Raw genomic sequence first — 60,948 nt, forward strand, 5'->3', positions numbered from 1 at the left:
CCTGTTTCTGCAATGTGAATATGTTTTTCAAAGAAAGCATGCTTTTAGAGCATCCCTAAATTGGCACACTTCATAATGGATGTGAAATACGGATGGACAAAGTAGACCCACTTTGGAATTTTCAGTTTGTGCTTTCGCATACTGCAAGAAAAGAGATGGGGATCCATAATTCTTGTAACCCTGAGATATGGAACCCCATTCTAGCAAAGAGGATCTGGACGCATATGAAAGCAGGCTTCAATTTTGTGGTATCATTCATAGAATCATAGAACTGTGGAGTTGGGAGGGATCCCCAGGTTCATCTAGCCCAGCGGTTCTCAACCTGTGGATCCCTAGATGTTGTTGGACTACAACTCCCATCTTCCCTGACCACTGGTCATGCTGGCTAGGAATGATGGGAGTTGTAGTCCAACAACATCTGGGGACCCACGGGTTGAGAAACACTGATCTAGCCCAACCCATGCACATGGATGTTGCGTGCAGCATTCCTCAGTCAGATCAAGGAACCAGAGCTTCAAATTGCTGGAGAAATGGATTCAAGAGCTGCTGAAAGGTGAAACTACTAGAGCAGGGATGTCCAACAGGTAGATCGTGATCTATTGGTAGATTGTGGGGTGTCCGTGGCAGATCGCGGTAGATCATCGGACCCGCCACAAAAAAGCTCAACAACTTTGACTTTCTAAAAAATGCTGAACAACTTCTTTTACCTGCCCCAAAAAGCTCAACAACTTTTTGTAGATCACTGCCAGTTGTTTTTTTATAGTCGAAGTAGATCTCAGTTTCTTGGAAGTTGGACATGTCTGTAGGCAGCAGAGTCAATTTGCTTCGTGCCAACTTTTCACCTACCTTCCAATTCCTGTTTCAAAAGTCTGTATTTTGGGACTGTCCTGAAGTAACTACGAGTAAATATAGTACACACCCACACCCATACACCCCACACACCCCAAATGAGAAAGGGGGGAAATCAGTGCGTCTTAAAGAAATTTCAAATATATTATTAAACTGTAGTACGCAGTGGATAATTTTTAGCACACGGGCAATGAATGAGGATTGGCTTTTATTTTGGGGTTTGCTGAGTTTGCGGCTTGTGTTTTTAGCTTTGTATCACTTTCTGTCCATAATCCTCAGTCCTATTTAGATCCGTAGAAGCGTTAACAAGGAAGGTGTTGCAGAACAGAGCTCACCTCCAGGTATGGAGGTGATATTTTGTTATGCTTCCTATGTGCTATAACACCTCTTGCTGCGGGTGCGACATCGAGAGAGCGACTTTGAACAATCCACGGGCAAACAGCTTTGTGTGGTTTGGTTGCTAGCGAGATGCGTCACTGCAAAGTGGACCAAATCCGTATGTCCTCTCCTGCATTGATATGAAACGCAAAAGCAATTCACTTTTTTTGTTGAAGGTGTAAGCAATATTATTGCACCAAGGGGCCTCAGGACTTTGGGCAGACAGATTTATTCTTCATAACGGCACAATGCTTTCTCCATTCAGCCTAACTCCTAGCAATTGTGCTATTTGGTGCAAACTCTAATGATTTAGTCCCATTAAAAAAAAAAAAATCAAGTCAATTTCTCATTGCTCCCCCCCCCCTTAAATCCAAATTTGGAGAGCCCTGTTTAAGGCTGCAATCCTTTTGAACTCAGTCTGACACTTTCAGTCGCAGAATGGGGCCTATTAAATCATTTATGAAGCACTTTTTTCAAGCTAGAGGTACAAATTTGGGTGACAAGTGCTTTAGTTTAGCCCTTGATTTAATGAATTACATTATGTTAATAAGTGCTTCATGGAACCCTAGAAATGCAGAGTTGCCAGGGACCACAAGGATCATCTAATCCAACCCCCTGCAATGCAGGAATCTTCAAAATGATATTTTAAAAAACACCACAGTTTTCTTTCTATCAAACATAAAGTGAAATGAGAAACAAAAGCCCTGTTGTTTTTAAATGTTATCCATATTGGTTATCCAATTGGTGGACTTATCAATCAAGTATTAGAAACCGAATACAAATTCAGTCTTGAAAATGTAGTAAAACAATTATCTAGATTAACGAGCGCTTCTCTTCATTAGATTTACATCCATCTTTCAGGCAAAGATTTCCTGGTTATAAGAATGCTACATGTTGCTGCTCACTCAGTAAGTCAAAGTTGATTTACTTTTGAGAATTTGTTCCATCAGCCTTTCGAGGGAGGTAAAAATTGTCCTTCCTTCCATTTCTGGAAAAAAGAAAAGCAAGGTTAGAAAAAAGAGGGAGAGGGATATTTCAAACCCCAGTTTTACCTTGTCTTTTCCAGATCTGGAAAATGTTTTATTGGGCAGTGTGAGTGCAGCGCACGACAATAACAGCCCCAGCAGAGAGTGATGTTGGTTCCTCCAAACTCTCTCGCAGAGAAATGAGTCCCAGAGCTCCTTGCAAAGTAATTGGTCTAATTAGGTGGAAGGAAGGAGCGCCTTTAAATTCCTCGGAAATTAAGACGCGTCATCCACTTAACATCTTAACATCTGCTCCTGCCTCTCCCCGCTGCACGGGGCTGAAGGACAGCTTACTGCCGGGTCTTTGGGGCCATATTTCCACCCACCTGCCCCCAAACTCAGAAGATACTGACCCTTGCTTTGGGGGGGATGAAGCATCTATGGCAGCTGCCCCCATCTTTGTTCCTCAATTTGATACATGTCTGCCTGGGTAAGTACAAAAAACCTCTTGGCTCCTTAAGAAGCTATAGGACAGCAACGTACGCCTAAGCTTTGTTAGTAATCCTTCATAATGTGGCCTTGCAACTGTTTCTTGATAACTGTGTAAATAAATACTGCTTGCTGGCTGTCCCCCCCCTCCTTACCCCCCCCCCCACTGATTGCATTACCTGTAGCTCCAAGTGGGCTGTTATTGATTCTTGATCTGTGATTAGAATGATAACTAATTTCATTTCATTTTTACTTTTTTTTTCTTTGAACTTTGCTGTTCTCTTGCAGCAAGTAAGTAATTATTTCATTATGGCTTCTTGATAGGCATCCCTGAAAATCAAAATGTTTTAGAATCTCCAATAGATTGCTTAGGGATTGCCTGGAGGTCAAAGATGCTCGTTTTGCAGTTAGTGAGCATTTCATGAAGGCTCATTCAACAAGCAGAAAACTTCAGACTGTCTGGTGGGATCCTGATTAATTCATTTTCTGTGTGTTATATATATGGGTACATCTGTAATATGTTAACTGATTCATAGCCGTTTGTATTATTAACAAGATAGTACAGGATCCCTTAAATACGGCCATAAACTTTCTAAAATGTAGATGTGATCTATTAGCATAATTGGATATATTGTGAACTCAGATTATTCCCTTGAGGGTTGATCTTTGCTTTGTACTCAGAGGCAGGCGCGGTAGGAAATTCATCTGTTTGTGATCTAAAGAATGCTTTTGTTTTGGATTCTGTTTTCTTTTCGACCTGCAGCTCAGGCGAATTACGCTCCCTATTTCTTCGACAATGGAGCTAGCAGCACTAACGGGAACATGGCACTTCTCAGCCTTTCGGAAGACACAGCTGTCGGTCAGTCTTACGATATAGCCCACTCCTTTTTTTAAAAAATATATTAATTTGCTGGTTTCTTTTTCATTTGTTAAGAACTAAGAAAAGAGACTCAGTTGTATTTGTGCAGGTCTACCTAAAAACTCTTCTTCTCTTTAAACTTGATGACTTACCTATAAATGAAATGAGTTAAATGGGTCATTTGTGTCATGTGCGTTCAGATGCATGTGTGTAGCCTATTTGGGCTGTAATTTAGTACAACAAATGGTGACACTCAGCCAATTCAATGGGGCCTGGGTGAGCACTGCGATGCAAGTGTTAGTAAGCCTGAATTTCCATTTCCATTGGCCCTGAACGCTTAAGCTTGTTTCTAGAACTTCCTTGCTGGAATGAGTTATCCATCTGGTATTTTTCACACAATTAATGCACAAGGGATTTGTTATAGGGCAGGAACATTACACTCACAGGGTCAAATGCAAAACTCCACTTCCAGCAGATGCCTGACTTTCTTTAACCAGAAATTTTCCAGTTAGTGGACCAGAGTTTAATTTCTTTTAATCATTCTCTCATAAATCAGTCCAAACATGCCAGCCTTCCATATTTTGCCTATCCAAATTCCTTCACCAAAACCATGGCTGGCACCTATCACCAGCTTTCCCTTCCCAGGCTTGAACACTCCTTAGAAGTTGAATGCCACCATCTAAGCCTCTATCCACCTGCCCACCCTCCAAAATGTTCCTTTCTTGTGCACATCTCTGCACTTTCCAGACATCCAGGCAAATTCCTTTTCTTCCTACGCCGTGCCACAATGCATTCCGGCAAAGGGTAAGAAGCTAGGAAGAGTCATCTGGTCTGTCAGGACAACACAAGGATTATCCATCCGTCCTCCCACCAACATGAGCGCAACGCTCACTCCCAGTAACAATGGTAGGTGGCCAATTCCGATTGGCTAGGTGTGAAAGCCTCTCGCTCACTACGCGATTCTCGATTGGCCAGGATCATGTGACGAGAGAGAGAAAACAAAATGATGGAGGAGGGAGCAGAGAAGTGGATCACCCTGGCTGTGACATGCCACAAAAGAAATGAAAAAGCTACACTGGGGGTCTTGTAGACATTTTGCACCCCCAAATTCACCTCCCACTTTATCCCATACTTTTTGTGGGCATTATTTGGACCTATTCCAAACTATGTCTAAAGTGGCTGGGGAAACCCAGCTATATGAGCTCCACAACCCCATAACCGCCTTTGACTGGACTTAACCGTCCAGGGGTCCTTTACCTTTTTTTTCTTTCCCATTCCTACTGTACTTCCTATTTTCCCTTCTCACCTGTCCAGAGTTTTACCTTTTTCTTGGGCATTTCCTCCAGAGTTTTATTCAAGGCTTTTTTTCCAGCCGGAACTCACCAGAATTCAGTTCCTCTCAGCTGGCCGCCATTGCCATTCTAAGAGAACCAGGGAGGTGATAATGGCGAGTTCCAGCACCACTTTTTCTAGAAAAATAGCACTGGTTTTACTGCTCCTCACTGTACCCCTGATATATTGACTAGGTAGGTAGATTAATGCCAAGATTCAGTTTCAGCTCACAAATCATAATGGACCTAGGGAAAGGCTTTTGTTTCCCCCTGCCCCAAGGGATGAAGACTGCTGTGTTTGCTTCTGTTTCCATTTGCTGGCGCCCACAAAGATAAGACTAATTTTAAATTCACTTTTCTTTTCAGCAAGAGGAGGCAGAAATGCCAAATATAGATTTTTTTTTAATTGGTGTTAATTCTGCGCTGAGAAGTGTTCCCCGGGTGCTAATGATATGGAGAGCTTGTGTTGAGAAAGGTGTAAAAATTATCAGCCAGACACCAAGCCTGATCTGAAGGAGAAGCCATAAAACCTTCCCATTTTAACATCCTATTAACATCCTGGCATTCGCACAACTAGTGAAACATTAGCTGATATCAGCTTGGGGGAGGGAGGCATGGAAGAGCAGGGCTTTTGGTGCTTGTTTGCTTGCAAAACAACAAAACAAAACAAAACAAAAACACAAGAACTCCTTTAACACGCCAAAGGTAAAGTATCGAAATTTTGCACCCCTGACAATTTTGCACTCAGGGCAACCGCCCCAAGCTACGACACTGCCTCTCACTGCTTATGAAATACTGTGTTTTGGTGCATTTCCCTCCAAACTAGTTTCAATCTCAAGTGAGAAAAAGAATGACCTAGGTTTTTTCTTAAAGTCAGCAATGTACTTCAATTTTTTTCACACACAAAAATGTTACTTCAGTGGAACTTCAGTTGTCGAACGCTACGGAAGTCGAATGCTTCGGCTTTTGAACACCGACAACCCGGAAGTGAATGCTTCCATTTTCGAACGCGCCTCAGAAGTTGACTGGCTTCCAAGGAACATTCCTCCATTTTTACAATGGATTTTACCAACCAGCAATTGCGCCTCGGTTGTCAAAAGTTTTGGAAGTCGAATGGTCTTCCGGATCAGATTACGTTCGACAACCGAGGTTCCACTGTATAACAACATTGCAGTAGCTCTTCACAATACCCTCCAAAAGCAAATTTTTCTACAAGGTGTCCTAATCTCTCTCTTTCAGGTACACACGTGTACACATTAAATGGGACAGATCCCGAAGGGGATCCGGTAACCTATGGCATGACCTTTGAATCTGGGTCAAGAAAGTACTTTGCTATTGATGAAAACTATGGAAATGTTACACTGATTGAAGAGCTGGACCGTGAGGTACAGTGCAACAAAGCAGAATCTATTTGTGGTGTCAGGATCAATTTAAGATGGTTGTTTGTGTCAGCTGTTTGTAGCTTAGTTCCCACTGAGCTGATAACCCCCTACCTGGGCTGTTCACTTAAAATCTCGGGGGGGGGGCACTCACATAATCAAATTCATCTTTATACAAAAAACAAATCACACAAAGGAAACTAGGTAGAAGTTTAAGTTTAAGCCCATCTCCCTGACATGCTCTTTACTCTGTGCAAAGATTTTGTTTTCTTTTAGGGAGGAATATTCAACCATATGATTATCTACCTGTGGTCCAAAATGGTTCAGTCCAGATACAGATTTATTGCCTCCAGTGAAAATTTAGGGCCATATCTATCAGTTGTAGGACAACTGGTTATACCATCCATTAATTTGGGGGACAAAATGAGTATAACCAATGTGAAGCAAATGACAGAAATAATGATTTTTTTTTTTAAGCCTCATTTTCAGCTTTTAAAACATGGAATTTGAAAATTTGGGTGATTGGGGTTTATTGCAAACTTCCTAATATTTATAAAGAATAGTTGTGGTATAATGTTTCACATAAATAAACATACTAAAAGTAAAATGTTAGTAACCATAATTATGTCCACCAAAGGGATGTTTCCAAGAAGTCCACAAATTGAAAGCAAACTCCGTATATTTGAAAGGTTACTCTACAAAACAGTTATAGTCAATGTGGATATTTACTCAGAATTAATTCCTGAATTCAGTTGGGCTTACTCCACAATAAGTGCACACATGAACTTGCCCGCACTTACTTGGGAGTAAGCCCCATTGAACTCAATAGATCATATATTTAAGCAGACATCCCTAGGTTTCTGCTGTTAATGGTCTCCTAACTCTGTTCTTCAAACAGAGTTATGTGTTACTTATTTAGCCAGGTAAAACAATACTACATAGAAAGCAAGCAAATATTTGATAAATGTTGTATTTTTACACTTCTAAAAGTATGAGCCTTAGATCCCATCAACCCTGTGGACAACAATTCTTTTATTTTCTATTTTAAGAGAGAAGATGAGGTTGAAGTTGTCGTCAGCATCTCAGATGGCTTAAGTACAGTAAGTATTTAAAGAGAAAAGGGGTTTTCCTCATCATTGCCTATTCACGCTCTATTCTGTATCAGATAATGGAAAAGGAAACAGTTGCCATTCTCCTAACTGCCAAATCAACCACTTGGATATTTCCAAGGGATAGATTGTGGGATGTGAGGAATCACCCCTAGGTTTTTTGGTTTATCTTATATATATTATATCAGGGGCTTTAAGTGTTTACAATGGTTTTTAAGATAAATTATAACCCACCCACCATTAGTAGGACTGGAATAACACTTGTAGTTTAATGGTGAATTTTGGACATAATGGAGAGGTAAAAGATTTGGATTATCATAAAAGATGCAGGAGGAAATGATTAACAATTCAACTCAGAAAGGGGAGGAGGGAAGTCCAGGAGATTCTTCGGAATCTTGTTTTTATGTTGTATATTGGATATGTGGCTGTAAAACTTTGATCTGAAAACCTAAGAAACATTTTTTTTAAAAAAAATGCATTACCGTATTTTTCGCTCTATAAGATGCACCAGACCATTTGGAGGAGGAAAGCAAGAAAAAAAAATATTCTGAATCCCACAAGCCAGAACAGCAAGAGGGATCGCTGCGCATCAAAAGCAGCAATCCCTCTTCCTGTTCTGGCTTGTGGGATAGCTGTGCAGCCTGCATTTGCTCCATAAGACACACACATTTCCCCTTACTTGTTAGGAGGAAAAAAGTGAGTTTTATAGAGCACAAGATACAGTATATCGGGGCAGTTCCCTGGCTTTTGCCACCCTCCATATCTGTCTCAACCAGATCCTTGTAACTTAATCACTCACTCAGACATGGGCATGACCAAGACTCCAAGAGTGGGTTGGCACATGTGCATCTGACTCACGAGTAGACACAGATAAACACATTATTTCCATATTAAGGTTTTCTTAGTGGGAATAGCATCTTGTGAACAAAAAAAGGCACAATGTTCATCTGCACTGCATGGGGAAGTGAGTGAATGTTTAGCTTCCTCACATTGGAGGGAAGCCCTCCCACATGTGGGGCTTTGAACCCTGGCCTGTAAATTGTTGGAAGAAAGAGGATAGAGATACACACACACACACACACACACACACACACACACACACACACCCAAGGCTAGAAGCGTAGGTCCCTCAATGAAACGGATAGAATCAAAGAATAATAAAATTGTAGAGTTGCAAGGGACCTTGAGGATTGTCTAGTCCCATGGTTCCCAACGTGGGGCACACGCCCCGCAGGGGGGCAATTTGATTTTTCAGGGAAGCAATTTGAGAATGAGTTATTAACAGTGACCTTTTTGCACTTCCTATAGTTCTAGGGGCCTCGTATACAGCGAGCCAGTGTCGTGTAGTGGTTAAGAGCGATGGACTTGTAATCTGGGGAACCGGGTTTGCGTCTCCGCTCCTCCACATGCAGCTGCTGGGTGACCTTGGACTAGTCACACTTCTCTGAAGTCTCTCAGCCCCACTCACCTCACAGAGTGTTTGTTGTGGGGGGGGGAAGATTGTTAGCAGCTTTGAGACTCCTTCGGGTATTGATAAAGTGGGATATCAAATCCAAAATCCCCTTCTTCTTCTTCTTCTTAATTCGTTCCGGAGGTCTGTTCTTAACCTGAAACTGATCTTAACCTGAAGCACCACTTTAGCTAATGGGGCCTCCCGCTGCCTCCACACCACCAGAGCACAATTTCTGTTCTCATCCTGAAGCAAAGTTCTTAACCCGAGGTACTATTTCTGGGTTAGCAGAGTCTGTAACCTGAAGTGTATGTAACCTGAAGCGTATGTAACCTGAGGTACCACTGTACTTCAACTGTCCTTTTGTTCTTTTATTTTTCTCTTTCATGGATGCCATGTTCTTTGGAAGCTTGTTTAGACCAAGTTAATGGTCTTTTAGGCTTCCTCCACGTGGACAGGAGTTCATTTTTTGAATTATAAGAATTATATGTCACAGTGGGGGGCAGGATCAGGATTTTAGAGATGCTTAGGTGGGGCATGGCCAAAAAAAGGTTGGGGACCACTGGCCTAGTCCAACCCCCTGCAATGCAGGAATATGCAACTGTCCCATATGGGGTTCAAAGCTGCCACCCTTGAGGAACTCTTGTTCTGATCCTAGTAGTTCTTAAAATGGTTGTCATTAGGGCTAAGATGCAGCCAAGTATGCATATGATCACTCCTTGGTATAAATCCACTTTCCTGTCTAAAATTGCATCATGTTCAACTTTAGGTGGCTGAGAAAGTCAGGATCCTTGTAACAGATGCTAATGACGAGAGCCCAGAATTTACCAACACACCATACATAGCCCAAGTCCTGGAGGTTGGTGAAACTTAACTCTGTCTTTTTAGCAAATGTAAATAGAGAGGAAATTGGGTTCAGCTACCCCATGATGAGCATGGCTGTAAGTTGTGCACTGGCTGCTTTTGTGGTAAGATTCAAGCAGTGTTGACATATGCACTTCCACTTCAAATGAAGGTTTCTGATGAGCTTTGCAATTTGATGATAATGTCGTTATCCCTCGTCTGGAAAGAAAAGGTGTCATTATTTTATTTCATTTTAAAAGTAAGGTAAAAAAGTAATAACAACTACTACAAACTGCCTTGGGGACTGGGAGGCAGCATTTGGTGATTTCCTGGGCACTAGCCAATCAGTTACAGCTGCCCACAATCAGCTTCCCCAGGAAACTGCCCAAATCATTTTATAAGAGCTCAAAAAAGTAAGTTTGTATTGATCATTTTGAGAGCGTATCTAAAACTATTCCCACTGCTCTATAGAGGTTTCATCTGTCAAATGTTATGTCAGTTTTTACCCAGCCTTTCCAGAGACTTTCCCTAAGCTTCAGATTGTACACTTCAGTGCTCAGTGAAGAGTAAAAACAGCTGACATGGACATATTCTTCATTGCTCTGTGTCTCTCCTTGTTGCTGCTGTGATTTTGGGATGGATGGGGAAGGAATGAACTTGATTCTCTTTCCCTTTCTTCCCAATGCAATATCTCATTGTTCTCACTCTCTCTTTTTGCTTTCCTAACACATTACCTTCCCATCATAGGAGTATATTTATATTTTACTAATACCACCTAATTTCTTATGCCCATCTCTGATTATGTTCTCTGTTTGGATTCACAGAACACACCTTCAGGCAGCAGCATCTTGAAAATTGAAGCCATAGACAGAGACACTGGTTCAGGGGGGAGCATAACCTACTTTCTGCAGGTAAATATTGACTTAGGTGTCTAGGCACCCCAGGAATAAGACAAAGAGTGGACTGGAAGCACTGGGAGCCACTTACCATATTTTTCGCTCCATAAGACGCACTTTTCCCCTCTTAAAAAGTAAGGGGAAATGTGTGTGCGTCTTAAGGAGTGAAAGCAGGTGGGAGGCTCTGCTCAGCGCTCCCTTTAAAGAGCCGTGCGGAGGGAGAAGGGACTGACAGGCTGCCCTCTGTCCCTTCCCACACCTCCCAGAAAAGCCAGCAAGAGCCGCTGCCAGGCTCTGCTCAGCGCTCCCTTGTAAGGGCTCCCTTTCGTCGTTCCTCCCGCTTTGCTGGGAAGCCAGCAGAACAAGAGGCGCTGTGCAGCTATCGCTCTTGCTCTTGCTCTGCTGGCTTCAGTGAGAGCCGTGCAGTTTGCTCTGCTGGGGAGGAGCGACGGAAGGGTTTAAAGCAAGAGCTGCTTACATGCTCTGCGCAGAATATATTTTTTCTTGCTTTCCCCCTCTAAAAACTAGGTGTGTTATGGTCAGGTGCATCTTATGCAGCGAAAAATATGGTAAAATCCATCTCATGGTGTCTGTTTGTTTGAGTACCTTCTGACTATAAAGTCAACACTAAGAACATTAGAACTTCCATAATGATATAATGCAGGAATGAGGACCTTTGCCATTCCAGATATTGTTGGACTGCAACTCCTATCAACCTCAGCCGCCATCTTCCAGTCAAGGATGATGGGAGTTGCAGTCCAACAACTTCTAGAGGGTCACAGGTTCCTCATCTATGTGCTCAGCTTGGTACAACATGAGATAAAAATATTCTGAAATGATACTTGCAGGCCCAGGCGAGCTACCAATAAAGGAGACCACACAGTTGAATGGGATCAAATCAGGACACAACTTTATTGACTTCAGATGAAGTGGTTTGGCATAGGCATTGAGTAAGCATTTATTTCCAGGCTGCCTACCAGAATTGACATCAGCGTCAACGCCGGCAGTGGGGGTTCCTACGACTTACATCAAATAGGGGGATCCCCTTAGGGATCACCACCTCTAGGACCACTGAGGCCCAAGCCCCTTGTCTGGCTAAATGGACAGAAGTAACCCCATCATAGATCCCTTTAATAGGTTACTCTATTTCTGGATGGGAAGGCCAGGGTACAACCCCCCTTCCAACCCAGGCTAAGGTTGCTCAATGCCTAAAACTCTAAAAGTTGTGACAATTGCTACGAGGTAGGCAAAACCTCCAGGTCACAGCCAATTTGCCTGATACGCAAATTCCTACCCAGCCCCATAAATGTGGCAACTACCACAGCCATAACAAGGTCAATTCAATGAGTAAATGCAAAATTACTGGAGTTGGTTTGATCCAATGAAGAAGAGCTGGGCATCGGGGGCTGGTGCGGGCTGTTTTAAATCCCGCAGGCATGGACCTGAGGGAAGCCTGATTGTTCCCTCCAGCCTGCCCCCAGAGAGCCCAGCCCTCTACACCAGCCTGCCATTTGCCAGTTTGGCAGGCTGACGCAGAGCAGGATTTGAAGCTCGCGGTTCAGCAAGGATCAGACCCTGATGCCCAGCCCTGCATCGTTGGTGGGAGGAGAGGGGCTGGCTGTTCCACAAAGCTGCCACACCCCTAAGAGTGGGTAAGCGGACTTGTTTGACTCAGAGGTTAGATGGGTAAAAGGTAAAGGTAAAGGGACCCCTGACCATTAGGTCCAGTCGTGGCTGACTCTGGGGTTGCGGCGCTCATCTCGCTTTATTGGCCGAGGGAACCCGCATACAGCTTCCGGGTCATGTGGCCAGCATGACTAAGTCACTTCTGGCGAACCAGAGCAGCGCATGGAAACGCCGTTTACCTTCCCGCCAGAGCGGTAACTATTTATCTACTTGCACTTTGACGTGCTTTCGAACTGCTAGATTGGCAGGAGCAGGGACCGAGCAACAGGAGCTCACCCCATCACGGGGATTCGAACCGCCAACCTTCTGATCAGCAAGTGATCATTGCAGCTGTCTGCCTCAGTTTCCAATTCATAAACTGAAAGCATCACTTCCCAGGGTTACTTGAGACGATGAGTTAGGAAAGGTTGTTTTGTGTATTGAGCTGCAGGCAAAAGTGTGATTTGTGACCTTCTCATTTCCCCTCCCTACAGTGCAAAAAGCCATACACATTGCAGAAGACAGACATATCCTGGAAAGGGAGAGAGCAATTCTTAGAGATTTCTCCATTTGAAATATGACTTTTTACTTGTGTTTCTTTCTCCCTAATTTTTCTTTTCTTTTCTTTTTGGTACTGTTCACACATATGGGTTTTTTGAGTGCAGTATGAGCACCACAACCCCAGAGTCGTTTGCGACTGGACTTAACTGTCAGGGGTCTCTTTACCATTTAATGATACTTTGCCACAAGTGTATCAGTTGCCAGCTAGCTACTGTATACACAAGTCCTAATTTATTTGGCTGCAATTGTGTATCAGCGAATGACCCATCTAGGAGGGAGCAATATCTCAGTGGAAACAGTTCCGGTTCTTCTCATGGATTTTTTTCCCCTTTCAAAGACAAAACTTCAGTGCAAAAAAAGACACTGTCTACCTGAACTAATAGAGCTTGCAATATAAAAATCTCACAGCTGAGTAATTTTGATTCCCACCTAACTAGAGGTAAAAGAATCCATGTAAACCTATTCATTTTGGTCTTTCCTCAGACACTGGAGAGCTCACTAATCAAGTAGCTGCTTCTGAAAGCACAAATATTTAAGTAGGATTAAATCTAATCTTCTTAACAGGAGAAAAATACTGAAAGGAGAGAAACCATAAGCTGAGCATTGTGCACAGCCAAGGGAGACAGGAAGGCAATCATTCTTCTTTACTGAAAAGAGACCTTAGCATTTTTCTTTCTCCTTTTTTGAGCAACCCCTGTCCTAGTGTTCCAGATGATTAAGGGGCAAATATTACGTCTTCTTGCAGATTTGCACCTCCTCAGAAAGCACACAGTACTATGGTGGTGAGCCTCCCTTTTGAACTTTTAAGCAAAGTTCTGAAGCCCCTTTTCTTTCACATGGTTTTAAACTTTGATTGATTTTTTTGTTTGTTTCCACCATGCTGTTTATGTTTTGGTTCCATTTAAAAGCTCTCGGCTCTATTGTATTTCATTTTTTTTTTACCGCAAAACACTCTGAGCGCCGAAAAGTGGGGTATAATTGCTTTCACAAGTAACACAACAAAATCTCCTTAGCTAAGCTGTCAGAAGGAGTGTTTCTAGCTGCCCTTTTACCTGAAATAAAACTCTATACATATTCTGGTAAAGCACATGTAAATGTATAAGAATTGTTATACTGCTAAAACTTGTGGGGTGTGCCCAGAGGCAGGAAAGGAAGAAAAAAAACCACACACCCTGTGTTTTGATTATGCTGTTACTGTTAAGATGGCAGACTACAGGGCTGTATGCAGCTAATTCAGGCATCCCCAAACTCGGCCCACAGCTGTTTTGGAACTACAATTCCCATCATCTCTGACCACTGGTCCTGTTAGCTAGGGATGATGGGAGTTGTAGTCCAAAAAAAGCTGGAGGGCTGAGTTTGGGGATGTCTGAGCTAATGTGTCCCATCTGTGCATCCCCCCCCCCCCCGCGCTTATGTACCAGGACTTTACTCCTTCTCCTCCCACTCCCCCCGTCTGCTCCAGAGGGTTGGAAGAACCCATGGAACAGATTTAGGATGCACAGGGGAAGAGAGGGGGCAAACATTTTGCTGCGCAAGCAGAAATCTTTGTGCGGAGAGAACATTCACATAGCACTCTCCTGGATGCAACTCAATTGTCCTTTACAATAAACAGCTTGAGTTCACAAGTAAGAATTACGGGAAGTCTGAGAATATTGCTGAGCCTGTTACGACATTCATAAATGCTGAGAGCTGGTCCTATACTATATGCCCTCTGCCTCTTGAGTCCTTTTGTCAGGTCATGTCACCTGCCCCTCCTCTGTGTCTCTAGATTCTAGAGATGACAACGATTTCAAAAGGAAGTATGTTATAGGTTGGTGTAATGTTGTAGCAGGAAGGTAAACAGCGTTTCTGTGGGCTCTGGTTTCCATCAGTGTTCCGTTGCGCCAGAAGCAGTTTAGTCCTGCTGGCCACATGACCTGGAAAACTGTCTGTGGACAAACGCCGGCTTCCTTGGCCTGAAAGCGAGATGAGGGCCACAACCCCATAGCCACCTTTGACTGGACTTAACCATCCAGGGGTCCTTTGCCTTTTACCTTACATCAACATAACTCCCTGTTGTACTTCCCCCATCTTTGGACAATGCAAATAAATGGGTACTCACAATGGGGTGAGCGGTTGCTTGGCGGTTGCAGAGCATAAAGTGAGTAGAGTCTCCTCACTCAGAAAAAAGACTCCTGACAATTAGGGTGGCCTTATGCCCTACTTTAAAGAGAATGGTCCTCTATTTTGAGGGCTGTTGGGTCATAGAAAGGGAGAGTTTTGAGGAGCAACTGCCAGCTGTGGGTCAGCAGACTGAACAAGTGACCCAAGTCACCCTGTGCCTTCCCCAGTATGGTGGGAAGCATGCACTTCTATTTAAACTATATCAATTATTTCTGAATTTGTGCCTCTACATAAAATTTACTGCATGCTGATTGGTGTCCTCTTTATAATAATAATAATTTATTATTTATACCCCGCCCATCCGGCTGGGTTTCCCCAGCCACTCTGGGCGGCTTCCAACTGAATATTAAAAACAATACAGCATTAGACATTAAAAACTTCCCTAAAGAGGCCTGCCTTCAGTTGTCTTTTAAAAGTAAAATAGTTGTTTATTGCCTTGACATCTGCTGGGAGGGCGTTCCACAGGGCAGGCGCCACTACCAAGAAGGCCCGCTGCCTGGTTCCCTGTAACCTCACTTCTTGCAGCGAGGGAACAGCCAGAAGGCCCTCGGCGCTGGATCTCAGTGTCCAGGCTGAACGATGGGGGTGGAGATTTAGTAATGCAAATCTCCTTTCTTGGCAAAGGGTAATTGGCCATGCTACTGTCAGAGGGGATGAATTCTGTGCTTGCTCCAGTTCACTTCAGTCAGTTGACCTACTGAAGATTAAAACTCCATTTGTCTCAAGGAAATTCACATTGTGCAGAGCGCGCATTCTTTTCGGGGGGAAGCCGCTTGTTCTCTGTCTTGCCATAGGTCTTGTTCTTTAAGAGCAAATAATATGAAGTTGGTTTCTGACAGCAGGAGGATATCAACCTATACACTAAAGACACACACAATCTTACATTTCTTTTCTTTTCTTCTAGAACATCCATACAAATAAGTTTACTATAGATCGCCACAGTGGTGTCCTTCGCATCAAAACCGGGATCACTCTTGACTATGAAAAATCCAGAACTTATTTTGTTACTGTGGTGGCAAAGGTATTTATATATTCTCCTGATCATACTTTTCCAGCTGTAGGGGAAACTGTACAAGGGCAAGGAAAAGCATCCTTGCAGGTGATAGAGATGGTGTGAGATCTAACAGGCCCAAAATAGCTTGTGACATCTAATATTTTCTCGACACTGGATCTACAGTGCTTCTGCCAGTCTATCAAAGCAGTCCTCAAGAAGTCTTGCTGTGATTTCTCCTGGGGTTTACAGTGAAGGACATGGCCCGAGTATCTTTCCGTATTCTTGCTGTGCAAAGTTCTGGAGAAATGGTTTATGGCAGCCAAACATATCCAGCTTTTCCATAACAGAGTGAGTGCTATCCTGCAGAGTCTGTGGGTGCAAGATATCTGTGGACATTTTGAAAGAGATGGTGACGATTGGGCAGGGGTGGATAATTTCTGGTCTTGAAAATGTATGGACCTCCCTTATTACAGAGCCAGGCCAATGGTCCATTTAGCTCAGACAGGTCCACTTTGTCATTTGAAGGGAGACTGCAATGGAAAAGTGCTGAATTAAAATACACCAAGAGTCTTGGTGTTATCACTTGTGGACCAAACCAAAATATGTGTTAATTCCCTTGCCAATGCCAGAGTGTCTATACCAGGGGTCAGCAACCTTTTTCAGCCATGGGCCGGTCCACTGTCTCTCAAACCATGTGGTGGGCCACTCTATATATTTTTTTGGGGGGAGGGGGAATGAACAAATTCCTCTGCAACACAAATAAGCCAGAGATGCATTTTAAATAAAAGCACACATTCTACTCATGTAAAAACACCAGCAGCCCCCACAAATAACCCAGAGATTCATTTTAAATAAAAGGACACATTCTACTCATGTAAAAACAAGCTGATTCCTGGACTGTCCATGGGCCAGATTGAGAAGGCGATTAGCTGCATCTGGCCCCCGGGCCTTAGGTTGCCTACCCCTGGTCTATACCGTTGACATTTATTTAAAAAATTACCACTGCCGTGTATATAATTATTGCTGTCTGTACTTTTCTGCATCTTATTTCTCTCTGACTGCACTTCTAAATACACACACCAACCATATTCCTGCAACTTAGCCTAATGCTAATATAGTCCATGAAAACCTATGTCATATTATTTTCTTTTATTTTTGAAATCACTTTGATTTGGTTTTACAAATACAAAACTATAAAAACCCAGATACATATCCATATAGAGAGATTCCTCTGAATCTCGGGACTTCCCCCTGCCCCCTCCACGGGGTCCCATTTTGAACATTTACAACTGCATATTCTTCCATACTCTAATTTTTATATCAACCCATTTTGTCCATTGTAATTGTTACACTACAAGTGAAATAAAAATCCTGCCAATGTTTCCATCTGCTTACAGTGGTCTCCTAAATAACTTATAATTTTTTCCTGTTCTTTTATAAAGTTTTTGGCCTCTTGGTTTCTGAGTTTTCCAGTCAAGTTTTGCTATTTTGGCATAGTCCATCAGCTTGCTTTGCCATTCTTTTCTCATAGAGACCTTGCCTTTTTTCCATCTCTGAAAAGTTATGTCATACTAAATGTGTATTTATGGTATCACAAGCCCATATATAGTACCATTATATATGTTTCAGTTATCCCACATAAGCTGGAAATATTAAGCATTGTAACCAGCAGGTCTCTTTGTTGCATTGCAATCCTGTTGTGTTGTCAGGTGTGATCCATTGTTGTGGTTGCCCATTTTTAACTTCAAGTCCAATAAGAGCAGGTGAGGAGGAGCACTACTATGGATCTGGCCTCCTGGCAGCAGTGGTTCTGCCATGTACTAGGATGGTTGGGTGACATGGTGGGTCAGGATCATAGTTATGACAGTTCAAGTGCATCAGTGAAGCCAATCTGCTGGTCTTGCCTATATACGGTATCTTTATTGTCATTTTCCCATGCAGAACAATGAAATTGAAAAACTACATAAAGCATTCAAAACCCCTAGAAACTCTGAAACCCCATTTTAAAATACACTATACTATAGAGACCCCTTATGCTGCGTTTAGAACCAGAATTGCATTTGCGTAGAAACTGTTTCTCAGGTGGCTAGTCCTGGCCTTTATAACCCTATACCGTCTTCCAGAAGGCAGAAGCCGAAAGAGATCATTTCCGGGGTGCGTACTATCCTGCGCTATCTCTGCCGCTTTCTTATGGCACCTGGCAGCATAGATGTGATCTAAGGTGGGAAGAGTGCACTCAATTATGGCCCAAAGTTGCTACCTATCCTTGCTGTTCTGGGATAGCTCGGTCAGTGGAGTATGAGACTCTTTAATCTTTAATCTCAGGGTTGTGGATTTGAGCCCCATGTTGAGCGAAAGATTCCTGCATTGCAGAGGGTTGGACGAGATGATCCTCGTGCTCCCTTCCAACTCTATAATTCTATGATTTTATGTGGCAATGTTACCACTGCTGGGAGGCCAGATCTACAATAGCAGCCTTCCTCACCATACACTCCTGTTTACTTTAAATATATATATTTGTGAACAATAAACCTACCCTGCACATCTCAATGTGAAAGCTAGGTTAGACTCCTGCTCCCTGACATCCTACTTTTCTACATTCAGGAAGTTTTATACATGAGAAAGAGAGCATTCAGTCAAAAGGTTCCTCCACCTTCATTCTGAACTTGGACAATCCAAGATGAACTGTTATCTCATTATATTTCTGAACACCGTTTCCAAGCTTTTAGACATCAATCTGTGTGGTGTATAGGAGGAGGAGGAAATGAAATCAGGGTGTGTGAGGAGAAGAGAGTAATAATTGATTGAAAACAGATTTGTGCAGATCTGTGACTCCTTCGTACAGATGCTTTGTACATTCTAGTCTACAGGCCAATTCCCCTGGCCCAGGAAAGGGTGGAATAGACATAGTGACTATATGAGCTAAAGATTTCGGGGCATAATCTGGTTGTTTGTGTAGATGATCTCTCAAGTTCAAAGCCCTGCTCAGCCATGATGGTCACTGGGTGTTGAAAGGCTCCTCCTGGCTACATATGTCAAATTGACTCCTTAATTGCCTATGTTGTGCCTGCAGCTCCAGCAGGAGTCAATTCTCTCATAGTCCATAGAGGCTGTTTGCACTTTGATTATACCATCACAAGGGAGTCTCTAAGGGACTCCAGTCCTCTGATTTTTCCTTCAGAAATAATGTTGCCAAGATCAGTGGGGTCTTACCATCATCTCAAGGCCTGTATTAAAGGATCCTGGGTAAATTCAGCCTCTAGTACCCTATAGGAGAGTGGAATTTTCCGACTTAGCTGCCCTTTGACCAGTTGAAGCTCAAATCTGCAAACCTTTCAAAGAAAAGCAAACAAAGCATATGTGATGGATTTACCTCAGCTAATTATTTAAGGAACAAACAAGAGCAATTAAAAATAAAGCAAAATTGAGAAATGCGTAGAAGCATTTTGTATACTGCTGGGTTCATATTCCAACTGAGTCATTGATATATTGCAAATGGGTTGTTGGCAACAAGTGTTTGTTCTTTGCTTATCGTATATTCTGCAGGGAGGATTAATTCAGATGAATTGGGGGGGGGGGATACTGGCTGGCAATTTGATACCACTGATATTGTGCTGACACAGCGAAAGACTTGCATCCATGAGGAGCACTGCAATAAATCCTTGGTCTAGTGACAGTAACCGTTGTCACCTTGGGAGTGGTCCCTGGGGAAAAGCCTCTTTCCTTAGAATCCTGGGCATGTAGAATCTTGGACACTTAAGGTCAGGCCTCCAAGTAGTTAACAGAAGAAAAGCTGAAAATGAGGGGAAAGCTTCCCATGGTTCAGGGAATGATCCCCATCTATCTGTGCCAGATCAGATATTTCCTATTCCCATCAGTTCTGGTGTATGCATAATTTTCAACATGTCCAGTTAGTCTATTCTACCAGGAGCAGAGCAATTGTCAGGTTTCAGAGACCCTTTTGCCATAGATAAGCAGGCCAAAGTGAAAAGAGTTGCTTACCATTAAAGAGTCTTTAATGATCACAGCAAAAGAACAACACAGCAATTCTCGGAATGACGGTGTTTCCAGTTAAGGCTTCCACCCACTCCCCCCCCCTTGTACATTTCCACACCTTGCAACCTGATCTCACAACCATTGTGCCTTTTGTGCAGCTACCTTATCTGCTCTTTGTGTCCTTGGACTGATAGGCTGGACAGTCTCCGGTGAGAGAGAGTCTGTTAACTCTATCTCTTCCTGTTCTACTTCACTTTGCTGTTCAACCCCCAGTTCATCCCAACTTTTGTCTTCAGAACTATGCCCTTCTGCAAACCATTGTTCCAAATCTATACTGTCCTCCTGCTCCTGGGTAGCTTCATGATCCAAGGGGGGGGGGAGGCTCCCACCATTCCTCATCAGAGCTGTACTTTTCAGCCTGATCTCTCACTCCAAATGAGTGGAGCACATTTTGTGTGTGTGAAATGCAAACGGATCCTAAGATCTAGGAACTGTTTTACATCCTAGGATGGCGGCGGCAAGCTCCGTGGCAACAACAAGGTGTTCTCAGCCACAACCACCGTCACAATCAATGTGGAAGATGTTCAGGACACACCTCCGATGTTTGTCGGCACTCCCTACTATGGATATGTCTATGAGGACACTCTGGCCGTGAGTACCGCAAGAATCATTTCTTGTGCACTCTGCCAAAATGATGTAGCTTCTGCAACAAATAACTGGAGGGGGGGAGGATGCAAAGTGCACATGTGCAAGGTGATTGCTGATTTCCTTTCTGACCATAAGTGGCCCTTTGCTCCCCACAAAATGTCCAAGGTCCCTGGACCTTAAGGGATCACTTTTCAGGGGAGTTGTCAGAAACAGAGCAGAGGAGAAATGGTGGAGACCGCCTCCCCAGCCTGATCCTTCGAGAGGAGAAGAAGACAGTTCAGAATTACAACAGGGGTTTGAGGGAGGTCACAACTCAGAGGCAGATGAGGGGGAAAGCTGGGAAATAATGGGAGAGGAGGAAGAAGAAGCAGCACCAGAGGGGGGACAGCTGACAGACACAGTGTCTTTAGAAAGCATTCCACAACGCCCCTCTCCCAGGACCTGGCAAGCATTGAAAGTAGGAGAGCAAAGAGCTCAAAGGCAAAGGACACTTTTCAGCACCCATGGCGAGGATGCATGAGGAAGTGGGAGAGATGGAGGGGATGGAGACTCACTCGGGGCAACGCCATTATTCCACGAGGCTGCATTTCCAAGCCTCTCTCTGTGAATATTGAGTAAAAAGCTGATAGTAAGAACTTTTCCTTGTCTTGTCCATTCCTGGCAACCTGCTGTGGGGGTTGGGTCCTCTGATGCTTGACAGGAGTATGGGCAGCTCCTGCTTCAAGAGGAGGCTGAAATACCCTTTCACCCACTTCACGCGCAGTGGATTGTATGTGCACCCTTGGATTACGCTTGATGCTCCGGAATTAATCAATTAAAATCAGATCATATTGAAACTGCATCAAGTTTTCCAAGTGTTTTTGGAAAGACGGTAGGCGGAAAGGAGATGAAGAAAGAGAGAGTTGAAGCAGACTGACGGGGAACACGTACCATAAATGGCTTAGCAGAAGTATTGCTTAGACAAGCCATGTTCTTACAGAATTAATTTATGATACTCAGATATAACAAAGGGTTGTAGCAAGATTATACGCACACGTTGTCCCCAGCTATTTGACTTTGCCAAATGGTAAGGCCAAGCCTGCTTAATGTCCAAACTGAACTTACATCCACTTGCATTTTCAACCTCGGCAGAAATCCAACTTCAACCTGCAGGAGCTTATAAGGTTTGGTTAATCCTGGTTTAGCTTGTGCAAGTGGATATAAAATTCTCCAGAGCTGAAGCAAGCTCATAGTTTAGCTCTGTGGTGCTGCAACTTGCTGTTCAAACCATGTTTACGGAGGCTTCCGCCTCCACAATCTGCAGTTATTTCTGTAGACACTGGTACCATATTTCACTGCCCATATTGTTGTAGCCTGCCCAGTTAGAGGGCAGGAGAGAATAATTTTGAGGAATATTGGTGGTGTTTTTCATGCACTTCATAATCCTTGGCAATAAGAAGTGCTATAAAGCTGTGAAACATAATAATTTACTTTGTGCTGCTATTAACCAATGATCTGGAAATGCCTATAATTATTAAATATGCCAAGTTTTGGGGGGTTTTTATGGAGCTCACAGAGGAAATCGGGGATAATTAAGCATTAATCACCTCCACTGTGAGCCCCATAACCAAAAATATTATCATATTATAATGATGGAAAAACTCACCTCTTTCCCTGCTTAGTATGTCAGAAACTCCACATAGTAAAATGCTATTTCCAGGTTTACTATTATTTACAGATCCAGGTGTTCCCATTAAACTTGCAAAGGGAGTGGATTTTCAGGTCAAACGTTCTTTTCTCTTTTTTTAGCATATTGCTTTCTTAGCTATAGAAGAGGATTTCTTCCTAAAGCGCTTTTAAAAGCTCTACAACCCCCCAAAAAAGCTTTCCAAATAATTGCAGAAGGATGTGTCTCGCTCATTAGAGTCCAAGGCAACTCTGAGATGTGGTCAACCCCTCCTATCACTGAGCAAAAAGTTGCTGGTCCTTACTTCTTCCACCAAAGATATCGAAGCTCCTTGATTTGTTTTCAGCTGCTTGAACTTGGTCTTGCCGCGTTCTCTGCTAAAATACATCATTAAAAAATATAGAAATGTTATTCTCTGAGCAGAACTACAAATACAGAACAGGACCTTTAGCTCCTCTCTCTTTAATCATTTACCATATCATGCCGGTGAGTTTGTGTTTGGCAAGTAGAGTGCTCGGTTTTATATTGTGTTGCCTGTCTACATGGGAGAGAGCTGATGCATTAGGTTGGCTTGGAGTTATATTTTACAGCAGTTTCACCTCCCTGTGCTCCCTGTTTTCTTCCCCCCCCCCCCCTCCAGGGTTCTGAGGTAATAACAGTTGTTGCTATTGATGGGGACCGAGGGAAGCCTAATGACATTCATTACCGTCTTTTGAATGGTAAGTTTACTGGATTGGTTTGAAATCCTAAAGGAATACCTAAACCCATCGAACTCACTGTTTAGTTATGGTTTTATATATGCAAGGAAGCCTATCAGATATAAAAGAACAGGTGTACTTAATATTGCTTTGATTTGCGGCAAAGCTATTGATTGATTGATTGATTGATTGATTGATTGAAGGTCTCAGGCCAGTCCACAGAACAAAATCAAAATATAAAACCACAAAATATATAATCAAAATAGATATTTGCTCTCACTGTGTCTAAGAAGGCACAGGGAGGTTCAAGGAGAGTCAAAAGCTTCTCCCAACATGGTGCTCTTCAGACTACAACTTCCTTCAGTCCCATGGTCAGGGATAATAGGAGTTGTACACATCGGGAATCGGCATATTGGCCTCCATGGGACTCAGCTATTAAACTGCAAATGAAACATTTAAAATGTGTTGTAAAGTGCAATATACAAATGTGACTCTAGATGGTGACGGTGAGCTATGCCAAATCCAATGTATTTTTCAAAACTTTATTTTTTTGGGGGGTAAGCATTTTCACAACGTTGGTGGGTTTTGTGTGTGTGTGTAGATACCACCCACGTCTGCCTGTGTTTTAGCAGGCCTATTTCCCCCTTTTTAATGAACTGCATTTGATTATGAGGATTGTGATGATGAGTGAACCAATTTTAAGCTACTGGGCAGGATTGCCGGTTGCCCGAGACTGTTTCACGGGTGATGCTTGAGAGCCGAGGACCAGTTTGTGACAGATCATGGGGAATACAATTGCATGAGATAAGATCTGGGTATAGCAGTTCTTAGTGGAGACAGAAAGCAGTGCAATGCCAGGCAAGGGAAAAACATGATGTCACAGCGGAGCTCAGAAAGACACAGGGTGACAGGAGCAAACGACAAAGGTTTTCCTTTTTTATTTTTCAATTTACATTTTATATCATCTTAACGAATTTACTGTTATACAGTCCCAAATGACAAAGGTTTTCAGTCCAGATGAACTAGCCTGCTTCCTTAACTCTGGCCCCTCCACACAGAGACTATGCTTCTACTTTTACCCTTGACAGTCAAGCTAGACATGATAGATTAAATCCATATGACTGTCTTGATTTTTTGTTTTTAACTTAAAACTCTGTTCATTCAATCAGGGCAGTTTCCTTCCTCACTTCTGCAGTTTATCTCTTCACAGATTGTCTCCCAGGTATTGTTTTCCCCTCCCTGAAAGTCTTGCTTTCAGTTTTGGGGTCCAAACTGTGGGGGCCAGGGGAAGAGAGGTATAGAACTGGAATGGGAGAGTGCAGCTCCATTCATCTGCATCTCATTTTGCCCTTCAACCTCCCCCCCCCTCTCTATCTATCTCTATCTCTCTGAATTTATATGTGATTGGGGCACACCCAGTTTCAAGGAATAGGTTTTCTGCCATTTGACTTTCAGTTACTTTATAAGAATGACGTACGGACACGCCTCAATCCGTTCCGACATTAATTTGCGTTTTTATCTGGTCTTTTCCATTCCTCTGCAATCAGTTTATTTTGCACATATTAGGTTGCACTTCATTATCTGCCAATGTGAAAATACAGGGTGAGTCTTTTAAAAGAGGCCCTGTGGAACATGTGCACTCTGTATCCATGGGGCCTTTTTGAAAGGACTCGCCCTGTACAGTATATGCATTTAAATTGCTGTGGTTGTTTTTGCATAGCACGAAACTGACACACATATCATGGTGAGTTATTTAAACTACGAATTACTTTCCTTACATGTTGTAACAACAGAGGCAGGTTTTCTGCATACTTGTTCTTCCCCAAGCTTTTTGTACCCTCTCAGTCCCATGTGATGTTTCATACCTGTTACCCAGTGGAATTGTAGGAAGGTCTGTTATTCTTATTAAAGAATAAATAGTGCTAAACCATTGAAAAGAACTTTATATTTTATATGCTGGCAAATCCTCCAGAAAACACATGATGAACCATGCTCTGAATTATCTATTTCCACATAGCAATTAGGCAGTGAATAGCATGATATATGAGCACTTGAAACTGGTATTGACTTCATTTCCATTGTAGTCAAGCTTTCCTTTTCTGCCCTATGAATCTTGATAATGGCCCTCCACATTAGTCAATCCATGTTCAGTGTGAAATCTAATGCCTTCTAATGAAGTCACAGTTATTGCAGATATTAGCAAAATGAGACATTATTGGGCAGTTTTCAAAATGAGCATCAGTGTTAAATTAGAGAAGGAAACAGAGAAGAATATTGATTATGTTTTCTTTAACTGGATTTCCTACACTCCTAGTTTCAAACTAGGCTTGGCTGAGCCCCAGAACGTGTTTCATCCCCCGAATGAAAATTCTCCTGAACACATGCTGCGCTCCTGTTGTACTGAACATGTTGAACATGCATGCACCAGTCAGGGTCGTATGCATGCAGCTCTGGTCAGAAAACTGAGGATAGCATTGATAATTTTTTGTCAGGTCTGAAGGGTAGGGGAACAGAGAACAGGGGCACTCAACCTCCCTATGGCAGTGTCCCCAGATGTTGCACTGCTTGAGAGTAGACCTGAGTCAGTGAGATTTAAGGCCTGGGGTGAGATTTCTGAGGGACAGGAGCTCATGATCTACTGTGGGTTCCCTAGTTTATATGTGCTAGGACACAGGTGGTGCTGTGGTCTAAACCACTGAGCCTCTTGGGCTTGCCGATCAGAAGGTTGGTAGTTCAAATCCACATGATGGGGTGAGCTCCTGTTGCTCTGTCCCAGCTCCTGCCAACTTAGCAGTTCAAAAGCACGCCAGTGCAAGTAGATAAATAGGTACTGCTGTGGTGGGAAGGTAAACAGTGTTTCTGTGTGCTCTGGTTTCTGTCACACCAGAAGTGGTTTAGTCATGATGGCCACATGACCCAGAAAGTTGTCAGTGGACAAACACCAGCTCTCTCAACCTGAAAGCGAGATGAGCACCACAACCCCATAGTCGCCTTTGATTAACCGTCCAGGGGTCCTTTGCCTTACCTTTTACCTTTATCTGTGCTATGGATAGGAGAGCAAACTGTATGGATGTCATTTTGGAGAATGCACTCAGAGATCGCTGCCAGCCACCTTCAGTGATGCTCTGGTGAAGGGATTGAGCTTGAAGTGAAAGTACATGTTTGCTTTTAGACTGCCTGGCCTTCACAACTCTCTCTCTCCCAACAGTGTAGTAGCCATTACAACCTTACGGTATCCTGTTAGTCAGTTGCTAGGATCAGAGGGTCAAAAAAGATTCAAGCTGAGCTGAGGTTGCTGTCAGTGCCCAGGCATTCACAAAGGCATGCATTCTGCCAGCACATGCATGCACATTGACAGCAATGTATGCTCAACTGCAACAATTTCTGGCTGCACATGAACCTGGGATAGCTCAGTCACTAGAGCATGAGACTCTTAAGCTCTGTGTCATGGGTTTGAGCCCCACGTTGGGCAAAAGATTCCTGCATTGCAGGGGGTTGGACTTGTTAGAATTCCTGCTCCATGATTGCAGTCATGGGATTGTTGTCTTTCACATGATGGTATATGTTTTGACTCCACAGAGTGGGAAGTGATGGAGACAGGATGTTTGTGTTACTGTGTTCCGTGAAATGGGACTGTTGTCCTTTGTTCTTTTTCTCTTTGCTGTCTGATGCTAGAGCGAGAAGGAGCCATGTTGCAGCGCTCTATGTGTGCTTATTTGTAAATAAAGTAGATTAGCCAAAATGCTGAGTTGCTGAGGTCTGTTACGCATGATGCGCAAACTCTGAGGATCCCTAAATGTGCCAGTGTCTGTTGGCATCGGTCGCTGTGATGTTCGAAAAGAAGAAAGCTTTTGAAGCTCCCAAACAATGACCAGCAGGGAGAGAACATGCCAGTCGGGTATGTGTCTCTGCCAGGGTCCTACTCGAGTGTAGGCTGAGCTCCTGACAGGACTAGATGACCTACAAACTCTACAATTCTATGATTCCATGCAGTGCTATTTTTCTAGAAAAAGAGGTGCCAGAACTCACCACAAACACCTCCCTTTTTCTATTTTCATGGCAATGGCGCCCACCAGAGAGGTGCGGGAACCGAGTTCTGGCAAGTTCCGGCTGAAAACAATTCCCTGATTCTATGATTCTAGCAGCTGGCCAAGCATATAATATTTTGATTGGACCAGTACACTTAGTAGTAGCTTGGAATCTTACCTGACTGCTGAACTTTGTCAGAAATCTCATGTATGCCGTTCCTGTGTGTGCATGATTCCTTCTCTTTGTGGAAGCTTAACTCTGTGTGCATATGTCACTAGCTAGATTGGACCAATTATGGTATGAGAGGTAAAAATTGTAGTTATTTAAATATATGATTGGAAGAGAGACTTCTTTTATCCTACCCATACTTCCATGTATGGCAGAAATGGTGTTCTGTGTAATTGAGGACTAGACTCAATATTTTCTCTAGCTCCTTCCTTTTTCTACTTGGCTGTGATAGTCACTCTTTCTCTAAGTCTGCAAAATATTCTGATTTGTGTATGTATATATCACCAATATTTATTTGCCCCTTTTTGGCCACATACAACTCAACAAGCCAAATGCAAGCAATCCACATTGGTCTGGTACTGGTTCTAGATTGGGTGAATCATGTGCAGCCCAGTTCTAGAAGACTAACTAGATCTAAAAATCAATAATTTAACACTTACAGCTGCCTCAAGTAGTCATCCGGAAAAACCCCAAGCCTCTTGCATGACTCATATCTTTTCATATTTTTTAGCTTACTTGGAAGTGGAATGTTTAACACCTAAGATACAAGGATTTGGGTTTGCCGCTTCTGTTGGTGTTGTTGTTGAGCACCGAATGCCCGAGATACAAGGAACTGAGTTTGTGATTGAGGCTGTTGTGTGTTTTTCAGAAACATGTGCAGGAAAAGGAATCTGTGAAAGTTTAACTTCTCACCTACTTGAGCTTTGTGAGAGGTGTTCGCACTGTTGGATGATATAATTATGCCCCAGCAAAAGAAAAGTGTTCTTTTTCAGCTTTTGCTTATGTTTTGCACACCCGAGCAATACAGCATTCAAAGATGGGTACTGAGCATTTAAAGGAATATCTCTCACACAGAGAGAGTGAACCTTCTTCCAGATCTTGTATGGAACACATATGCTTATTCCTCACTGGTTCCACTCCCTTGTGACATGATCCATTTCCATGTTGGTGGAGCCAACCACACATGGAGGGATTGGCGTAGGAATGCATGCAAGTAACCTGTACTAAAAAGGGAGTGTAACATGCAACTGCCTATGGAAATATTGCACAGGCTTCTCATTCCCAGCAATGGCCTGTCATGTGGGTTCATGAAGGACACAGAAAAGTACCAGGTTCTACTAAGCCCTATGCTAACCCCTCTGTGCATGGATGGCTCCACCAGCAAAAGGATGGATAATTCTTCTTTCTTCTTATTTGGCAATCACTGGTAGCTGAGTAAGATTGTCTTCCATGAACACTGTCTTAAAAGTGAGTCCGTAAGTGACTGTGGAGGCCAATTCTGGATCCACACGCCCAGAATGGGGACATAGGTTTCCAGGTGAGAGTTGATCATGGTGAGGGTTTGCCAAACGTGCCTTCCTCTTAGTACATTTCTCCCTTTCGTCCTGAGCTTGAGCGTCTTCAAAGTCCATGACACCTTCGGTAAAGGCTGTTCTCCAATTGGAGCACTCGTAGGCCAGTGTTTCCCAGTTGTCGGTGCTTATACTACATTTTTCTAGATTTGTCTTGAGAGAGTCTTAAAACCTCTTTTGTTGACCACCACCCTTGCGCTTTCCATTTTTAAGTTTGGAATAGAATAGTCCCTTTGGAAGACGATAATTCAGCATTCGAACAACAGGACCAGTCCAACAAAGTTGATGTTTGAAGAATCATTGCTTCAACACTGGTGGTCTTTGCTTCTTCCAATACACTAGCATTAGTTTGCCTTTCTTCCCAAGTGATCTGTTGATTTTTTTGTAACTGCTTGCTATTTTGCATTTCTGTGCTGTCACTTCAAACAGCAGAACCATTTGACTCACCGACCACCCTTTTTTTTAGTAAACAAACTTGTTAAATTTGTTTATATTGGCATTTGTTGGTGGTTGGTCATTCCCCCAGTAAGCAAGACAAGATTGGTATTTTAAAAGTAATACCATTACAATAGCCTCTGTGGTATACAATCAACTCCAGATAAGATCCCCAAAGCGTTATTTCCATGAACACGCATGTAATCAGTAAGATACAGGTTCATATGTACCTGTGTATTTGCACAAGTAGGGTGTAATCTACACACATATAAAAATGCTGTGAAAATGATTTTTAAAAGTTTTGAAAAATACATTCAATTTGGCATAGCTCACTCTCGCCATCTAGTGTCACATTTGTATATTGCACTTTAGAACACATTTAAAACGTTTCATTTGCAGCTGTGTAGATGAGTCCTGGGGGACGCAGGTGGCACTGTGGGTTAAAGCCTCAGCGCCTAGGACTTGCCGATTGAAAGGTCGGCGGTTCGAATCCCTGTGGCGGGGTGCGCTCCCGCTGCTCGGTCCCAGCGCCTGCCAACCTAGCAGTTCGAAAGCACCTCCGGGTGCAAGTAGATAATTAGGGACCGCTTACCAGTGGGAAATTAAACAGCGTTTCCGTGTGCGGCTCTGGCTCGCCAGAGCAGCGATGTCACGCTGGCCACGTGACCCAGAAGTGTCTCCGGACAGCGCTGGCCCCTGGCCTCTTGAGTGAGATGGGCGCACAACCCCAGAGTCTGTCAAGACTGGCCCGTACGGGCAGGGGTACCTTTACCTTTACCTAGATGAGTCCTGGGTCTCTTAAACAGCAGGTCACATGTTCAGCATGGTTGGGAAGCTATTTTCAATCAATATAACTTCCCAGTACTCTGGGCATGACCAGTTGTTGCTCTGCACAACTAGTTACCTCTGACTGCACCTGGATTGAAGCGGATTCATTTTGAGGGGGCTGGAAAATTTGATATGTATATTTCTGTTTTGTAACAGGAAGTGAAGGCTCGTTTGAAATAAATAACGCAACTGGAGCCATTTCCGTTATTAAAAGCCCAAATCAGCTGAAGAAAGAAGTATATGAACTGAAAATTCAGGTATTTGTCTCACTCTCCTGCTATAAATGTTTCCTCTTACCACTTCTGATGGATCTGCAGTGTGCAGAATTTCAACTACTGCAAATGCAGTGCCCTCTTTACATAGGAGAATTGATGCATATTGCTGCTTTCTGCTATGATACCATTTTTAAAAAAAACAATTTTCTCGGTCAATGCCAACTCTACCCAAAGGGTCTGGTGTGTGAAAGAGAAAAGATCTGGATTCTTTAACTAGGTAAGCAGACAGTTTAATAGGATTGATAGGTATGCATTATTCAAGTTATGCAAATTTGTTCACATGTGTAGTGTGTGTTATGGCTAAACCATAGGTTAAGCTGTCAGATTTGCACCAGAGACTCTAAGCCAAAGGACTAAGCCAAGAGTCAGGGAGGAATGCACAGAAACATACCGGAACTAGGAAGTCCTTGTTGGTCATGAAGCCTTTTGGAGTTCTTTCTGTCCAGGAGGACCAAATGGTCAGAGTAGGTCTGAACTTGAGAAATATTTCATTGTCAGGAATGTGCTCTAATATATAGGCAACTGCACACGGAGCTGACAGTTCCTCATTCTAGCTGAGTATGTTTAACACCATGCAAGGCTGGGGCTGTGGGAAGTCGAATCTCGACCTTTCACCTCTGGTCAGCCCTGAGGCCAATGGTGAAGAGCTGGAGTCGCTGGAGTCTCAAATGCAACCAGCAAAAGATACTGATATGATCAAACTCTAGAATTGCATGTCGGATGAAGCATCGTAAGCAGGAGGGAAAGCCCATGCAAATCCATTTCTTGTTCACTACAGGCTTCCGAAATCAGCCCGGAGGGTGAGGCGACTGCTCACGCCTTTGCCACGGCAACCATACGAGTTGTGGACCTCAACAACCACCCGCCGACGTTCTACGGAGAAAACGGGCCGCAGAACCGATTTGAGCTCACAATGTACGAGCATCCGCCGGAGGGCGAGATTCTGAGAGGCCTCAAAATTACCGTCAATGATTCAGATCAGGCCAGTGTGGTGTTTTTGTTTTGTTTTGTTTTGTTTATCTCTCCTTTCTTGCCTCTCTCTTATACCTCCACTTGAGGCGAACCACAAAATGCTTCCTCCCTGCCAGGGAACATCGGGGGGGGGGGGATAAAGATCTACATCAGGATCTGCTGCCCCTGTGGATCCTATCACCTGAGGCAGTTGCCTCATCTTGCCTCGTGGGTGGGCTGGCCTTGATTCCATAAACCTTTTGTTTTAATTTCCAGGGGCATATGACATTTGTGTCCTTGAAACAAAATGCTGTTAATGGATGAATATTTTGTTTGATTCAGCAAGCCTTGTCCTCCTAGTTTGACTGGGTCATGCCCTTTCTTTATTGCATTATTGCTGATTTATTTAATCAGCCGATGGAGATAATATTCCGTGCTTCCCTACTTAGTTTTTAGTTTATATTTTAAAAAATAGTAATTCTGGTCCCGGTCTTTCTGGAGCATTGTTAAAGCTACTCTACTAGAGCCTTATTTTGGAAAATAAGCACTCTACCCCATATGCAGTGAGCACTGTATTCTTTAACCAGAGTAATGGGGTTCCTTTAGGCTCAGTACAGTTTATTTTATGTGGAAACTATGGCAAAGGTTGCTAAGGAAACCTCTGTAATAACTTCCACCTGAGCTAACAGGAGAGGAAAAGTTGAGGCCTGAAAGTTTAATACACATGAAAGGACTGCAATTATTGAAAAGAAAGTCTAGTCCATCAACATGTAGCATATACTCAGTGTTGTGCTAACATGGTTGCATTCTGCTCCATATAAAAGTCAGCAGGTTTCCTGCCAGCCTGCTGCAAAGGGATAAGTAACTACTTCTGAGGCAGCCAGCCTCGTAATTGCTGCTTCGGCAGTTGCAGAAGGCAGCAAAATTTAAATTAACTGCTTACTAATATTACGGAGCAAGCAGAGACCAGCCAAAAGTTGTCACGGCCAGTATATTTTGCACAGATCTTTTGTTTGCTACGTTCTACTCCCCTTCCTATCACAAGGAAACCATACAATTTTCTTTTGAGTTTGAAGATTGCTTTTTAATTCATATTTATATTTCCAGTCCCTACCCAAAATTGATCTCTGGTTCCGCCTGCACCTGTTTGTTCCCCACTGGAGCCATCTTTGGGTGTTCAAGGGGAAAATTTAGCAGCACTCACTGGCCCCAACCAGTGTGCATTGTCTACTACACATGAGGGCAGCAGGCTAGCTGATAGGATGCAAGGCAGACCATATAGTAGCAGTATTATTATTATTATTATTATTATTATTATTATTATTATTATTTATACCCCGCCAGTCTGGCTGAGTTTCCCCAGCCACTCTGGATGGCTCTCAACAGAATTAAAAGCACAATAAAACATCAAATATTAAAAACTTCCCCAAACAGGGCTGCCTTCAGATGTCTTCTAAAAGTCAGATTGTTGTTCATTTCCTTGACATCTGATTGAAGGGTGTTGACAGGGTAGGCTCCACTACGGAGAAGGCCCTCTGCTTGGTTCCCTGTAGCTTCACTTCGTGTAGTGAGGGAACCGCCAGAAGGTCCTCAGAGCTGACCCTCAGTGTCCGGGCTGAACAATGGGAGTGAAGATGCTCCTTCAGATATACAGGACCGAGACTGTTTAGGGCTTTAAAGGTCAGCACCAACACTTTGAATTGTGCTCGGAAATGTACTGGGAGCCAATTTGGTCTTTAAGGTCTGGTGTTATATGGTCTCAGTGGCCACTCCCAGTCACCAGTCTAGCTGCCGCATTCTGGATTACTTGTAGTTTCTGGATCACCTTCAAAGGTAGCCCCATGTAGTAGTCCAAGTGGGAGATAACTAGAGCATGCACCACTCTGGCGAGACAGTCTACGGGTCTCAGCCTGTGTACCAGATGGAGCTGGTAGACAGCTGCCCTGGACACAGAATCGACCTGTACCTCCATGGACAGCTGTGAGTCCAAAATGATTCCCAGGCTGTGCACCTGGTCCTTCAGGGGCACAGATACCCCATTCAGGACCAGGGAGTTCCCCACACCTGCCTGCCTCCTGTCCCCCCAAAACAGTACTTATGGCACACAGCTCTAGCCACTCCTTAGCCCTCAGAATCTGGTGCTTGAGGCTACCGCCTCACCCTATGTACAGCCAGGCTGAGATGTTTTGCCACTTGATGTCCCCCATAGGTCTACCCCTCTGCCATATCCAGGGCCTTGTCCCCTCCCCAGAATATCTAGACTCTCACCACTGCCATGTGCCTGCCTGTCACACCCTTACTCAGTGATGGACCAACATTTCGGGGGGCCCAAAGCTTCAGCTGTCATGGGAGACCCTTCATAACCAGCAACGAGGTCCACGGAACCGCTGCAATCTTCTCCATCGGAGCTGTTCCACATCAGATCATGACACCTTTACAACATCTGTGATGCTGACTCCCAAATTTTGGGACTGTCTAAACATATGCAACAATTTGCGACTCGGGTTGGGCCTACTAGGCCCAAATGTTTCTAAGCAATGTGGACCACAGACCCTGAAGCTTAAGCTTCATTACTTTCATAGTAGGTCCACTGCTGGGGTTACGAGCGCATGGTCTTCCTTCCTTGCGGGGCTCCATTTGGAAAATGGTACTGTTACAACTTGACCCCGCGGAAAGCTGCGTATGACCCAATCATGTCATCCCCTCCTCCTGTTGTCTCATTCCTTGGGAACAGGCAACATTGTAAGGAAAACGTTTTCAAGATGGAGCCCCGCATGGCAGGGTGGGCATGCATGCAATGGAGCAGAAGAAGAAGAGTGGGCACGCAGCAGAGGAAGAAGAGGAGACCAACAAGCACAAGAGGCAGATGTGTTGCCTCTCTCAGCTTGCCACCCTGAGACAAAATCTTCATCTTGCCTCATGGGTGGGCTGGCCCTGACCGTACCCAATCGTATTCTTCTCCTCTCAGAAAGGTGTAGTAACTTATTTCCAGAGCAGCAACCATATTAATCTGGAATAATAATAAAAAGACCTGTGCCACCAACCTAAGGCCCACTCCTAGTACTTTTTTAGCAGAAGGAGGGATAATATTCAAACACGTCCCTGGTCAAAGTAAATGGAGGTGTACCTTGTACCTAAAATGACCCATATTTAGGTAATCGGGTCATTCTGAATGTTCAGCATCTCAGAGTCTACCTTCCAGATTATTCTCACACTTAGCCAACCTAAACTAGGTGCTCTTCCAGTGTGACTGGAGGAATAGGCAAGCTCCCAAATCTATTTTCATCAAAACCACCGACATCTTGTGAGCCAAAGCTTGGGGAGATTACTTCAGAAAGCCTCTTAGTTCTCTCTCATCCAGTAGCTGCTGAATTGAAGATACTAAGCAGTCATTCTTGCCCTCTCTTCTCATTCTCCCCCACATATGGAAAGAGAAATGCCGACTCTATCCCCCAATTTCTACATGTTGTACAGGGTTCCATGATAACAGCAGAGTTCTTGGTTGTGAATGCAGGACCTCCACATGTTCGCTTATGCAAGCATACTTTCCATTTACTGTGCAGAGATGGAGAGCCAGCAGGCCCATTTAGGTCAAGAGTAGAACTAACAATAACGATCCACTACTTCCACATTTATTGCAGGAAGACTAGGATTTTTTTACACTTATACAAACACACACGTGTCTCTTCTGTAAGGAAATCAACAGTACTGGGTTATATGCTATGATACATTTGTCATTTATTTTTTAATGTCGGCTCTTTCTTCACAGGGGGCGAATGCGAAATTCAACCTCCGGCTTGTCGGGCCAGGCGGCATTTTCCGCGTTGTCCCTCAGACTGTGCTGAATGAAGCGCAGGTCACAATCATTGTAGAAAACTCTGCTGCCATAGACTACGAAAAGTTCCAGGTCTTCACCTTCAAGGTATTTTAACTTCTGCCTTCATGCTAACTTCATTCCTGCTGGAGCGCAATCTTCTGAAGCAGGGAGTCTCTTGCCCTGGCTGGCTCTCCCTCGGTGTTTTAGAACCCTGGGTTTATAGCAGGCTTCCTCCTTCAGAAAATTGCCCTCCAATTCCTGGAATGGTGACTGGGGGGGGGGGGGGAAATCCTGCATCCAAAATACTACACAAAGGATTAAAGCTGCAGCATAGAATCTTGAGTTGTCACATATACAGTGGTTTTTTTTCCTGGGGAGACAAAGGGGTACGCATACCCCTAAACATTTTGTGAATCTTTGTCCATTTGTCCATTTACTGTATTTATTTCCCCTGCTTTGAACTACAAAATGGTGATTTTCTTGAGTCAAAATGAGACTACCCCTAAACATATTTTTAAAGAAAAAAACACTGCATATCATAAATATACTGAAAAACAAAAAACCGGGTGGTGATGCAACAGCTACTTCAACAGACGCAAGATAACATCACCAAGGCAACTATCTGTAAACAAACATTAAACGCCCCCAAAATAGTTTTTCATGCGGCGAAAATTATAGAAGCCCTTCCGAAGTGTGTCCCTTGGCTCATTTGCAAGAGCCACCTCAACCTACGTGATTTGCAAGTATCTTGCTGTCTTATTTACGACTTGTTTGACCTCTCTGTTTGCGGCATACAGTGTTCTGGCTTGTGTGGGTAAATGTCGGGGGGGGGGAGAGATGATGTGTGGATATTTCTGCCTCATGGGAGAGGGCTGGATTTGATGACCGTGTGCTCCTTTTGAGCCCTGTCAAGGCCCTGGCCTGTTTATTTCATGGGGTGTTTCATCCAAGAGGTGCACATGGAACACAACCTATAATTATTCCTGTTACAACTAGAAAATTCTCAGAAGGTTATAAAGCACTGCCCAAGTACGCATGGTAAGGAAATTACAAAGCGTGGCCTCATGAATACTAATAGAATTCAGCATGATTAAGAGCACCGCTGTAAACACCAAAGGAAGTAATTAAAAGAGAAAAGTGTGTGTTTCTTTTTCTTGAGAAATTGTACACTTTGTCTCTGAAAAATGGTTGTTGTTGTTGTTGTTGTTTGCAAGTGATTGAAGATAAACAGCAAAGGGCTTTTATACAACATTTTAAAGCCCTTTTATAAATTCCAAATGCATTGGCAACAAAGAAAGGCAGAGATGCATTCACCATGGGTGCCAGTAGAGAGTTCTCCACTGACATCATCATCATCATCATTATTATTATTATTATTATTATTATTATTATATACTGCCATTGATCCGAGGAACACAATGCAATTTACGATATAAAAACACAAAAATGCACAACATACTAACAAGCAAAAGCAATAACACCCCAACCTTGCCACACACAGTTTGCCATAAATTGTTTAATTGGTCACAGGCCTGGGAGAAGAGGAATGTTTTTGCCTGGCACCTAAAGACATGTAATTTGATTGGAGACCAGATTTCCACATGAAATCGTACATTCCCAATGTTTTGTTGTGTTGGGGTTGCCTCCAGTGGTTCGTTATCTGACATATCTAAGATAGCAGGCCTGCTGTTTTTTATCCAAGAGCAATGGAATATACAAAGTTAATTTTAGATAACCTTTGTTTTATGTTGGTCCCCGATATTTGATTATTCGTAGCGGAGGGAATGATTAACAGTCTTTAATAGGCATATCATCATCTATTTGCAGCAGCTTTCGATTCAAGCTGAAAGCAATATTTCAGAGACAGATTTGGATTGGGTCCTTGGACGTTTGAATTTTTTTGGGGGGGGAGGAATAGTCACCTCTGTCTTCTGCCCCTGCATGTTCTCCTGGGGGGGCAGCTTGATGCCCACTTTGATTCATTACCATCTTGCTATTACTCCAGATGACCTCCTAGGCTCTTGACTCCGCCAATCTTTATACTGTATTCAACGCATGGTCTTCAGAAGGCATGTGAACATCCCTGTGGAAGTGGCCTAATAAGATTCCCAGAGACATAAGGCAGACCCTTGCTTCATCTTGCTCCATGTTCTCTATGCTGCTCCATGTTCTTTTTGAGGAATTGCTGGACACAGAATAATAAAATGTTGGCTTTAAGTTAGTCACAAGAATAATACTCAGGTTACAGGGAACCAGGCAGAGGGCCTTCTTGGTAGTGGCGCCCGCCCTGTAGAACTCCCTCCCATCAGATGTCAAGGAAATAAACAACTGCCTGACTTTTAGGAAGCATCTGAAGGCAGTCCTGTTTAGGGAAGTTTTTTATATTTGATGTTTTATCGTGTTTTTATTATTCTGTTGGGTACCACCCAGAGTGGCTGGGAAGGCCAGCCAGATGGGCGGGGTATAAGTAATAAATTATTATTATTATTATTATTATTATTATTATTATTATTATTATTCACTTCTCATAAATGTATCCCACTCATATCCCCCCCCCCCCCACAGTTTAACGTCTTCATGCCTTAGCCAAATAACCTGTTCTGGTGTATTGATGTTCAAGATTGATTGGGTTTCATTTTATTCTGCTTTATTGGTTTCATTTTATTTTGGTTTGCTAGTTGCCATGTAGTTTTCTTGAGAATCGCCACCAAGGTCTCAACAAAGAAGGAATGCAAGAGCTCTTCTTATGTTCTTTTGTTCTGCTTCCTTCTTTGGTGGCAGTGCTGATGTTCCATCGCCATTGGCTGAATCTCTTTGATTCAGGATGTGCTGAAAACTTGAGTCCTTCCTGTGGTTAACGAAATGATATACAGGCAGCACACAGACATGGCTATGCCATAAGGGATTTATACTCAGATTTTTGCAGTCATTTGAAAATTCACTTTTTATTAATGTAACAATGACAGAATTCCAACTTTTGTGAGTTCTTTTCTTTCTTTCTTTCTGTACCATGTGGAATATATTCTGTTGATGGGATTCTCTTTCATCATTATTAGCCATAACGCAAATTAGTCAGTTCCCTATAAAATAGCTGGGTTCTGTAGAAGCACAACTGTTGGATTTTGCATGACTTACTAGCTCGTAATTTCTCAATTACCTCCTTAGCTTCTTGCAATAGAAGTTAACACACCTGAGAAGTTCAGTTCAACAGCAGATATTGTGATCCGTCTCTTGGATACGAATGATAATGTCCCAAAGTTTACATCTGATTACTACATCGCGAGGATCCCAGAGAATTCTCCTGGAGGCTCCAATGTTGTGGCTGTAACGGTAAATTTTATTCATTCCTCTAGAGCCATGCTCTGTTGGACTTATAATTCTGTGTAGTTCCATGAGTCTCTCGATATCTGTAATTATTGCCCCTGGGAGGAGGTGGGGATCTATATATTCAGAAACTGACAAAAAAAATAGAATAATAGAATATTAGAATTGTGGAGCTGAATCTCTCATGGGTCCAAGCACAGACGCAAGCTAGGATTGCTTTTTAGAATTTGAATTTGAATTCACCATAGTCTGTAATTCTGCACAGAGCAATGCAGGCTGGAATTTGCTCTGCTGAGCAAGGGTGTGTTTCTTAAATTAAATTATAGTTTGTCAGCATCCACACAAATAAAATAACAATGCCACCACTTTAAAACTGTACTGAAACTACTTGATAGATGGTTTGTCTGTCCAAGCTAAGTCTATCCTCGGATTTTTTTCCATGTTCTACAACTTCAGAATATATGGCTGTTTAAAGCTGGGGAGGATAAACTGGGCCCTTCCAGATGTTGCTGGACTCTGTAGAATATGCAGAAAACCCCAAGAGAATATTCACTCTATAAATTGATATTAACACCAGTCCTGAAAGACTACATTGACTTCTAGTACATTTCCAAACACAATTCAAAGTGCTTGAATATGATAGCCATGTTCAAATTTATAAAAGGATGTCACATAGAGGAGGGTGAAAGGTTGTTTTCTGCTGCTCCAGAGAAGCGGACACGGAGCAATGGTTCCAAACTACAAGAAAAAAGATTCCACCTAAACATTAGGAAGAACTTCCTGACAGTAAGAGCTGTTCGACAGTGGAATTTGCTGCCAAGGAGTGTGGTAGAGTCTCCTTCTTTGGAGGTCTTTAAGCAGAGGCTTGACAACCATATGTCAGGAGTGCTCTGATGGTGTTTCCTGCTTGGCAGGGGGTTGGACTCGATGGCCCTTGTGGTCTCTTCCAACTCTATGATTCTATGATTCTATGCTGGTGCTGACCTTTAAAGCCCTAAATGGCTTCAACCGAGTATACCTGAAGGAGCGTCTCCACCCCCCATCGTTCAGCTGTTCACTGAGGTCCAGCTCTGAGGGTCTTCTGGTAGTTCCCTCACTGCAAAAAGCGAAGTTACAGGGAACTAGGCAGAGGGCCTTCTTGGTAGTGGCACCTGCCCTGTGGAACACCCACCCATCAGATGTCAAGGAAATAAACAACCATCTGACTTTTAGAAGATATCTGAAGGCAGCCTTGTTTATTGAAGTTTTTAATGTTTGATTCTTTATCACTTATTATTATTAATAATAATATTCTGTTGGGAATCACCCAGAGTGACTGGAGAAAGCCAGCCAGATGGGTGGGGTATAAATAATAAATAATAAATGATGATGATGATGATGATGATATCTTCTGGATTAATGTAATTCCCATTGATGTTATTCCCACCAAATTAAGCAGGACAAACGTGGTTAGGATTGCACTACAAAGTATACTTCCTATGATTCTGTAGTGGAAGATATGAAAGTTAACTGATATGAAACTGCTGCGTCTGCACCAAATAAGCCATTGGAGAGAACTGAACCTTTCTGCATAGCATGCTTTCTTCATCTCATACATTGTTTAGCTTAAACTAGAGCAGCTAAGTGGAAAATAAAACATGGCTAGATGATTGATTTCCTCCCGTATTTTCTAGGGGCCCAATCTGCACAATGCCTAGATATTTTCTTAGCAGAATAATATGCTCAGAAAGAGGATCATTTCATCATTTTCCATGTCCCAAACTTTAATGGTGACATGTATCTCAAGTGAGGGGAGCCACCCAGTGGCCCCGCTTGGTTATGCTGCTAGTACAGAGGTGGAATTTTTCACCTTTTCTTTGTGTGTAGGCCTGATCCTGAAGTTTACGCTCTCTCACACACACATCTCTTAGCAACATCCTCTCCCAACACCTTGCAGATGGATGCAGATTACAGTGGTACCTCGGGTTAAGAACTTAATTCATTCCGGAGGTCCGTTCTTAACCTGTTCTTAACCTGAGGTACCTCTTTAGTTAATGGGGCCTCCCGCTGCTGCCACGCCGCCACCACGTGATTTCTGTTCTCATCCTGAAGCAAAGTTCTTAACCCAAGGTACTGTTTCTGGGTTAGCAGACTCTGTAACCTGAAGCGTCTGTAACCTGAAGCTTCTGTAACTTGAGGTACCACTGTAATTGACGTGACTCTTCCCCACCATTAAATTCGCCCCCCCACCCTGTCACAAACTTTCAGTTGCACATTTTCATCTCCAAATACCTTGGTGGCGAAAGGGTGGGGTGGGGAGATAGAAGCAGTTTGTGGCCATTTGGGGTGCTGACCTTTAAAGCCGTAAACGGCCTCAGCTCAGTGTACCTGAAGGAGCATCTTCACCTCCATCGTTCAGCCCAAACACTGAGGTACAGCTCAGTGGGCCTTCTGGCGGCTCCCTCACTGCGAGAAGTGATGTTACAGGGAACCAGGCAGAGGGCCTTCTCCATAGTGGCACCCGCCCTGTGGAAAGCCCTCCCATCAGATGCCAAGGAAATGAACAACTATCTGACTTTTAGAAGACATCTGAAGGCAGGCCTGTTTAGGGAAGTTTTTAAGGTTTGATGTTTTATCATGTTTTTAATAGTCTATTGGGAGCCGCCCAGAGTGGCTGGGGAAACCCGGCCAGATTGGCGGGGTATAAATAAATTATTATTATTATTATTATTAGACTGAAAAGTGGTGAGGCACCCTCTCTCACCCTGGCTACGTCCGCCCTCCAAATCCCACTCCCAAAGCTGTGTCCCCCTAGGGAAAGTAGCCTTCTGGTTTTTGCTATTTTCCATCCTCAATGTGACCAATTATGCATGTCACAAAAGTCTGCTTCGCTTCTGTTTTAATCCATCAGTACCCCTTTCCATTTTCTTCTTAAGGCAACAGACCCTGATTCAGGACTTTGGGGTGAAATGAAATACTCCATTTATGGAACAGGTGCAGATCTGTAAGTTTAAACTTACTTATGGATATATACATATTTTTATTTAAGGGTGTGGTTGTTGTTTTTTAAAAAAAGTTTGCATAATTTTTATTGCTATTAGCAAATGAATGAGAGTAATGTTCTGTCTGATGCATCAAATTCAAACATGATGAAATTCTTTCTTAAAGGGGATGTATATCTTTTTCCTGGCTGTTTCACACCAACAGTGTTCTATTTCAAGCAAAGCAACATGCAGAGGACCAAACCTCCAGGTTCTTCCACATGAACCTAACAATAAATATGCATAAAGGAAGAACAGATTGTGGAAAGGGTGTTGCTGTTTTTCATTTTAATGTTTGCCGTTTTAGTGTGTGCTTTTCATTTGTTTTGATGTAGGGAACTGTGTGAAACCGATGGAGTGAGCCGCCTTGAGCAACTGTGGGTTGTAAAAGTTTTGCATAAATAAAACGTAAAAGCATTAAAAATTGGGATCTAGAGGAGCAAATGATTTTAAGGGGGATACCAAATAAAACTGCATGCAATTCAAGAGATGTGCCACTTAGGGGGCAGCAAATAATTTTGAGGAGGTTATCAATGTTAACTGCATGTCATTCAAAAGATGTGCCACTTATAATCTCCCTTCTGGAACACTGTAAGGCCCCCTGGGGCCTAATAAATCTCTCCATCTGGCCCTCTGGACTCTCCTCATGCCAAAAATCTGGCCCCCATCTAGGCCCCTTCCTTTTCCTGCTTCGCGTCATATTTTGGTGCCTTCACCTGGCTGAAAATCTCCTCAAACTCTGATTTTAAAAGGACCTGGATGGTTACGTCCAGTCAAAGGCAACTATTGGGTGAGGCACTCATCTCAATCTCAAGCTGAGGGAGCCAGTGTTTGTCCACAGACAGCTTTCTGGGTCATGTGGCCAACATGACTAAACCACATCTGGTGCAACGGAGCAGTGTGATGGGACCCACAACTCACAGAAATGCCATTTACCTTCCTGCCGCAGCGGTACCTATTTATCTATTTGCACTACCATGGTACCTCGGCTTAAGAACTTCATTCGTTCTGGAGGTCCTTTCTTAACCTGAAACTGTTCTTAACCTGAGGTACCACTTTAGCTAATGGGGCCTACCGCTGCCGCGCAATTTCTGTTCTCATCCTGAAGCAAAGTTCTTAACCCGGGGTACTATTTCTGGGTTAGCAGAGCCTGTAACCTGAATCGTCTGTAACCCGAGGTACCACTGTAGTGTGCTTTCAAACTGCTAGGTTGGCAGGAGCTGGCACAGAGCAACGGGAGCTCACCCCGTTGCGCAGATTCGAACCGCCGACCTTCTGATTGGCAAGCCCAAGAGGCTCAGTGGTTTAGACCACGGTGCCACCTGCATCCCTTAGAACTCTGATTATCTCCACTGAACTGGGGCTTCAGATAAGTGGTATTTGCTGCCCAACTCAGCCATATCCTCATCCTGGGAGCCATTGTTCTTCCTGCACATCCATGGGCAAGATGCTTAGCACCTCACCCATGGACAACGAAAAGGTTTGAATGGATCCTGGTAGAGAGTCAGAAAACCATGTGCTTTTTCCTCCAGTTCTGAGCCACATTTCCTAAGTGACCTTGAAAAACCTCAGTGTCTCCTGCATTGCATGCAGAAAATAATTATATATGTGTGTGTGTGTGACAGCAACAACAGTTAAGCATCTCCTTTAGATATTTCTCCCCTCTTTTAGGATGCCGTTAAGCAATTCGTGGGATGGGCTGTCTCATTGGTTACACCTGAAAAACTCAAGGCACTTCTGCAAGAGCAGAATTCTAATAGTATTTCTCTGTCTTCACGAACAACCTTTTGAATATCCTACCCTTTGCATTTGCAGAAAGTTGGGCACAAATAGCAGATCCCTAGTCATAACTCTAATACCCAGCAAATGGTCTCAAAAGGAATTAGCAAAAATAATTAGATTTTTAATTACTTCCAATATTTACACCGACTCACTGGGCATGAAAAAAAAACAATAAACAACGTTGGTTTTTAATTTCTGCTTGGGACATTTTACATTAGGAGGTTGTTATTACTGTTGTTATTGGGCTGAATCCAAGAGTTGGGTGGGGCCATTTTCCAGCAATTTTGTAGGGGCTCTGTGAAGTTTATTTCACTTACTGGTATTCCTGGTTGCCATAGTAATGGTTCTGTGTGCTACTGGACCCCCTTGTTCTCTTTATTTTACAATTAAGCCAATTGGAGTAATGGCAGGACACATTGCCCTCATTCTGATTTGGCTTTATTATGAAGCCAATATGGAGTAAGGGCAGGAAAAGGAGTTGGTAGCAAAAAAGAAAAGGTGAGAGCAGGGGCTTGTGAATTATTATTATTATTATTATTATTATTATTATTATTATTATTATTATTATTATACCCCACCCATCCCAAGCCACTCTGGGCAACTTCCATTACCCTCAAATCATTTTTGAGTAAAATAAGTTTACTCGAGAATTTATGACTTGGCCTTGCTATTGGAAAAGTCAAAGTGGTGAGGGGACCCCAGAACATTTAGCACTATCTTGTGTTTTAAAAAAGGAACCCCCAAATCGTTCAATCTGCAAATTCATTGAATCAGATTTCACATTAGCATCTTTCAGATAAATTCAGTCTGTCGTTTGAAATGATTGGTAGATAATGTGTAATGGTTCTAGGGGGTTGCTTGTGCATAAGTCGTTGCCACACCTGGCTGAGTTACCTGGGTGAGCCCTTTCTGTCCGGACAGCCACCCATCCGTGGCTGTCTCAATCACTGGCAGAATCCGTCAGTGGGTGTTTCTTGAACTTCTTCCAGCAAAGAACTTCTTTGACGCCAAGTCTCCGCCTACTCTCCCTGCGCGGAAGTCTTCTGCGCAGAGTGGTTGTGGGCAGCGGAGGACCCGTGCTCTCCCCGCTGGTCTCGGGCGAGGAGTCCTGGAGCCCCCTCACTGATTCCCCCCTCTGCCCCCCTTCTCCACTGGTGTTGCGCTGATTTCCTTCCCCAGCAGATTTCCTTCCTGCTGGGACCCTCTCCGCCATCCCTCTGGAGCCCTCTCTCCTCCTCTGGCTCCGATGGCAGTTCCCTGACATAATGTATGACAAATAGTTTTGCTCACCTGCTGCATTCATGTCTCTGTGTGATGAAGTTGCAGTCTTACACTCATTTAAGCTAAGTTTTTCAGACTTGCCTACTCTGAGGTAGTCTAAATGTACCTCAGAGTTTGAGGAGCAGAGCTTAACTCCCTTTAGAAGCAGAAGGAAATAAATTCTTCTCCCCTTTCTTGTTTTATAAGGAAGCTAACGCGGGTGGCGCTGTGGGTAAAACTTCAGCGCCTAGGACTTGCTGATCACACGGTTGGCGGTTTGAATCCCCGGGGCGGGGTACGCTCCCGACGTCCCAGCGCCTGCCAACCTAGCAGTTCGAAAGCACCTCTGGGTGCAAGTAGATAAATAGGGACCGCTTACCAGCGGGAAGGTAAACGGCGTTCCGTGTGCTGCGCTGGCTCGCCAGATGCAGCTTCGTCACGCTGGCTACATGACCCAGAAGTGTCTCCGGACAGCGCTGGCCCCCGGCCTCTTAAGTGAGATGGGCGCAAAACCCTAGAGTCTGGCAAGACTGGCCCGTACGGGCAGGGGTACCTTTACCTTTAACGCAGCGTTCAGCCAAACTAACCTACAGCCAAACATTGCATTCATCACCAGTGCCATAGCGTGGGGGGTGCAGGGGGGCCGGCCGCAACATCTGGGGGGGCGCTCACACTCACAGTCTAGTGGAAAAGACTCGAGTGCTAAAATCCACGGGTTAGGGGGCGCAAATTACTTGCCTTGCCCCAGGTGCTGACAACCCACGCTACACTACTGTTCATCACACTTCCATTGCTTGCGTGCTGAAGGTCTCTGCATTGTTTTATTCAGCGCATGACTCAATACACTGTTCTCACAAACTGCACAACTGTGCCATTCTCCCTTGTTTCAGCACAGAGGGACTGAGTGGAAATCCACCACACTATTCTGTTCACAAAAACAAGGGACACATCCAAAATGGATTAAAAAATATGAAACTTGAAATACTAGGCAATCAATTCACCCACCTCATTTTTTTCGCCATATTCAAAGGCTCCAGAGACCTTGTGTAAAAATAGTATTACATCTAAACATATCCATGTTACACTGGAACTGATTCCCGCCGCCCCCTCTCTGTTTTTACTTTTGCAGATTTGGATTTAATATTATTATTTGCATGCAGATATATATAGATACAAATAGACACACACACACAGAGAGAGAGAGAGAGAGAGAGAGAGAGAGAGAGAGAGAGAGAGAGAGAGAAGGCATGCCTTAAGCCTCTCTTCGGCAACCCGTTCCCCCCCCCCCCATCCTTGTTGTTGAACTGCAGCTCTCATCAGCTTCAGCAAGCATGGCCAATGCTCAGGAATTTATTTATTTTTTTGTTGGGGGGAGTTAAACCAAAATATCCAATGGGCAGCAAGTAACACACACACACACTCCTCTGAGCAGTTTTCAACTCTTGTAGGGGCTTCTAAAATATGTTGAAGTAAGGTGAAAGGTGAAAGCATGTACAGATCAACAGATAACATGAGAATGTGTGTGTGTGTGTGTGTGTGCGCATGCGCGCGCACGAATAACATGACCCCTCTGACAGACCCAGGGAATACTTCATAAGTTCCAGATTGCTTTCTCGTTTCCTTAAAATCATTTTTAATTAAAATTAAATGGGAAATAACTCAAATTAGAGGAGTCCAAAGTTGCTAACGTTTTTCCTCAATATAAGACTTGGCTTCCTACTTCAGAGCCCTTGTGTTAATAACTTCTGCCATCTTACACAAATAACTCCATCCTTCATTAATCTTAATAAGTCAAAATGGGCCTCTCCTGGGATCTTTTCCATGCTCATAAGCTGTACAAATTGAGAAGTTTCCGTCGAAAGCTGATTTTGGTAAGGCTGGCCACAGAGCGAGCAAGGCTTTCAGTTATATGACACTCTTCCCTGTGGAACTCTGCACACATAGAAGTATACCAGACTCCATCCTTGTGCTCCCTTTTTTACCTATAGGTCAACATATTTTTTATTCGCCACAACTTTCAAAAATGCTGAATAGCTGAGTTGAGCTTGATTTTAAACGGGTATTGTGTAGTCATTGGTATGAAATGTTATTTTTAAGAGATGCATCATGTTAAACACTTGTTTTACTGTATGTTGTTCAGAGTATTTTATAGAGAATTGGCTAACAGGATTTGTAACAACAACAACAATAACAACAATCTTTATTACGGTCCAGAGACCCAATAAATCGTTACAAAGCAATACACAATTCATACAGCCTACCTCCAGGTTAAACAAGCATTTTGTTCAGAATATAGGGATCATTGGTTCTTGCAACCACTGATAAAAACTTTGCCACTGCTAATGTTCTAGCATTTGTCCGGTCTTCCAATAGGAACCTGACATAGTGAGCCTCTGATTTTCCCAGGAAAGGTACCAGCAAGGGTAGTATAAGTTCAGCCCTGGCTTGCTCATATTTTGCACAGTGCAACAAAATATGTTTTATGGAGTCGATGTCTTGAGCACATGAGCAAAGTCTGTCCTGATAGGGAACTCCTCTCAACCTGCCATCCAACACTGCAGAAGGAAAGATGTTTAGTCTGGCTTTGGTGAAAAGCCTTCGATAGTTTGGTACTGTCAGGTTTTTAATGTAAGATGTTAACTTAAAGACATGCCCATACTGTACTCCTACTGCCAGTGGACTACAGACTGTGTGTGATCAAGATCGCAAGTCACTGTGTGCATTATCCCATAATCTTTGCTTTAATATCTTTTGTAAAAAATAAATTCCCATTTTCCAAGCACAAGTGGGACTGCAGCCACCCACAGCAGCTACTGTAGGGGGAGAAATCACTCTGAAAAGGGTGCATCTGAACATAAGGGTGATCTCTTTTCTTTTGTCTAACTAGGAAATAGATGAAATATTGGCCATTGTTGTTTTTTCCTTCCAGATTCCTCATCCATCCATCCACTGGGATCATTTACACCCAGCCATGGGCCACGTTAGATGCAGAAGTTACGTCCAAGTACAACTTCTATGTGAAGGCAGAAGATACAGAGGGGAAGTATAGCTTGGCTGAAGTCTTCATTACTGTGCTTGATGTCAACGATCACTCCCCAGAGTTCAACGAGAACATCCAGGAAAAAACCATGATTATAGGCACTCCAGTGAGAGTGGAGGTTGGTCGATTTGCACGTTTGTGTGTTTGGTTTTAGTGATTGGTATTGAAGTGATTGCAATGGATTGTTATGTTGCAACGGTTCCTGTTATGGACTCAAAGGCTAAATAAGGAGCTTACACTTCTGTAAGTAAATCTGTGCAGCTATGGGTATAATCCACTTTTCAGTATTCCATTACAGTTTAGAGGACGTGGGTGGCGCTGTGGTCTAAACCACTGAGCCTCTTGAGCTTGCCGATCAGAAGGTCGGCGGTTCAAATCCCCACGATGGAGTGAGCTCCCATTGCTCTGTCCCAGTTCCTGCCAACCTAACAGTTCAAAAGCATGCCAGTGCAGGTAGATAAATAGGTATCGCTGTGGCTGGAAGGTAAACGGCGTTTCTGTGCACTTCTGTCATGGTGTTCCCGGAAAGCTGTCTGTGGACAAACGCTCGCTCCCTTTGCCTGAAAGCGAGATGAGTGCTGCAACCTCATAGTTGCCTTTGACTGGACTTAACCATCCAGGGGTCCTTTACCTTTACAGCTTAGAGAGACCCATGGAAAATCAAGGCTTGTAAGAGCAGGGCTGATTCTTCTTAATGGCTCTGAGCAGGCAACTAATGAGTGGGGGGTTAAATCCTGCTCAGTTTGGGTACACACTGCTATTCCCTGCTGGAAACAGACAGAGGGTCAGCACAGGATTTAACCATACTCAAGTGTCCATCAGATGACATCACAAATTAAGTCAGCTGATTGGGAGTTGGGCATGGTTTGGGGAAAAGGCCTCACAGGCCAACCCAGAGCCCAATAGCAGTCCAACATTGGCCCACAGACTAGAGGATCCCCACCCTGTCTTAAGCCCTAAGGTTACACTTGAGGACATCCCGTTACATTCTCCTTCATTTGTGAATAGCTGCCAGTCATTCCCATGGAAATACCAATAGGAAGACAAATCAGGGCACAGTGGGTGAAGAAGAGGACCCAGAAGAGTGTTTGGGTACAAAGAGAATCAAGGTTGGAGTGGGAGGCAGAGAATGACAGTGTCAGAGAGGTGGCGAGAGACAGAGAAGATCATGCCAGATAGGTGGCGTAGGAAAGATCTCCAATCTTATCGTGTTTTTAATGTTCTGTTGGGAGCCACCCAGAATGACTGGGGAAACCCAGACAGATGGGTGGGGTATAAATAATTTATTATTATTATATAATAATAATTTATTATTTGTACCCTGCCCATCTGGCTGGGTTTCCCCAGCCACTCTGGGCGGCTTCCACAGAGACCAAAATAATAATAATAATAATAATAATAATAATAATAATAATAATTACTCATGAAATGCCATGGGTCTTTTGCTTACAAGAAATAATCATAAAAGGCTAGTCTAGAACCATTCTTTGAAAACTAGAGTTGCATCACGGGTGCAATTTCTGTTTTGCTGTGCCTCATTACCCTTCCACTTTGATGGAGTACAGCAAAATTGTTAATAGGCCGAGCAGAATGGAGCAGTTGCATTCTGGAATTGTTCTAGAATTCCCACCCCCTGCTGTTTTTCTGAGGAGAAATGCTGATTTCAGATGCAGCAGGCAGAATTCTGCACAATGGCCATTTACTTCAAATCAGAAAATTAAACATACATTGGTTTTATTTTTGTAAAAAAAATAAAATTAAAAATTCCCCCATTGCAGAGTTTTTCAAATAAAAAGGGGGAAGGGGATAATTGGTAGATCTGAATTTTCCAAGGTATCTTTTTTTTAAAGGGAGGGGGGAACTGTTCCTTCAAACTCCTAGCATTTCAATTTTCTCTAAGATAGATTTTGTTGTATACAAATTAATAATCATAAACAAATAAGAATAAAAATGTGCACCCCACCACTGAAACCATTCCATTGTAACTATCCTGCCTCCCAAAATTTCAACACCTCTTGCGATGCTTTGACTCCTTTCCATTTTAACAGTACAAATTCTACAAACATTCTCCATATCTCCTCAGAATCATTTCTCCTGAATATCCCCTGCCTTACCTTAATGGCACATGTCAATTTATCATTAATAGCTGTACCTCACACCTCTCTATACCAAGCAGAATATAAAATGGAAGAATGGTACAAGATAGATTTTTAAACTACTCTGGAATCCAACCAAACCCCACCCCACAAAGTTCTGGTATAGAAGCCATGCTCAAAGCATGGAACTTCAGAATCAGAAAGAACCAGTCCTCTTTAAAATAGATTGCCATTCAATAAACATTTCTCTTTCACCTTTTCTCCCCATCCCTAACAGGCAATAGACCAAGATGCGGAAGAACCCAATAACATAGTTGACTATTCTATTATGCAAGCAGATCCTGCCAATGTGTTTGATATAGACCAAAGCACCGGAGAAATAAAACTGAAATCCTACATAAGATCCTTGGACATAATTCACAACATCACCAACAACAAAGACTGCATATGGTCGGTGGTAGTTCAAGCCAAAGATCGGGGCTCTCCTTCATTTAGCACCACCGCTGTCCTGAAGATTGATATCACAGAAGAGGTAAGGGGATAGGATACTGGAGAGAAATGGCAAGCAGGGAGACCCAAGATTTGTGGCTGAGAAACAGTGATTGGTAATGGGCACCGCTGCAAAAGCGTCATAATTTGAGTCATTGAAGTTAAATTGAAGTAAGGGAGTGCTGTCAGCTGTGAAATGAGAATTTCTGGCATTTCTGGGTCAAGGAAGCGTAGAGTTTGCCGAAGGATCAAGTGGATCCTAAGCCATTTCATCTGCTGGCAATGGATCCATCCCTGACCTCTCTGTTGCATTGTTCACCTCATTGGTACCAAATAGAAGTTACGATTGCTTTCCCTACACTGAAAATGGAGAAGGAGAAATTTATGAAAGCCCACAACAACGGTCTTAAAGGTCCACACCTAATCTGTCCTTCTTTTAACTTTGTATCTTAACTCACCCTTGATTTTACCAACCATTCTCCAGATGGTTCATTAGAAGAATAACTCCTCCTTTATTACTACATTTAACTTCCCAAACAATATTTTCAGAATGGGTGCTATGGTGGATCCAACGCTGGGGTGAGTGTGACAGACTTGTCACTCTGCTTCACATATACAGAGGATTCGTTAAACTGTCATTTCCCTTATACCCTGCAGACTACATAGATGTGGCAGGGGCAACCGAGACATGTGGCGATCTAATATCAGCAAACAGAATGCCACCCATCTGTTCTAGAATATTTATTTCCCTTGAATAAGCGTTGCAAATTGGTGGCGAAGAGATTTGAAATGCCACCCCCTCAGCCATATCTAGCTTTATTATCCCAAAACCTTACAATTTACAAGTGTCCACCTGAAACTCCCCGGTCTTTGCTATAGTGTCTGTAATTTCCTCTTCAATAGCTTAGTTCCTTGCTTTCATATCTTGGTCTCTTCATAGTGACTGTTTGTCCTCTTTGTGCCTTCATTGCAACGGTGCTTACCTCCTGTAAATAGGTCTTATCCACATTTCCACTTCTCCCACGAGCAGTTTGGCCTTTTCCTCACAGCTTTCCCCCAGGCAACCCACACTTCTGCACTAAATTGGAGCAAATGTCCATCTGGAGAAAACCTGATTGATGTTTGCTCCAATTCCATAGCGAGCAGAAGTGTGGATGAACCCTAAGCTTGCATGGTACAGGAATCCATCTCTGAGACTGTGCTCTCCCTCTTTGTGACCTTTTTTCAGGAGGAAAAGGGTTAGCATATACTACACTGGGAATCATTTCCAACTGGAGATGGCAGGATCAAAGCTAGTGGCATGCAAATAAGGCATTCTCTTTGTATAATGTGCCCCAGGATGTACTTGAACGCATCTGTTCCTCTTCCATTGTGTCTGACCCGGCATTCTTCATCCTGCAGGACAGTGCTCTGTTTTCCTTTCTGAAGGAAAAGCTTTTTTGACAACACAACTAGAGGTGTCCAGCAGTGTTAATCACAATGAGTAATTAAACAGGCCTATTTTTGATTAACATTTACCATCACAATTAGCAGAACACTGCTCCCTTCAAGATAGATGCCCTGCGGCTAGGTTTGGTGGTTTCATGCATCAAAAAAACCTTTTGCTCTTGAAACAATGCAGTGATAATAAAAAAATCCCAAGGCTATTTAACGGATCCTATTTTTACACAAAAAACGGGATATTGATGATAAGCTAATGCTTTCTTTCATACCCACTGGGGGGGGGGGGAAGTGCTGAAGGCATATGCTGTTTGCTCCCCCCTATCCTTGATTACAGGTACTTTTTTATGATAGAATACGTAGTCCTAGATTTCCATGGCCTGGAATGGAAAGTCTGATCATTGCAGTGACAGAGCACACCAATAGTTTGTCTATAGTCCACAAGATTAGAAGGGGTAGCTACCTAACCCTCTGCCCTGAACATAAATGGATAAGAACAAGGTTCATTCAGAGACGAGCTACATGTTACACTTGTGTGGGCTTGGGAGGCAGCCTGGCTCTGCCTGCTTAGCCTTCTGGAAAAGTCCCTCTTCCCAATTGCCACATGCCTTGCATCAGATGGTGGAGTACCTGGGGGAGGACATCCAAAGATGATCTTGGTGCACAGGCAGGTGAATATAGAGCAGGCAGCTATGTGAGCTGTTTCCAGATCCCAAGCCATATACAGCTTTAACAGGGAGCACCAACACTTTATATTGCTCTCAGAAATGAACCAGGAGCCAGTGCAGCTCTTTAAGCAATGGCAAAATATGTTCACAATGGCTGATCCCAATTAGGCAGCCTAGCAGCTCCACGATTTTCTGGACGCTCCAGCCCCAATACATATCATTGCAGTAGCATCCTAGTGCCATGTGGAAAATGAGCATGGCATGCAGCAGGAAGCTTTCGTATGAGAAATCAGGTATCATTGAATACACACCTGAGTGTTTTATTAACAGCCGCATCTCCTTTGCATTTGACATAAGCAGACTCAGGATGTGTCGTGACGACGTGCAGGGACACTGAGGAGATGGGACTCAGATTAAGTGTGCCTCATGCGATGAATATGTTTTTCTCTGGCACGCTTATTGCCGAGTCAAGTGTATAACAGATAATCTTATTCAGGCAGCTAAAGAGAGCATGCATTGATTGTGGCTTGCTCCACAAATCCTCGGAAGACGAGATTCTGTACCATTCAAATCAGTAGAAGAATCTTCCCATTGACCTGGGCTGCAGTGTAGTCAGTCTTCGAGGCTGGAATTCTGCACACCATTACCTCTGGGTTGTAACTGTGCTGTCGCCATCAAGGCAGCTGGCAGGAAGCAAGAAAGGAGGCAGAAAGCACTGGGTGCCAAGCTGGAATGGAATGGCATCTCAGGTTTTGGCAATCTGCTGCTTCACAATCCTGTGAGGAGATTGCAGTCTCCTACAATGGACAGTCAGGAGCAGTGGCGTAGCGTGGGGGGTGCAGGGGGGGCCGGCCGCACTGGGCGCAACATCCGGGGGTTAGGGTTAGGGGGCGCAAATTACTTGCCTTGCCCCGGGTGCTGGCAACCCACGCTATGCCACTGGTCAGGAGGAAAAGTTGGCCAAGTCCAAGCTAGATAATGGGAGCTTGGATATCTGCCTTTGCCAGTTCAAGAGAGCAGTATTTTCTGCCTGCTTCTGCAGCTCAGGCTCCAGTCCCTGGTCTCAGATGAAGAACACCTCTACTTCATTATTAGATATAGGTACCGTACAACTAAGCCAGTCTCGTTCTGAAGCTCATATGTAACTGCACATATGTAACAGCTTGGTTACAGTAATAATGACTTATAAACATCCCCTGTGGTTGCATGTTTCCATTCTCCAGTCTTCAAGCCTTGCTGTTTCTCTTAGTATTATGTGCAATTACAGGCACTCATTTATCCGTGTTACCTGGGTAGGGTTTTTTTAGCTTCTAAAATTGGTCTTTTAACCACCAATTTTGTGATGTTATTCTTTTGCCTGTGTTTACACTGAGTGGTGTGTTGTTGTTTTGTTTGTTTGTTTGGTGTTTTAATTTTATTATTGTGTTCTGTCCCAGCACCATGTATTAGAGGAGGATGGGCTCAAAAATATTTAGTAGTTGCATCCCCCCCGCCCAATTACTTTTTGTTAATGTCCTGGTACAGCAAGTGGCTTCTTAGCCCTGCTATGTTTTAAAGAGGGGAGGGTCCTATGATGGTCTCCAACCAATATATTCAGAAGAATCTTTTTTTGCATCCCCTACTAGCCATAGCAGGGACGTGGGTGGTGCTGTGGGTTAAACCACAGAGCCTAGGACTTGCCGATCAGAAGGTCAGGGGTTCGAATCCCCGTGACGGGATGAGCTCCCGTTGCTCAGTCCCTGCTCCTGCCAACCTAGCAGTTTGAAAGCACATCAAAGTGCAAGTAGATAAATAGGTACCACTCCGGCGGGAAGGTAAATGGTGTTTCCGTGCACTGCTCTGGTTCACCAGAAGTGGCTTAGTCATGCTGGTCACATAACCCAGAAGCTGTACGCCGGCTCCCTCGGCCAGTAAAGTGAGATGAGCGCCGCAACCCCAGAGTCAGCCACGACTGGACCTAATGGTCAGGGGTCCCTTTACCTTTACCTTTACCTTTTACCAGCCATAGCAGTAAAATAAAATGTACTGGAGATAGAGGTAAAAACTTAACTATACAAAATACATTCTGGAGATTTACCTCAATAATCAAATAATACATCTTATTCTAGTTACCCCTGCTAATTTATTTATTTTTTGCAGTTTTTGCTGACACCTGGTTATCCTGATCTGCTAAAAGAAAACACACAGTAGCAATGGTTGAGCGACCTGGTAGGGATCTGAAGTGTATCTGAAGAAGTGTGCATGCACACGAAAGCTCATACCAATAACAAACTCTAAGGTGCTACTGGAAGGAATTTTTTTTATTCTCGTAGGGATAGTAGTAGAGGGGTAATAACCTCACTCCTCAAATCTTTATACAGAATGCAAGCTAGAAGCACATGAACTACTGTTTCAATACTGCCCTCTCCACATGGACGTAGCCCTTTTTCCCACAGACTTTTTTGAAATCGACCCTCAAGCACAGCTGTAGGCAGTATGTTTAATCTTGCATAAGTAAAAGTGCATCTGTATGTTTTGGAATTGTTAACTTTTGCAAATAGGGTGCCAAAGTGTCAAAATGACTAGGTGGGAAATAATCGTACAATGGACAAAATTTCCTTATTGTGGCCAAATTGTTCTGTTGCTCGATATCATATAGGCACTGTCTAATTAAATTATCTGTTTCAGTTACTTTGGCAGTGCGAGGATTTCCACTTGCACAACAGAACTCCCTCCCCTTTCTCCTGCCTGTGTTCACCCCACGCCCTCCCCAAATATGTTGCAGGGGGTTGGGAGGAATCCCAGAACAGATTTAGGGAGGGAGGAGAAAGTTGTGTCCCACAAGCAGACATCCTTGCACTGACAGAACAAGGTACTTTGCACTACATTGGATGCAACCCGCTGTTTCCTTTATGATGGTGGTCCACAGGTTGATTGGTTTTCTTATTTTTGACATTTTCAGATCAAATCAAGGGTAAGATCCTATATTTTAGGCCTCAAGAAACGTCCATGGACATTATTTGGGATTTGCATGAGTGGCGTCCTTTCTGCCATTTCTGTTACCATGGTGATCTCCACCATCATGTACTGGAAAAGTGTGAAAAGATCCAGACTCCATCCTCAGGGAAAAATCAGGAAAATTAAACGGCGACTACCACAGCGCTCTGTGTGCTAAAATGCTATACGAACTTTTCATTCATTTGTCCTCAATATGCCATATTGAGAGGCTGCATTACCTCTTAATCAAGCTTTGGATTCTTTAAAAGGGAAACAAACAGCCTGTCTCTTCATCTCAAATTCATTACCTCATAGCATTGGCGTGGTTTGTTTTGTTTTTGTAATGTCTGTAAAAGAGTACTAGAACATGCTCAGTTTCTGCTGTTTAAGAACCGATTTGACAGCCTCAAAATGTTTTCAGCTGAAGATGCATCAATAGGATGAGAAAATCTTATTACTAGTATTTTCTCTGAAAGCGTTGCTTTGATTTTGGGAGATTCTGAAATGAAATCTGAAGCATAAGGAACACCTTCCAGTTATGGATATATACTGAGTTTATCTCAATTTGATACCAGTTTTAACTGTGATAGCTTTCCCCAAAGAATCAGAGACATTTTAGTTCATTGGTGTTCATAATAATAATAATAATAATAATAATTTTTATTTATTTATTTATACATACCCCGCCCATCTGGCTGGGTTTCCCCAACCACTCTGGGAGACTCCCAACAGAATATTAAAAACAAAATAAAACATCAAACATTAAAAACTTCCTTAAACAGGGCTGCCTTCAGATGTCTTCTAAAAGTCAGATAGTTGTTTATTTCATTGACATCTGATTGGAGAGCATTCCACAGAGCGGACGCCACTACCAAGAAGGCCCTCTGCCTGGTTAGGGATCCCTGGTGTCCATTCCAACAGGACTACAATTTCCAGGGTTCCTCAGAGAATAGGGAATGACTGTTGTCACCAGTTTGTTGTATGGGTATGTCCTTGACTGCACAACCCAGTGGTTTTGTTTCCACTTGCAACCGACGGACGATAGAGTATTGCATAGGGATGATGCAAAACTCCCCACATCCTGAGTGAAAGGCTCCACTATTTAATGGCTGCAGTTGGCCTTCTTAGTGTTAAATTTGAATTTTGGATGCCAAATTGGAGGTGGCTTGGTGGTGTGGATCACATATTTTGGACAAATGAAAGCGCAGTCTCTCTCTCTCTGTGCCCCAGAGTTAAGTCACCATGTTCTCTTTGTACTCTTTTACAGACTCTTCACAAAGGGCCTATGGCTGCCTTTTTGATGCAAACAAAAGATAACCCCATGAAAGCCTTAGGAGTGCTAGCTGGTGTCATGGGGGTGATGGTGGCAATCACCATTTTAATCTCCACCGCCATGTTCTGGCGCAATAAGAGGTCCAACAAAATCATGCCCGTGAGACGGATCATTAAAAAAAGGCAGAACCACCAACCAACCAGGATGATCAGAATGGAGTGGCTGAAATTCAAGAGGCCCAGCAACGCTGCGGAGAAGTTTGTCGTCGAAGAGGATACCAAAAGTCTGCAAAATGAGAACAGCAACAACAACTTCCAGATGCCCATTCCTCCTCCGCCACCCACTGCTCCAGCCCTACCTCCAGCCCCGGCACTCAAGACTAATGTCTCTGAATGGAGGGTCCCCACAGTATCCGGATCGCTGAGTCCGAAGCTTATTAAAAAGCAGGCGAAGAAAGGTGCCGCGGTCTGCACATCTCACAATGCTCTGGTGTCGGAGCTCAAGCAGAGGTTTGAAATGAGAAATGCGGCAAGCCCTCACATTTAGTGTCTCCTCCCCACAGCTTGCATGTGGAGTGTGTCTTCTGTGTGCCATTCCAGGTACATGGTGTGATTTTCTTATTTTGCATTTTGTACCAGTTCCCCATCTCCCCGCAAGCTGAAAACGCTCATTATCTCTTCTCGGTGTTTCGCATCCATTCGCCCGGATCACATGCCGGTACATATCCTCTCGCCCAGTGCAATTGTTTCACCTATAACTTTATGGTAATATGTGGTGCGCATTTGTTACAATGTTTTTATACAGGTTCCCGCTGCAAAGTCTGCTTGCGTGTTTGTGTGCTGCAATTTTCAGGATGCCAATTTGTTCTGTATCTGGCCAAGGCTTTCCAGTGATCTGTTTTAAAGTTCAGCTTGAAATATTGAATGTTTTAAAATCTCATGCCAGAGTCCTCAAGGAATAGCCAAGTAAGCCTAACAAGCTGCCCCATCTCCTAGCATGCCACTCGCTGAAATTCAGTAGCTCCAGGGTCCAGCTCAGATGTTGATTGACCTTTTAAATTGTTCTGCCCCAGCCATAACTCAGGCTTTACTTGGGCTGGAATTTGACAGCATTCCCAATCATATAGGCATCAAGCATACAGATTAACATGTCCCAATGTGAGGTGTGAATGATGCAATTTGCCCTAACCTGTCCAAGAAAATCTCTTGAATGAGAAAGGAAGGAGGTGAGGGATCATGACAGGAGGTGACAGCCAATAGCATGCAGCATCACTTTCCCAGCAAGGATTGTGGTATTTCTAGTTGCAATCCAGTTTTTTCACCTTTGGGAAGGTGATGGAGGAGGCAGTTCTCAGGACTGAAATGAACACAGACAGCAAGGAGAGTTGTGTTTACCCTGATTCTGCTCACAGGTGTGCAGTCAGGGGTATTCATGTCATCCCTAATCACAGGTAGCATGAACAGTATTGGGGCACATGCATTGAATGACAAGTAAGGATAGGTTGACAAAAATTTATCAGATGCAGAGATCTGAGCCACTTCTGTCCATAAAGTAAGCAGATCAGTTATACTGAAAACAGGAATGTTTTCATAACATTCAGTATTATTGAGAGTCGACACGTCTCTATGTGATATGCCTCATCGCAACAGACCAGTGACGTAAAACTTTTTATGGAGAAGTGGAAAAACCAAGAGTTCTTTCTCTATAAAAGGCAAAATTGCTCCCTACACTGCTGCAAAACAGTGCTTTACTGCTTTACGAGCATCCTAACCACTGAATGTTTAAAATGCCGGTGTTTATGGGAATTTGAAGTTAAGGTGCTGCAGAGGGACAACCTGAACATTCCCCTGGTGTTAAATTACTACAAACGAGGCAGTTAAACGAGAAACATGGTGTCAGAAGTGTTTGCCTTGGAGGGGAGCTGGGCAAAGAAAAGGTGTGAACAGAAGAAAGACAGAAATCTCTTGCAACCCTGCATCATTTTGAGATACAGCACAATTTAGGTAAATTTCTGAGCTGAGGCCATTTTAAGGAATGTAGCAACATTCCTTAAAATCGTATCATGTGGAATGGTAGTGCCATACCCTTATAAACATGGTGTAAGGCTTTCAAGCTGCATCCCGCCAACCAAGGAATATAGGAGGATGTTGTGTGTGTTTTCTTCCTGAAACCTCCTCCATTTCACCCATTGTGACTGGTCCACAGGTGAGCTGTGACACAGACAGACCTGTCCAGATAGGCTGACCTTCTCCTGGCTCTAATAGCCACAAGGCTGAGGGAAGCCTAACATTATCTGCATCATATCTAGACTGGTTTACTGGTGGCCCTAACTTGATTCCTTACTAGTTCTAAGCAAGAGTTGCCATCAAAGCAATTAGTGGTGACTTCATGGGTTCATTTTGGGAAGGAACATCAGGGTGTTTGAAGGAGGCAAAGGCTGGTTCAACCAGACATGGGGTTACTAATGTGGTTCCATTCCCCCCTCTATATTATTGGGCTCCAAATCCCATCAGTCCTAGCCAGCATGACCCTTCTTTGTGTGCCACCTCCATGGGAGATTTAGAATGTGACAATTCAAGAATGGGCCTTTTCAGTGGCACCCCCTTTGCTTTCTCCATTCCTATGTTTTGGGCCCTTGATCTGAAGGGTGGCATTGCGGGCCGGGGGGGGGGTTTGACTTGTATCCCTGCCTTTTCATTTAGCTATGTTTTTAGCCTGTGTTGCTGTGTTTTTCGTTTTTTATTGTTTTCATTTGCTTTGCAAGAAAACAAACTGACAAATATAATAAATAATAAGAATAGCCAGTGATGTTGGGACTTGTAGCCCTGCAAAATCCAGAGGCCGCAACATTGGCTACCCCCGAACCAGATTAACAAAATGTCCCTCCATTCAATTTGGTAAATTTCACTCCCGGGCGAATCCCCCACATGAGATCTCCATGAATAGTCACAGGAGAAGCTTGAAGGCACATGAAGCTTGAAGGCACATGAAAGAGTCCTATTGTTGATCAGGTCTGGCCATGTAATGGCTTGGATGAAAGTCCTCCCAGGAACTATATGTGAGCTGCTTGGAGCTCTTCAGATGAAGAGCTGAGTATATGCGTCATAAATAGCTTTAAAAAGAGGCACATCTCTTATATTGCACCCAGAGGGGCACATCCAAATCATGGGAAGATTTGTAAATCATGCAACATCTTTTGTTTCTGAACCTACTTAAACAAATTCTCTTTGAGGTACAAAAGCTTCCAAGAATTATCTGCATTGCTATTTTCCTAACACAGTGTTTTATTGCACAATGCAACGAAGGTCAAAAAAACTCCAGGGCTGCCATCCATTTGTAATCTGTATGGATTGTTCATATTTTTGAAATATATCTGTCCGTATTATATGTAAAAAAACCTATTGCAGATATACTTTTTATGGAATCAACATTTTGTGCACAAACAAACTTGAATCAGTTCTACATTTTATTTTTAAATGATGCGTTTGAGGGAGAAAAAATTATGGAACCACAAAAAGCATCTTGTGCATTTTGCCAGGTTTTTTGGGGGGGGGGCAGGGAGTGATTTGTGTTAGCCTGTAGCTAACTAACAAACAGCCCTGTGGAACCTTAAAGACCAGCACATTTGATTATGCTAAAGATGCCACCATGAAATGTGTTTAAGGTACCGCAAGATTTTATTAGGTTTTAGCAATAGAATGTTGGAATTAGAATGAGACGGGAGGAAAGGTGTAGCAGGATTAAATTTCTCCTGCAGCTCCTCCCCTCTCCCCAGCACCTTCACAATGCAGTCAAAGGGCCCGATTGCACTGATAGAATGGGCAGCAAATTCTCTCCCCCCCATAAAAGAGTCCAAAGCAGCTATTGCCCACCTACATGAAAAACATCTGTATTGCCCCATCCTTTGGGAGCTGAAAAGGTGGAAACCCTCAGCATCATGTTCAAGAAAAGACTTATAATATTAGACTTAATAGAGTTCAACATAATTAAGAGATAACTGTTTTTCTTTTACATCGTTCAACTCCCAACCCCCCAAACCGAATGCAGTTGTTCTGTACTGAGTGAACTGCGTTCCAAATGTTTTTTGTTAATAAAAACTTGAAAAATGCATTTGTTGCCTTATTTTGATGTTCTGACCATTGTTACCCCTCTCAATTCTTCATATTCAGCATTGCAAGTGCTCCATACCAGAAGGCCACCCAGGGACTCGGCTACATTAGTAAAGAAAAAGCGTTTCAAATGCGTTATAACACTGACACCAGATGGTGCTGTGGAGTTCCATCTTTTGGCAACATGATTTCCCATCATGAGGTTTAATGCGCATTTTCCTGAAACTTTGTTTTTTTTTTTTTGTGCCTAGATCTGGCCCAGATTCTACTAGAAGCTTCCAGCCCCAAAATTTCCAAGTTGCTGCAAATCAATAGGTGAGATCCTGTTCTCACAACCCTGCCCCTGGCAAAGATGTCTTGGCCTTCAGTGCCTTTAGGGTCCGGTCCCAAGGTCACAATTAGGGATGGGTGAATCCATCGATTTTGGCTTCTCTCAGATTCTCATTTTTCCAACCTTAAGTCCAATTATCCACGTTTCCATATCTGTTTGCGGTTGTTGTTTTTTTTAAAAAAGGCCTCATGAAAACGTCAGTGTGGATTTATCCTAGTACACTAAGTTGGTATGTACTTTTACCTAATATCTGATTTGTAAGGGTATAAGAAGATCCTGCTGGATC

General features: G+C 43.3%; 1 protein-coding gene across 2 annotated transcripts; it reads left to right on the top strand.

The window, feature by feature from the left end:
• Positions 1–2,383: 2,383 nt before the first annotated feature.
• On the top strand, positions 2,384–60,332 carry CDHR1 (cadherin related family member 1). Of its 2 annotated transcripts, none has more exons than XM_083740319.1 (17): positions 2,384–2,682; positions 3,445–3,540; positions 6,111–6,256; positions 7,300–7,350; positions 9,579–9,668; positions 10,477–10,563; positions 15,842–15,958; positions 20,435–20,578; positions 22,882–22,960; positions 29,968–30,068; positions 30,865–31,068; positions 34,807–34,959; positions 38,020–38,184; positions 41,094–41,161; positions 47,170–47,398; positions 49,654–49,908; positions 56,217–60,332. In XM_083740319.1, exons 1-17 carry the CDS (start codon positions 2,622–2,624, stop codon positions 56,766–56,768), a joined length of 2,598 nt encoding a protein of 865 aa, XP_083596445.1. In that variant the 5' UTR covers positions 2,384–2,621; the 3' UTR covers positions 56,769–60,332. The 2 variants fall into 2 exon arrangements, with proteins under 2 accessions (XP_083596445.1, XP_083596446.1); XM_083740320.1 differs by lacking the exon at positions 56,217–60,332 and adding an exon at positions 54,915–55,299.
• Positions 60,333–60,948: the final 616 nt, after the last annotated feature.

Source organism: Podarcis gaigeae, assembly GCF_964106915.1.
Source record: "Podarcis gaigeae genome assembly, chromosome: 5".
Classification (NCBI taxonomy): Eukaryota; Metazoa; Chordata; class Lepidosauria; order Squamata; family Lacertidae; genus Podarcis; species Podarcis gaigeae.

What these genes read in the sequence shown, in the direction of transcription:
- CDHR1 (XM_083740319.1), top strand. Translation starts at nt 2,622, where the DNA reads ATGAAGCATCTATGGCAGCTGCCCCCATCTTTGTTCCTCAATTTGATA. An exon ending in TCTCAGATGGCTTAAGTACA is followed by an intron (nt 7,351 to 9,578) that starts GTAAGTATTTAA and finishes GTTCAACTTTAG; the next exon opens with GTGGCTGAGAAAGTCAGGAT. An exon ending in TCTATGAGGACACTCTGGCC is followed by an intron (nt 20,579 to 22,881) that starts GTGAGTACCGCA and finishes CCCCCCCTCCAG; the next exon opens with GGTTCTGAGGTAATAACAGT.